Below are 72,089 nucleotides of genomic sequence, written 5' to 3' on the forward strand. Positions count from 1 at the left end.
CTGAAGATATTCGACGCAGTCATTGCCCCGATCCTTCTCTATGGCAGTGAGGTTTGGGGCCCAGCCGCCTACTCAGACCAGCCAAAATGGGACTCTAGCCCAACAGAGACCTTCCACCTGGAGTTCTGCAAATACCTGCTCCATGTTCACCGCAACACCTCCAATATGGCCTTCAGGGCAGAGCTAGGCAGGCTCCCCCTATGGCTCACCATACAGAAGAGGGCACTAGTATTCCAGGCTCACATTCAGGGCAGCAACCCCGACTCCTACCACCACCAAGCCTAGCTAAGTCACATAACTCGAAGCAAACCTGACACCCCCCCAACCAAACAGCCAACCACCAAACCAGAAACCCCAACAGATGATGACCAAGGCCCAAATAAAGGCAACCATAGAGGCAAACAGAGAGCAGCACATCGAAGAATGGAGAAACAAAATAAATAACTCAAAAACTCACCATGTACCAATCTCTGCAAAGGGAATACACCATGGCCACTTACCTGGAGAGAATACCCCACCCCAAACAGACAGACCCTGAGCCGGTACAGACTGAGCGTCCACAACCTAGAGATTGAAACAAGATGGCACAAGCAGACATACAAGCCACGGGAGAACAGATTATGCCAACACTGCGACCAATGGGCTCTAGAAGACGAGGCCCATTTCCTGCTACACTGCACCAAATGCTCAGCTGTGAGGGCCGTCTACTACGAAAGACTCTGCCCACATCCCAGACTTCAAATCCACAGATGAGAAGAAGAAACTCTACATCCTACTGGGAGAAGAGGGGTCCACTGTGGAGATCGCTGCCCAATACGTGGCCAGCTGTCACCAAACAAGAGGAAGATGAGACCCCAAGGACTTTTAAACCCCCCACCTAAAGACCTTTTAAGCCCCTCCATCACCCACCTACTCCACGCCCACCCATACCCGCACGTCCCAAACAAGAAGGACCCATGAACCCCTCCCCAACCCACGTTACTTTTAGTGCTTGGGGGACAGCTCCTCCGCCACCCCCCATATGTTTTTCACATTGCTGCCCTCAATGACACCATGCGCTAATGCCTGCACTGATTGCGGGCATTAACTCCTCTGGTGCCTCGGTCAAAGCTGACCGAGGCGCCATTTTACCAGCGATCGCAGGCACCCTGAGCAAGCTCCGGGTCCTGCGTCCCGTTTCTATGACAGCCGGAAGCCTTTTGAAGACTCTAGCCTGTCATTCTATACTTTGTATTGCAGGCTACTCTATGTAGCCTGCAATAGAAATGCCGGAATTTTGCAATGCATTAGCATTATACTGCGTTGTATTGGTGATAAGACAAAGCCCAAGACTCCTAGGGGGTCTAAAAGATGCCAAAAAATTAAAATCAATTCAAATCACCCCCCCCTCTTAATAATAATAAATTTTATTTATATAGCACAAACATATTCCGCAGCACTGTAAAATTTGTAGGGTTCAAATACAGACAGAAAGTTGCATTACAAAGAAAGTCATTTCACACAATGGGACTGAGGGCCCTGCTCGCAAGAGCTTACAATCTATGAACTTTCTATGAACTTTCCCTAGAACACTTATAAAATTATTTAAATAATGTGAAACACATACATGTTAGGTATCCCTGTGTCCAAAAATGCCCGCTCTACAAATCTATAAAAATAATTTTACTATACAGTAAACGCCATAGTGCGGAAAAAAAGTCAAAACTGCAAAATCCACATCCACCATCTTCTATCAACAAACTTTACTTAGTGTTTCACAAGTTGAACATAAAAAACATATATATATTTTTTTTAAAAAAAGCAAAAACCTGATGCACATCCGTTAACGGATCAGTCTTTTTGATGCCTAAATTGACATAAGCTTGCATCAGTTTTTTTTTTATTAAAATAAAGGATCCGTTTAACTGATCAGTTAAACTGACGTGAAAAACATGATGTGAACGCACCCTTACTTACTACCCTTCCTTGCTTTTCTCCGGCTTGCACTCTCCAACTTGCTTGCCTTGCTCTTCTCCCAGTGCCATGCAGCCATGTAGTGTTACTATATCAGACGGAAACTCGTCCTTTAATATTATACCATGGTCCCGGTGGCAGTCAAGCTCTTCAATGAACCCGTACCAGTAGATGACCAGACCGGGTCCAAACCTGTTCCAGTAGCTCCAGAACTGGTCCTGTAGAGAAGCACAATGACTCATCTCATCTCCAAATGACGCTTTGCTTTCAATCCAATGGATAACATGTCCTTCAACAGCTACTGGCACCTCCAGAATGAAGTCAGGTGTTTTATCATAGCCGTTCAGACGCAGCTGGTCTTCATCTAAGAAGGCCATGTTCTTCTCCAATAGTTTTTCTCTTAGAAGTACTTCATGCTCATAGCCAATAGAGAGTTTGATGCAATCCACCAAGGGTCCATTGCCGCAATCATTGGCAACGCACTGGTTAACCTGGGTGGCAAGAATTGGGTCAGGGATCTGAGACAAGTCCCGCAGCATAGTGTTCAAGACGGGCTTTGTGGGCACAACTCCATTCAGATCCTGAAGAAATCGCTCCAGAATTAGCCGTGCGATCAAGGCTGGAGAAGAATCGACCTCATTGGCCAGGTTTAGTAAGACGGGCACTGTTGGATCCATGGCTACCTCATGCAAGTACTTGCTGTAATACATTTCGATGATGTCGGGAACATGATGCCTTTCATGGCTCTTCTTTATAAACTTCTGGTAGTCCTGGGAGAAGATACTCAGCAGAGTGGACTGTGATTGACTGGGGAATCTCTCCATCAGCTTCTTCATACACTGCCTGCTGGGCTTCAGTGTGGTAATGAACTAGGCGATCTCATCATACTGGGCTTTACTCAACTTCATCTCTGAGCACCACGTGCCCTGTATACACACTGAGAGCTCCAGCACTGCACGCCTAAGGACCTGCTATGATGTCATATGATCAGTCACGTGGGTGGGAGGAGTCAGACTCTCATCTGTGTTGTAGGTATACGAGTGTGTTGCTATAGTAGATACTAAAGGACCTTCGGTGACATCGTGACCATGTGACCAGTCTCTGGTGTGGGCGGAGCTAATCAGGACAGTGCCGAGTTACACAGGAAGAGCAAGCTGCAGTGAATGGAGACTGGAAGGTAAGATGGAGGGAAGAGAAGGCGTGTGTGAGCTAGAGGGGGGAAGGGGGTGCAGGCTGTGTGTGAGCAAGAGGGGGGGGAGGGGGTGCAGGCTGTGTGTGAGCAAGAGGGGGGGGAGGGGGTGCAGGCTGTGTGTGAGCTAGAGGGGGGCAGGGGGTGCAGACTGTGTGTGAGCAAGAGGGGGGAGGGGGTGCAGGCTGTGTGTGAGCAAGAGGGGGAGGGGGTGCAGGCTGTGTGCGAGCAAGATGGGGAATGGGGGTGCAGGCTGTGTGTGAGCAAGAGGGGGGGAGGGGGTGCAGGCTGTGTGTGAGCAAGAGGGGGGAGGGGGTGCAGGCTGTGTGCGAGCAAGATGGGGAATGGGGGTGCAGGCTGTGTGCGAGCAAGAGGGGGGAGGGGGTGCAGGCTGTGTGTGAGCCAGAGGGGAGCAGGGGGTGCAGGTGTAACACTCAGGAGGGCCAGGGCTGGTATCACGGGTAATATATCAGATGTGGCCGGCTTTCAGGGGGTCCCTGGGTCCCAAATGTGCCCAAAATCTCCTTTTTGATGTCCCCAACTACCCACCCCCACATGATATCTGACTATGACAACAGACAACCAGGTCTCGGGGGTAGCTGTTGCTCTTTTACTAGCAGAACAAGGTAATACAAATGTACATATGGAGTAATTCTTCACATACAATACAGCACTCTTTGTAGGTAGTGTACAATTAAGCAGGTGATAGAGCTTGGAGCAGAAATGCTTTGGATAGTTTAATTAATAGTTGCTTGGGTAGTTAAACTTGTATATACTTGTAAAGATGGCCTGTATCCAGGGGGTTAGTCCTCAACAAACTGGGTACACGTATGTAGGAGAGCAACTAGAATTCTGCCAGACTAGCTATGGGCTTCTTAAATATAGAGTTGTCCCAAAGACTTACTTGAATAGAGAGATACATGTAGACGTCCCAGATGTGTGGATAAAACAGGTCAGTAAACTTTAGTGCTTGTAGGCTTGGAGTTTCAGAGGAAAATGCTCTCTGAGGAGAATCTAGAGTACAGAGGAAAAGCCATCTCTGTTTGGAGTGCTCTGAGGGTAGCTGCTAAATCCTAGTGGGCTAAAGGACTTCCGGTGACGTCGTGACCATGTGATCAGCCTCTGGTGTGGGCGGAGCTATTCAAGACAGTGCCGAGTTACACAGGAAGAGAAGGCTGCAGTGAATGGAGGCTGGAAGGTAAGATGGAGGGAAAGACATAGCATGTGTGTGAGCATGATAGAGGGGTTCAGGCTGTGTGTGAGCATGATAGTGGGGTTCAGACTGTGTATGTGAGCATGATAGTGGGGTTCAGGCTGTGTATGGGCATGATAGTGGGATTCAGGCTGTATGTGAGCATGATAGTGGGGTTCAGGCTGTGTATGGGCATGATAGTGGGGTTCAGGCTGTATGTGAGCATGATAGAGGGGTTCAGGCTGTGTGTGAGCATGATAGTGGGGTTCAGGCTGTGTATGGGCATGATAGTGGGGTTCAGGCTGTATGTGAGCATGATAGTGGGGTTCAGGCTGTGTATGGGCATGATAGTGGGGTTCAGGCTGTATGTGAGCATGATAGAGGGGTTCAGGCTGTGTGTGAGCATGATAGAGGGGTTCAGGCTGTATGTGAGCATGATAGTGGGGTTCAGGCTGTGTATGGGCATGATAGTGGGGTTCAGGCTGTATGTGAGCATGATAGAGGGGTTCAGGCTGTGTGTGAGCATGATAGTGGGGTTCAGGCTGTGTATGAGCATGATAGTGGGGTTCAGGCTGTTTGTGAGCATGATAGTGGGGTTCAAGCTGTGTATGTGAGCATGATAGTGGGGTTCAGGCTGTGTATGTGAGCATGATAGAGGGGTTCAGGCTGTGTATGTGAGCATGATAGAGGGGTTCAGGCTGTGTGTGAGCATGATAGTGGGGTTCAGGCTGTGTATGTGAGCATGATAGTGGGGTTCAGGCTGTGTATGTGAGTATGATAGTGGGGTTCAGGCTGTGTATGTGAGCATCATAGAGGGGTTCAAGCTGTGTGTGTGAGCATGATAGTGGGGTTCAGGCTGTGTTTGTGAGCATGATAGTGGGGTTCAGGCTGTGTATGTGAGCATGATAGAGGGGTTCAGGCTGTGTATGTGAGCATGATAGAGGGGTTCAGGCTGTGTATGTGAGCATGATAGAGGGGTTCAGGCTGTGTATGTGAGCATGATAGTGGGGTTCAGGCTGTGTGAGCATGATAGTGGGGTTCAGGCTGTGTGTGAGCATGATAGAGGGGTTCAGGCTGTATGTGAGCATGATAGAGGAGTTCAGGCTGTGTATGGGCATGATAGAGGGGTTCAGGCTGTATGTGAGCATGATAGAGGGGTTCAGGCTGTGTATGGGCATGATAGAGGGGTTCAGGCTGTATGTGAGCATGATAGTGGGGTTCAGGCTGTGTGTGAGCATGATAGTGGGGTTCAGGCTGTATGTGAGCATGATAGTGGGGTTCAGGCCGTGTATGTGAGCATGATAGTGGGGTTCAGGCCGTGTATGTGAGCATGATAGAGGGGTTCAGGCTGTGTATGAGCATGATAGTGGGGTTCAGGCTGTGTATGTGAGCATGATAGTGGGGTTCAGCCTGTGTATGTGAGCATGATAGTGGGGTTCAGCCTGTGTATGTGAGCATGATAGTGGGGTTCAGGCTGTGTATGTGAGCATGATGGAGGGGTTCAGGCTGTGTGTGAACATGATAGAGGGGTTCAGGCTGTGTGTGAGTATGATAGAGGGGTTCAGGCTGTGTATGTGAGCATGATAGTGGGGTTCAGGCTGTGTATGAGCATGATAGTGGGGTTCAGGCTGTGTATGTGAGCACGATAGTGGGGTTCAGGCTGTGTATGTGAGCACGATAGTGGGGTTCAGGCTGTGTATGTGAGTATGATAGTGGGGTTCAGGCTGTGTATGTGAGCATGATAGTGGGGTTCAGGCTGTGTATGTGAGTATGATAGTGGGGTTCAGGCTGTGTATGTGAGCATCATAGAGGGGTTCAAGCTGTGTGTGTGAGCATGATAGTGGGGTTCAGGCTGTGTTTGTGAGCATGATAGTGGGGTTCAGGCTGTGTATGTGAGCATGATAGTGGGGTTCAGGCTGTGTATGTGAGTATGATAGTGGGGTTCAGGCTGTGTGTGTGAGCATCATAGAGGGGTTCAAGCTGTGTGTGTGAGCATGATAGTGGGGTTCAGGCTGTGTATGAGCACGATAGTGGGGTTCAGGCTGTGTATGTGAGCACGATAGTGGGGTTCAGGCTGTGTATGTGAGCACGATAGAGGGGTTCAGGCTGTGTATGTGAACACGATAGAGGGGTTCAGGCTGTGTATGAGCATGATAGAGGGGTTCAGGCTGTGTATGAGCATGATAGAGGGGTTCAGGCTGTGTATGTGAGCATGATAGTGGGGTTCAGGCTGTGTATGTGAGCATGATGGTGGGGTTCAGGCTGTGTGAGCATGATAGAGCGGTTCAGGCTGTGTGTGAGCATGATAGAGCGGTTCAGGCTGTGTGTGAGCATGATAGAGGGGTTCAGTTCAGGCTCTGTGTGAGCATGATAAAGGGGTTCAGGCTGTGTATGAGCAAAAGAGGGGATGGGGAGCACTTTGTGTGAAAAATAGAGAGGAATGTACAGGATGCTTGAGAAATAAAGAGGAGATGGGGGTGCAGGCTGCCCAAGATGGAGAATTGGGGTTGCAGCTTGCGTGATAAAAGGGGTACATTGAGAGTATAGCTCTGTGTGAGAAAGGGAAACGGGGTTCAGGATGTGTGAGAGGGAGAGGTGCAGGATGTGTGACAAATGGGTCAGTCTCATGAAGGGAACACATAACATATGGGGGGGGTATTCATTGTTTTACACAAGGCTTGTGTCTCTGCTGTCACATCAAATTCCAGAATGTCCTCTGGGTTTTTTTATTCATTTGACTAAAATTTAACCTCAAAACAATGTTTATCTAGGTTTTTTTTTGTTTCTAGGTTTATGTGAGATCTCAATGGTGTGAAGACCCCACTACAAGATCATTAGGTGCCAGTGTTCTAGACCAAGCGAAGTGCCCCCTAGTGATCAAATGTCTCAACCGGGCACCTCCAAATAGGCAACACTCGTAAAGGTTTATAAAATACGGCTTTGTTTGGAGCCTTCAGTAACATTTATTTGATGGTCCCCTCAGTGCCCCCCCTCCTTCAGTGCCCACATGTAATATAATGGCCCCACAGCGACCAACAAGTTATATAATGGTCCTTACTCTGCCTCTACATGTACGCAGCCTGCAGTAGAAGTGCCAATATTTTGTAATGCATTACATTAGGGATCAGACTCCCTGGGATTCAAGGCCCCCAGGGGGTACACCTGCTCTATGCACCCCCATACACAGAATTAGAAAAAAGTTATGGGTGTCATAATATGGCGACTTTAAGAAAAAAAAAAAATTTTTGCACAGTTTTGGATTTTTGTTAAGGGATTAAAATGTAAATAAAACCATGTAAATTAGTTTTCCCTGGAATTGTACCGAAACTTAGAATACAGGTGACACATATATAATACGGGGGGGGGGGGGGGGGGACACATAGAATACAGGTTACACACATATAATACGGGGGGACACATAGAATACAGGTGACACACATATAATACGGGGGACACATAGAATACAGGTGACACACATATAATACGGGGGGACACATAGAATACAGGGGGGACACATAGAATACAGGGGGGACACATAGAATACAGGGGGGACACATAGAATACAGGGGGGACACATAGAATACGGGGGGACACAGAATACGGGGGACACACAGAATACAGGAGGACACATAGAATACAGGGGAAACACATAGAATACAGGGGGGACACATAGAATACAGGGGAAACACATAGAATACAGGGAGGACACATAGAATACAGGGAGGACACATAGAATACAGGAGGACACATAGAATACAGGGGACACACATAGAATACAGGGGAGACACATAGAATACAGGGGGGACACATAGAATACAGGGGGGACACAGAATAGAGGGGAGACACATAGAATACGGGGGGGACACATAGAATACAGGGGGGACACATAGAATACAGGGGACATGTGTCATTTTTGGCTACAGAGTAAATGCCATTAAGAGATAAGATAAGATAAGATATTCCTTTAATAGTCCCACAATGGGGAAATTTCAGTGATACAGTTTCATAGATGGTACAGTAGTATATAACAAGAGAGAAACACATAGAAGCTCATGGCAGATAGAGAAATCCTAGGAATCATAGCAACTAAAAAAGAAAGAAACACAGACATACTGCAGGATCATTTAGTTCTCTGTGCAGATTGATGTTAATAATAATAATAATTATAATAATAATAATAATAATACAGCCGACTTGGTTGTAGGACACGAGGAGGGGGGTCACAGCATGTGGATATAACAAGCAGAAATTTTTTGCAGAAGTGGGGGACATAAGCAGCTATCATGATAACATGTGGCAGTTCCTTTGGTAGGTGGTGAGATCTCCTGCTCACAGCTGATAGTTCGGTATCTTGCATCAGCACTATTGTCCTTTTAACCACAAAAAATGCCCCAAATGTCCTTCATCACAAGCCCTCCTCCTCCTCCTTACCACTGTGTTCTACTGCCCCAAGGAAGTCAGAGACCATCCAGGTATACATGGTGCTGCTCTCTTGCCAAGCTTCCATAACTCCTGGGGTAGGTGGGTGATGGTTCCCAGGCTGTAACAGAGTCCCACGTGTCCACAGTAATAGAGAGAAATACCAGTCAGCTGTAGCATATTCACACATCAGCAATTGACGCCAGAAATCATCTCCTTGAACGAAGAAGTCCGCATTTCCATGTAGGTTTCTCCTCCATGCCGCATGTTGAGCCATGCTGTCCTAGCTGGGGGGATGGTAACAGGCACATGTGGAAACCAGCTGAACCAGGTCTTGAGTCCATGCTTTACAATGGAAACAAAAGGAACAAAAAACTCCACAGGGTCTTCCATTCGATTTATAGTTGCTAAATTCATAGTGCTAGATTGCTTGGTTACCGGATTCTTGAAGATATAGAGAAAAAGAGTGAAAAAGGAAAGAAAGGAAAGAAAAAGTTTGCTCCCAGCTTGGAGCACTGCATCAAAGGCAGCCAGCCTCTCAGGGGGCGGCGCCTAAATAAAATTAAAATTAAATTAAAACAAAGCCCGTAAAAAAGTTGCACAAATGCAGTTTTTCTCAAATTCCACCCCATTCTGAATTTTTTTCCCAGCTTCACAGCACATTGTACAGAATAAAAAATGGCACCTTTATGAAGAACAAATTTGTCCCGCAAACATTAAAGGAGTGGTCCAGGATAAAATGTAATTCCTATACTAATATAACACACCCTCACCCCCACCCCCCACTACTTTCTAAATTACATAATTTATCAAAAAATATATATTTACCCATATCCCTGTGGCGATCATGTGACCGCCCCAGGGACAATTTCTGGTTACTGGTGACGTTTCGTTTCCGGAAACAGAACGTTAGTACTACTCCCCCCCCACCCCTTTTCCCTCCACTCCATCATACTTACCTCTCTCCTTTTAGACTTCCTCCTGCGGGATGTCTCCTCCCTCTTTGCTGTCAATCCACCTCTACTATGCAGGTGTGGGAGCAATAGCTTCTGATGCCTGCGTTGTAGAGGTGGATTGCCGACTGCAGAGCAAAGAGCAGCGGCGGGACTATTGCGTGCTCTGGCAGAGTCAGAAAAGAGGGAGGAGCTGTCTTACTGGAGGAAGTCTGGAAGTAAGAGAGAGGCAAGTATGATGGGGCGGGGGCGGTTGGCTAAGTTAGTTGGGAAGGTCTAGTAGTGGGCGGGATAGCTAGAGAGACGGAGGTTGAGGTAGTGTGAGTCAGCCTACACATGATACATTTGCTAAGGCCTGGTTCACATCTGTGTTCGGTATTCCATTCAGGGAGTCCACTTGGGGATGCCCTCTGAATGTAATATTGAACGCATTAAAAAGCGATAAGCAATGAAACCACATGGACCCCATAGGCTATAATGGGGTCTGTGTATTTTCCACACGAATCATGCGGAGAGAAAAGTGCATGCTTGTAGGATTTTTCTCTCCACATTTTTCAAGCGGAGTAGGGGACAGAGACCCCCAAAGGAAATATTACAGATGTGAATCCACCTATTGCTAGTAACAACCAATCCCAGTGCAGTGTAGGCGCGGCCCCTCAGGATCTGACACTAGCTGTTACCCCGGCCCCATGAGATGTCCATTATTATTACAGTGTTGGCCAAAAGTATTAGCACCCCTGCAATTCTATCAGATAATACTTGTGTTCTTCCAGAAAATGATTGCAAGCACAAACTCTTTGGTAATATCTTCATTTATTTTGCTTGCAATGAAAAAACACAAAAGAGAATGAAAAAAAAGTCACATCATTGATCATTTTACACAAAACTCCAAAAATGGGCCGGACAGAAGTATTGGCGCCCTCAGCCTAATACTTGGTAGCACAACGTTTAGACACAATAACTGCGCACAACGGCTTCCGGTAACCAGCAATGAGTTTCTTACAAGGCTTTGCTTCTTTGGCAAACTGCTCCAGGTCCCCCCTGAGATGTGAAGGGGGCCTTCTCCAAACTGCCACCAAGAGATCTCTCCTCCCCCACAGGTGTTCTATGGGATTCAGGGCTGGACTCATTGCTGCCACTTTACAAGTCTCCAGGGCTTTCTCTCACCACCATTTTCTAGTGCTGACCTGAAGTGTGTTTTGGGTCCTTGTCCTGCTGGAAGAGCCCTGACCTCTGAGGGAGACCCAGCTTTCTCACACTGGGCCCTACATTATGCTGCACAATGTGTTGGTCGTCTTCAGACTTCATAATGCCATGCACATGGTCAAGCAGTCCAGTGCCAGAGGCAGCAAAGCAACCCCAAACCATCAGGGACCTCCGCCATGTCTGACTGTAGGGACCGTCTTCTTTTCTTTGAAGGCCTCTTTTTTTTCCCTGTAAACTCTATGTTGATGCCTTTTCCCAAAAAGCTCTACTTTTGTCTCATCTGACCAGAGAACATTCTTCCAAAACGTTTTTGGCTTTCTCAGGTAAGTTTTGGCAAACTCCAGCCTGGCTTTTTTCTGTCTCTGGGTAAGAAGTGGGGTCTTCCTGGGTCTCCTACCATACAGTCCCTTCTCATTCAGACGCTGACGGATAGTACGGGGTGACACTGTTGTACCCTCAGACTGCAGGGCAGCTTGAACTTGTTTGGATGTTAGTCGAGGTTCTTTATCCACCATATGCACAATCTTGCGTTGAAATCTCTCGTCAATTTTTCTTTTCCGTCCACATCTAGGGAGGTTAGCCACAGTGCCATGGGCTTTACACTTCTTGATGACACAGGAACATTCCGGTCTTTGGAGATGGACTTGAGATTGCTCATGCTTCCTCACAATTTTGCTTCTCAAGTCCTCAGACAGTTCTTTGGTCTTCTTTCTTTTCTCCATGCGCAATGTGGTCACACAAGGACACAGGACAGAGGTTGAGTCAACTTTAATCCATTTCAACTGGCTGCAAGTGTGATTTAGTTATTGCCACCACCTGTTAGGTGCCTCAGGTAAGTAACAGGTGCTGTTAATTACACAAATTAGAGAAGCATCACATGATTTTTCAAACAGTGCCAATACTTTTGTCCACCCTCTTTTTTATGTTTGTTGTGGAATTATATCCAATTTGGCTTTTTGACAATTCTTTTTGTGGTTTTCCATTGAAGACAAATTAAATGAAGATAATAATACCAAAAAATTTGTGATTGCAATCATTTTCTAAAAGAACATGAGTATTATCTGACAGAATTGAAGGGGTGCCAATACTTTTGGCCAACACTTTAAGTATATACTATATAATCTTTCAACGTGATGTGGTCTAGAATTCCCTTCCCCCGCCTCTCCCCTTCCTATTCCCATTCCTTGTTTATTTGGGTCTTCCCCTCCTCCTCGGTCTTTCTTTTGTAGGTTTTACATTTTTTACTTTAATTTATGCTATACATTATGGGTTTTTATATGTGATCTTTATTTGTATGCCCCCTGCACAGGGTTTTCTATATTTTGTACATATATAATGTTTTCTTTGTATTTTAATGAATACCTTTTTGATACTAAATATGAAATTAAAATCGATTTTTAACTAAATATATTCATTGTCCTGTTTTCATTTTGATGTTTCCCCCCCCTCCTTAGGATAAGGTCACCAATATTTGATCAGTGGGGCCCAGCACTCAGCACTTCCAGCCAGTCTCCAGTGCTAGAACCTCGAAGGCTCTGTAGACTGTATATAGGCAGGGTAGAATACTACAGCTCTGATCGCTGTATATAGGCGGTGGTTAATACTACAGTTCTGTTCACTGTATGGCTGGTCTTACACGACCGTAATGTAAGTCCGCAAATGGTCTGCAATTGAGGGTTTTCAATTACGGACACATTATACTCAATGTGGCCTCTTACACCACCGGATATTTTATCCGTGGTGTGGCCGGGCTGAAACCGTGGTCTGCAATTTATAGAGCATGTCCGTAATGCCCGTGAATTGCGGCACTGCACGGACTCGCCCATAGAACTGTATGGGCGAGTGCAGCAGGACATCTGTGGAGTGTATGTTGCTGATCAGCAACATGCGGACCGTAGAATCATTTCAGTCGTGTAAGACCAGCCTAAATAGGCAGTGGTTAATACTACAGCTTTGTACACTATATATAGGCGGTGGTTAATACTGCAGCTGTGTACACTGTATATAGGCGGTGGTTAATACTGCAGCTGTGTACACTGAATATAGGCAGTGGTTAATATTACAGCTCTGTACACTGTATATAGGCAGTGGTGAATACTGCAGCTGTGTTCCTAGTTATTGGGGGCAGGGCTGTAGTCCTCCAGCACCACAGCTATACCAGGGACACAGATGTTGGCTTCCAGCACCAGAGGCAACAAGCTATTCCCTCTAGGAATAAGAAGTAGATCACTGGGAATCTGTCTATTGGGACCCCCACTGATCACATGTCCTGTTTCCCCCCCTATATGATCCACAATGTGCGCTGATGATTTGTTCATCTCTTTGAGATGCCAGAGATAATAATTCTGATCTCTACTAGAGATGAGCGAACAGTGTTCTATCGAACACATGTTCGATCGGATATCAGGGTGTTCGCCATGTTCGAATCGAATCGAACACCGCGTGGTAAAGTGCGCCAAAATTCGATTCCCCTCCCACCTTCCCTGGCGCCTTTTTTGCACCAATAACAGCGCAGGGGAGGTGGGACAGGAACTACGACACCGGGGGCATTGAAAAAAATTGGAAAAAGTCATTGGCTGCCGAAATCAGGTGACCTCCATTTTAGACGAATAGTGGATTTCAAATCCGGGTCATATGAGAATGTGAACTTTGTGACTATGAGACAGGGATAGCTGTACAGGCAGGGATAGCTAGGGATAACCTTTATTTAGGGGGGAATGTTATTAAAAATAACTTTTTGGGGCTCTATCGGGTGTGTAATTGTGATTTTTGTGAGATAAACTTTTTCCCATAGGGATGCATTGGCCAGCGCTGATTGGCCGAATTCCGTACTCTGGCCAATCAGTGCTGGCCAATGCATTCTATTAGCTTGATGAAGCAGAGTGTGCACAAGGGTTCAAGCGCACCCTCGGCTCTGATGTAGCAGAGCCGAGGCTGCACAAGGGTTCAAGCGCACCCTCGGCTCTGATGTAGGAGAGCCGAGGGTGCACTTGAACCCTTGTGCAGCCTTGGCTCTGCTACATCAGAGCCGAGGGTGCGCTTGAACCCTTGTGCACACTCTGCTTCATCAAGCTAATAGAATGCATTGGCCAGCGCTGATTGGCCAGAGTACAGAATTCGGCCAATCAGCGCTGGCTCTGCTGGAGGAGGCGGAGTCTAAGATCGCTCCACACCAGTCTCCATTCAGGTCCGACCTTAGACTCCGCCTCCTCCAGCAGAGCCAGCGCTGATTGGCCGAATTCCGTACTCTGGCCAATCAGCACTGGCTAATGCATTGTATTGGCGTGATGAAGCAGTGCTGAATGTGTGTGCTTAGCACACACATTCAGCTCTACTTCATCGGGCTAATAGAATGCATTGGCCAATCAGCGCTGGCCAATGCATTCTATTAGCGTGAACTGAGTTTGCACAGGGGTTCTAGTGCACCCTCGGCTCTGCTACATCAGATTGCTACATCTGATGTAGCAGTGCCGAGTGTGCATCAGATGTGTAGTTGAGCAAAACTGACTCAGCACTGCTAAGTCTCTGCATTCGCATAGGAATGCATTGGCCAGCCTTCGGCCAATCAGCGCTGGCTCTGCCGGAGGAGGCGGAGTCTAAGGTCGGACCTGAATGGAGACTGGTGTGGAGCGATCTTAGACTCCGCCTCCTCCAGCAGAGCCAGCGCTGATTGGTCGAGTTCCGTACTCTGGCCAATCAGCACTGGCCAATGCATTTCTATGGGGAAAAGTTAGCTTGCGAAAATCGCAAACTGACAGGGATTTCCATGAAATAAAGTGACTTTTATGCCCCCAGACATGCTTCCCCTGCTGTCCCAGTGTCATTCCAGGGTGTTGGTATCATTTCCTGGGGTGTCATAGTGGACTTGGTGACCCTCCAGACACGAATTTGGGTTTCCCCCTTAACGAGTTTATGTTCCCCATAGACTATAATGGGGTTCGAAACCCATTCGAACACTCGAACAGTGAGCGGCTGTTCGAATCGAATTTCGAACCTCGAACATTTTAGTGTTCGCTCATCTCTAATCTCTACTTCTTTTCATCAGTCCCATAGAGATGAATGGCACAGTAGTACAAATGTAGGACCCCTGTTTTGATGATGGTGGGGATCCTAGTGGTCAGGATAGATTAGTGTCAGAGCTGTGGGGATTGGCCGCTGTAATAGGTACTAAGCTTAAGATAAAACCCTGTAAATAGGATTATGCCATGAAAAGTATTTATCTGTCCACAGGATAGGTGACAAATATCTGATAGGTGTGGGTCTGACGGCTGCGTCCCCCACCGGTCCCGAGAGTTGAGGGGGTTCTTTTCACCTGCTTTGCATTGAGCCTGATCAAAGTCAGGCTGAATGTAGGTGTATCTGGTGGTGGACGGCATCAGATATCACTGAATGCTGGACTTTGGCTATCTCCGGTGCACCCACTGAAGAGAATGGGGGCGCCGGCCACTACCAGTCATGCCTCAATGTGCAGGAGGGGAAAATAATCTCCTGTTCTTGGGATAAGTGGGGGTCTCAGTGTTCAGACCCCACTGATCAGGTATTTATTCTCTATACCAGGGGTAGGGAACCTTCGGCTCTCCAGCTGCTGTGAAACTACAACTCCCAGCATGCTCCATTCACTTCCATGGGAGTTCCAAGAACAGCAGAGCAAGTATGCATGCTGGGAGTTGTAGTTTTGCAACAGCTGGAGAGCCGTACATGCCCTACCCCTGCTCTATACTATAGATGGGGCCTCTATTGGGAAACAAGGTGGGAGAGACATTCCCTTTAAGATCCTTATAAGGAGGGTTTTGATGACCAGGCATCTTTTACTGTTCCATCATACACTTCTGATGGAAATGTTTGACGATGAACAGAAGACATTATGGTCAGTATGATCAGGCGCTCCTCATAGATAAGGCACAATTCAGGGGAAATGTGCGCCATCTCGTAGCCGCCATACGTTTCCCCCATCATTTACGCCACATTTCAGGTGTAAATGATAGTAAATCTGATGGGGCCTCCTTGGAAAAGTGGCACGGGCAGTGCAGAACCAAATTAAAAAAAATATTTTTTGTGCAAATTGCCTTTTAACACAGTTGCTATTTTTATGCCTTGTATGCCAGAAAACTGCCACAGGCAACATGGTGTGAATGCAGCCCAGCCGACAGACACGTTACAGCAGCTTGTGCTCCAAGGGGGTTTATCTGCGGTCAGACCAGGCGGGCGAGCCTTCACTCCTCACATCCATTGATGAGCTTTAGGTTTGAATGACCCCGTTGCTGGTTCATTGGTTGTCCTTCCTTGTAGTACTTTTGGTAGGTACTAACTAAAATATACCATGAACACCCCACAAGACCAGCCATATAGGAGATGCCCCCCACCCCCCATAAATGTGTTCACCACAGTTTGACCCACGTCAGTGTGTGTTTTTACTAAAAAATGTTCTTGCTTTGAACACACTGGGAAATTCATCAACTCCTTGTGCTTATGGCAAAAAAAAAGTCACAAACTGTTTTTTATTTGCAAATAGCCTCTTTTACACCACTATTAGCACTTTCTGGAAAGAAGGCAGGGTGTGGATAGGTCATCAATATTATAGCAGTGGTATGACACTGGGTTCCCTCACGTATTGGCGGTATGACACCGGGCCCCTCTCACATGTCGACAGTATGACACCAGTGTCATCTCTAGGGGGCTGAGGGACCTGGTCCTTTAGCCCACTAGGATTTAGCATCCTTATATGGAGCAGGCTAAATTCTAGTGGGCTAAGGGACCTGGTCCTTCTACTGAAAACTGTGTATCTCTAGGGGGCTGAGGGACCTGGTCCTTCTACTGAAAACTAGCTATATCTAGGGGGTTGAGGGACCTGGTCCTTTAGCCCACTAGGATTTAGCATCCTTATATAGAGCAGGCTAAATCCTAGTGGGCTAAGGGACCTGGTCCTTCTACTGAAAACTGTATCTCTAGGGGGAAATTACAGATTGTCAGGAGTCCACAGCGGATCAGCGTTCACGTGAACTGTGCTTGATTTTACAGCTCAGCTTATTTATTTGAATGGGACCGAGTTGCGATCAAGTCATGTGACTTACGTCATAAGGCCAATAAATTATAAACGGTTTTCGCGAACGTCACTGCAGGTCCAAACTGCTGATGAAAGTCCCATGGAATATAAATTGATCAGATAATCCATCAATAAAATGGACCAAGAACATGAAACAAATGTGTTGGAATACATTGGCGCTATCAAAAAATATAAATAAATCAAAATAAAACATTTTTATATTTAAATAAAAAAAAAAAAAAAAATTAGATTTCTGTATATATTACATGTCCTTTTGCCACATAGGATTTAGCTTTCTTATATAAAACAGGTTAAATCCTAGTGGGCTAAAGGACCTGGTCCCTCTGCTCACTAGGATTTAGCTTTCTTATATAGAGCCGGCTAAAAGCTAGTGGATAGAAGGACCTGGTCCCTTAGCCCACTAGGATATAGCCGGCTCTATATAGAACAAGCTAAATCCAAGTGGGCAGAGGGACCAGGTCCTTTAGCCCAGTAGGATTTAGACTCTACCGTGCTCTGAGGCCTGGCTGCCATTTTCAGCTTCCCATGTGTTCAATGGCTCCACACAAAAGAAAGGACAAAAGGTCCCCAACCCCCCTAGAGGGGGCTGTAACTCCTCCTCCTCCAGGCCAGTCAAGGGAGCTTGATTGGTCCTGAAAGTCACCTGATCATAATGGACACACCTTCACATTGGCAACTCAAATTACAATGGCAAGTATAGGCAGGTGTAGTTCACAAAAACATCCACAAGATGGCGCATTAATAGACCCCTGTGTGCTGGCTCTGGTAAAATAGAGAAGGAATGAAGGGGGAGGAAACTCTTTACCTTATATGCAAATGTCCATACCATCTCGGTCTGCAAGGACTATTAAAGGGAATGGGACGAGCAGTACCGGGACATTACATAGGCTGTGTGTGAGCAAGAGGGGGGTGCAGGCTGTGTGTGAGCAAGAGGGAGGGAGGGGCTGCAGGCTGTGTGTGAGCTAGAGGAGGCAGGGGGTGCAGGCTGTGTGTGAGCAAGAGGGGGGAGGGGGTGCAGGCTGTGTGTGAGCTAGAGGGGGCAGGGGGTGCAGGCTGTGTGTGAGCAGGAGGGGGTGCAGGCTGTGTGTGAGCAAGAGGGGGGTGCAGGCTGTGTGTGAGCTAGAGGGGGTGCAGGCTGTGTGTGAGCAAGAGGGGGGAGGGGGTGCAGGCTGTGTGCGAGCAAGATGGGGAATGGGGGTGCAGGCTGTGTGCGAGCAAGAGGGGGGAAAGGGGGTGCAGGCTGTATGTGAGCAAGAGGGGGCGAGGGGGTGCAGGCTGTGTGCGAGCAAGATGGGGAATGGGGGTGTAGGCTGTGTGTGAGCAAGAGGGGGAAAGCAGGTGCAGGCTGTGTGTGAGCAAGAGGGGGGAAAGGGGGTGCAGGCTGTGTGTGAGCAAAATGGGGGAATGAGCATGCTGGCTTTGTGTGAGCAAAAAAGGGGAGCAAGCTGTTTTTGAGCAAGAGAGTGACATGGGGGCGTAGGCTGTGTGAAAAGGATGGGGGGGATGAGGGGTTCAGGCTGTGTATAAGCAAGAAAGTGATGTGCGGTTGCATGCTCTTGCTTATGCTGGGTTCACACTAACACCCGGACTCTGTTTTCAGGTTTCTGTCTTCTGCATGCAGAAGACGGAAACCTGTCAGATCGGGTCCGGCCGTGAGCACCAGTGAGCGTTTTATGCTCTCCGCCGCAAAACCATTTTTTCTAACCAGACACAGAGTACTGCATGTCTGACTCTGTGTCTGGTTTAAAAAAAACTGTTTCGCGGCGGAGAGCATAAAATGCTCACTGGTGCTCACGGCCGGACATCTTTCAAACCCATTCAAAAGTATGAAAGAGTCCTGCAGGTTTCCGTCTCCTGTTCTGTTTTGTGCAGGAAACAGAAACCTGCAGAACGGAGACCGGGCGCAGATGTGAACGAGCCCTTACACACAGCCTGCACCCCACTCCCCCCTCTTGCTCTCACACATCTCGCACCCCCATTCGCCCCTCTTGCTCGCACACAGCATGCTCCTCCATGTACCGCTCTTGGCCGTGCTCAGCCTATGTCCCTCTATGTCACCCTTTTCCTCACGCACAGTCTATATTCCCATGGACACAGCCTGCACCCCACATTCCATCATTTTGCTCACAGCCTACACCCTCCACATCACCCTCTTGCTCACACACAACTTGCACCCCCATTCACCCCTCTCTCTTACACACAGCCAGGGGCATGTGGGGTTGCAGGCTGTGTGTAAGCAAGAGAGGGCGTGGGGGAGCACTTTGTGTGAGAAATAGAGGGGGATGTACAGGATGCTTGAGAAATAAAGAGATGGGGGTGCAGACTGCGCAAGATGGAGAATTGGTGTTGCAGCCTGCGTGATAAAAGGGGTACATTAAGGGTATAGTTGCATGTATGAGAAAGGGACACGGGGTTCAAGCTGTGTGAGAGAGGAAGAGGTGCAGGATGTGTGACACATTGGTCAGTCTCATGAAGTGAACACTTAACATATGGGGGGGATTTATTCATTGTTTTACATGGGGCTTGTGTCTCTGCTGTCACATTAAATTCATGAATGCCCTTTTTTTAAAATACATTTGACTAAAAATAAACCTCAAAACAATGTTTAACTAGATTTTTTGTTTGTTTCTAGGTTTATGTGAAATCTCAATGGTGAGATCTCAATCTCAAACATCTAGAGCTGCAGTCACTATTCTGCTGTACATCAGGTCTTATACTCCAGTCACATCTAGAGCTGCGGTCACTATTTTGCTGTACATCATGTCTTATACTCCAGTCACAGCCAGTTCTGCTACATCTCATATGTAGCAGGGTTCAGCACACACTCAGCTCTGCTGCATCTGAGGGTGTAGCAGAGCACAGCGTGCGCTCAATGCTGCTACATCTGAGATCGGACCAGAATGGAGACTGCTGTGGACCGATCTTAGACTCCGCCTCCTCCGGCAGAACCAGTGTTGATTGGCCGAATGCTGTACTCTGTATGGCATTCAGCCAATCAACGCTGGTCAATGCATTCCTATGGGAAAAAGTCAGCTCCCGCATAACGCAAGCTGACAGGGCTCCCGACCAGATAGAGCCCCAAAGAGCTGTGTGAGTGACATTCCCACCTAAATAAAGGTAATCCCTAGCTAACCCTGCCTGTACATCTATCCCTGTCTCACAGTCACATAGTTCACAGTCTCATATGAACCGAATATTAAATCCACTATTCGTATAAATTGGAAGTCACCTGATTTAGCCAGCCAATTACTTTTTCCGATTTTTTTTTTTTTTTTTATGCCTCCGTTGTTGTAGTTCCTGTCCCACCTCCCCTGCACAGTTATTGGTGCAAAAAAAAAGCGCCAGGGAAGGTGGTGGTGGGGGAATCGAATTTTTAGTGAGTTTGCCACGTGGTGTTTGCCTGGAATCGAACATCTCAAACGGCCAGATATCCGATCAAACATGTACTCGGTCGAACACTGTTCGCTCATCTCTCGTTATCCGCCTTTTGGCGCAAGTTCTCCATGCATTCTCTGCTTTCCCCTGCCCTGACAACTTTAGAGAGCTTGTTGGGAAAGACTGAGGCCCCGTCACTACGTCAGACCCTGGGAGACAGACTTGGGAACTCACCTCTCTGCTGCTGATTGGGACCGCTGCTTCCTCCTTTTCGCACAAGCTGCCCTTACCATTTAGTGCTCAAGAGAAAAATTGTAAAATACTCTCCTCATGGTACCGGTGTCTGACCCTCCTTCACAAGTTTTATCCCTCGGTCTCTGACCTGTGTTGGTGCTGTGGCTCTGCGGAAGGTAATCTTCTTCACATCTGGTGGGATTGCGGGGAGATTCAACCCTTCTTGCTAGCTGTGTTCTCTCTCTATGGCAAGGTTACTGGCTGCTTGGTAACTCCATCCTCGTAAGTGGCTCTCCTTTCCCTTATCCCTGGTAAACTCTCGGAAGTGAAGGGCGATCTTCTGCGACGCTTCCTCACGGCCTCCAGGACTTTTATTCCCCACTGCTGGCGTAGTTCCACTCCTCCCTACCTTCTGGAATTTCTACAAATTTCTCCTCATTCGTAGAATGGAGTTCCTGGTGGCAGGAGACTCACCTAACCCTTCCAAATTTGAAACCCTCTGGCGGCCGTGGGTGGTGTTCCAGGAGTCGTCAGAGTTTTCTTCCCTGTTCGGCCAATTTCTCTCCTCTGTTGGTTCAAGCCCTTAGGGCCTGACCCCTTCTTTTATTTTTACTTGGCCTTGCTCACGACTCCTCCCCCCCCCCGTCTTGTCTGTCCCCCTCTGCTTTGTTACTTGTCGGGGGCTTTGCCCTTGTGTTCCTTAGTGAGTTTTTGTCACAGTTCTTGCCGCACACCCGATTTGACCAGGGGTTTCCCTTGGACACTTGCCTTGTACTGTGGCCCTGTGAGGCCTTTATTATTGTTTATGGGGCGTGCCTTTCTCTTCTCTGTTGTTTTGTATGATTATTCCTTTTTTAAAAATTTTCTAATAAAAAAGTATTACACCTATTCTTCAGCATTATTAGGATGAAATTTGGGCAATTTTTTTTTTTATTATAAAGTTCTGTATAAAAATAAAGCAATATTCCCAACATTTTTATCTTTTTTTTTTTTTTAATTTTATTAAATTATTTTTTTATTCATTTTTGCAGTTTGTACATTTGTCTGTTATTTGAGTTTTTTTTTTTCATGCATAAATATAGCTGTTCTGTAAGTGGCCTTTGCTTTTTTTATACTATATGGATATTTTATTAGTGATAGTATAAGTGGAAGGCCGTATCCGCCTCAAAATCCTGATCAAAAAGACGACTCCCATTGAAATCAGTGGGAGTCAGTCAGTGGTTTTTTCCGGGAACCGTTTGTTCCGGCTCCTGGAAAAAAGAACAGACATGCTCATTCTTCATTCGCGGATCCTCCCGACTAGGCCCATTCGAAAAACCCAGAGTGAACTAGCCTTACTATAAGTGGAAGAAAGCTAGTGGAACCCATTGAAATCAATGGGAGGCTTTTTTATCCAAGTGGAAAATTCAGCACTAAATGAAGCGCTATTTTCCTCCGTGTGAACTCACCCTTAGTCTGCCTTTTTCAGAAACAAAAATTGGATACCTGATGAATCCTATTATAGACAATGGGGGTTCTTAGGCCTTTGTTGTGTCTGCAATTTTGGGGTTCATTTGTGTCCATTTTTTCATTCTTCTCCTCCTCCAACAGATCAGAAGAATGGCCTTCCTGCTGCAGAAGTGAACGTGACCTAAACCATACACTAATAACATTGTAGAATTATCATCTGTACATATTCATTATTTTGTGTGTGAGGGAGAGAAGTGGGGTTCAGGGTGTAATGTGTGAAAGGACTGGCATGGGGTGCAGGATGTACAGTGTGGGATAGAGATGTGGGGTGCAGGAAGGGGTTCAAATACCAAGTGTGGCAGCGCTGTTCAGTGGCGGGGGCTGCAGTCTATGTACACACTTATTTTGGTTTAGGATTAGACCTAATACTATCCCTCTATTCAGCGACCCCGACTCTCCTGACTTGGAAACATTTCTTACATTTCACCAGGTCTAGTCTGGTTCCTTCTAGAGATGGGACCACTACTTATTGGCTGCCCTATATAGGCTGAGATTGACAGACCTTGATCTGCAGAGATCCTACAATGTAATAGTATACAGGTGGAGACCTGGCAGCTCTATGTATCTGACAATTGTAGACTTGCATCACTTTATAACATTCATAGAAATGGCCAAATCTTGGATTTTTCTCCCCACAAGAATAATTTGTAATCCACCTCTCAGGCCTGGTCCACATCTCACATCTCACGTTCTGTGAAGACATTACTGCAGCTCAGCTCATACAATGTCCACAGAACCGCAGAAATCTCTTCACATTAAACATTTTACAAATTGAAACACGACAGAAACTTATTTAAAAAATTTTATTTAAAATCATTCAGATAATGAGGTATTGGTTATATTTTTGCCAAAATTTACAAAAGATCTGTTAAATTGTTCTTTAAAAAAAAAAAAAAAAGTGTAAAAAAATATTTTGGCAAAAACATGTAAGCTCGCAACCCACGTCAAGGGTCCTCATTTTCTTGTGAGTCCCTACACTAACTAAGGCCAGGGCCCCACTGACCGTAAAAGGCCGCGATTTGACCGGTAAAAATAGCAGCGTTTTACAGTACTTGTAAAGTGGATGGGATTCATGCGAATCTCATGCCCACTTTGCGAAAAAAAATTAGAGCGGACAAGCTGCGATTTCCAAAACCGTAGTGATTTTGAAAATCGCAGCATGTTAATTCTATCTACGGAAATGCTGGCGGCCTTCCTATAGATATAATTGTAACAAAGTCCGCGGAGAAAAACTCTGTCCAGGGGGCCTTAGCCTAACAAAGCAAACTCGTCTAACTGCATGGCAGTAAAGGTAAACATCTGATGTCTTCTATTTTTTCAGTGAATGATTGAGGAGACTACTTCGTGTCAGATCAGTGAAATGTTAATAGACCGTCTGCTCCATCTGACACAGAAACAACTAACTTTATACCTTTTATTAGCAATAAGCAGAGGAGCCATTATTAATAAGGGCTTATATTATATTCTACTAAATGATGGGGGTTGTGGTTCTTATCTCAGGTCCATGGAGTCTGAGCTCCTGTGATGGTCCATCTGACCATCCATAAATAAGGTCCTGAGGTAAGAAGCCCAACCCTATGATCCAGAAGAAGGGGAAGTAAAACCCCAGAGATCTAAGTCTCAGGAGAACAAAATAATTCCTTCCTGACACCAAATATGGCGATCAGTGATATAACCCTGGATCATGTCTATCCATCTGCCTACTGCTGACTGGAAACTTGAAACCTGCTCTGAAGAGCTTACAGTCTAGAAATACTGCCCGAAGGCTCACAACGTATATAGATATGTATATAGCAACATACTGTACGTATATATCAGTGGTAGCCATGATGCTGAGCGGTGAGGAACGTCCCCCCAGTACTAGTTCCTCACCACTCAGTGCCATGGCTGGGCGGTAAGGAATGACCCCTCACAGTACAGCACTATGGACAGTCAGGAGGGGCGTTCCTGGCTAGTCTGTCAGGTACACCCTTCTGACAGTGAAGAACTCTCGGTAAATGCACCAATAGCTCTTCACCGGGGGCACAGAAAGGGAAAACAGTGCACTGAATTCAGTTAACCCCATCATGGCCCTCACGTTAACCTCTATATGCTTTACATAAAGGTTACTGATATGTGAGACATGTGGAGGTAATAATTAAGTATCTTCATCATTAAGGTCCTTTATTATTACCTCCAACCCTTATATGAGGGGCACAATGGGGTTAATTGCCATTAACGTGAGGCACAATGAGTTACTATATTACTAACCAAATTCCTGACATTGCCCACCCCCATACCCACCAGTCCCGTCCCCCCCCCCCAGCTCCGCATGAGGCACATGGAGTTAATACATCTATATTAATAACCAAATGCCTGACATTGCCCACCCCCATACCCACCAAACCCCCACCCCAACCCCGCTCTTACCCACCACTATCTGCTTTGGCAATGCCAAATGTCTATTTGGACATGCTAATAAAGCTTCCTTGATTTCATTTGTAACCCCAGCTTGTATTTGGTGTTTTTTACTTTCTTTGCAGACAAAGCTCCTCTTCTTTACAGGAGCCTGAAGGCTCACAATGTATATAGAGATGTATATAGTAACATGTATATAATATAAAACAATCCCCTCTAATGATGGTGGTTATCCTGCTCCGGAAAGCTTACAGACTAGTAAGAAATCCTCTCTATGATGATACATAATAAATGATGACAATGATGGCTGCTTATCCGCAGGGTGGGGGCTACACAGCAACTTCAACCACAACACACATCACTCAGTCATACACAACTGTGTAGTGGTCAAATTCTGGCATCACCGCCAGTAACGTGAATGTGGTTGTGTCTCGATGACTCACAAGGGCTCAATGATTGTCTGACCACCAGTTGAAACCACTGCCAGAATATAGCAGATTACTTGCTTGTCATAACGCAACCACATTCACTTCCATTGAATGGAAAAAGCTCTAACACTACGATATCCAACCACATGACACATGCCGCAGCCAAATCTGCCATGTAGCCCCAACCTCAGAGATAGGAGCCATCCTGTCATGACCATGATGGCTGCTTATCCCCAGGGCAAGGGCTACACAGCAACTTCAACCATAAAACACACATCACAAAGCCAAATACCTATGTGTAGTGCAGCCAACAACCCCGCCAGTAATGCAAATATGGATGTGTCTCGATGACTCACAAAGGCTCAATGATGGATTGCCCACCAGTTGGAACAATCGCCAGAACATAGCAGATTACTTGCTTGTCATAACATAACCACATTCACTTCCATTAAATGGAAAATCCCTAACACACTAATCTCCAACCACATGACATATGCTGCAGCCAAAGCTGCCATGTAGCCCCGACCTCAGAGATGGGACCAATCTTGGTCATCATTAGCCCTAGAATAATGAGAGGATTCCTGCCAATAAAGTCAGTTTTCAGATGTTTATTGACTACAGTTGAGCGATCAGAATCAGAAAAGATCGGATCCCAATCGGCGATTGAGTAAATTTCACGATTGGGTTCCTATCCCTTATCCCTTCACAATCCCAATTTCTTCCCATTAAACATTTTACAAATTGAAACACAAGACAAACTTATTTTTAACAACTTTTATTTAAATAAATTGGATAATGAGGTATTGGTTATATTTTTGCCAAAACTTTAAAAAGTTATATTAAATTGTTCTATAAAAAAAGGAAAAAAATGGGTGTAAAAACTTAAAAAAAAAACAGTAATAAAAACACTGAAGACAAAGTGAGTAAAAAATTATTTTGGCAAAAACATGTAAGCTCGCAACCCACGTCAAGGGTTCTCATTTTCTTGCGAGTCCCTACACTAACTAACAAAGCAAGCCAGTCTAACTAAATGGCAGTAAAGGAAACTAACAAGTGTTACAAACTATTCACATCCCTAAAAATAATCACATTCTAGACTGTCTATAACTAGTTACATAGTAGATGAGGTTGTATGAAGACAATAGTCCATCAAGTCCAACCTATAACCCTACAGTGCTGATCCAGAGGAAGGAAAAAAACCCCACGGGGCTTATGGCAATTGCCCCATTACAGGGAAAAAAAATTCCTTCCCGACTCCAAATCTGGCAGTCAGTATAAGACCCTGGATCAACGTGTCCTTAAAATCTAGAGTCCATAAACTGGAATATTATTCTGTTCTAGAAAGACATCCAGGACCTCTCTGAACTTGTCCAATGAATCCGCCATCACCACTTCATGGGGCAGAGACTCCATAGCCTCACTGCTCTTACTGTAAAGAATCCCCTTCTATGATGCTGGTGAAACCCTATAGGGGTATAAGGTATATGGGTATATCTATATATGGTTATATCTATATATGTACACTATGTGATCAAAAGTATCGAGGCACCCCCAAAAACATATGTTTTTCATATTAGGTGCATTGTGCTGCCACCTACTGCCAGGTGCTCCATATCAGCAACCTCAGTAGACATTAGACATCGTGAGAGAACAGAATGGGATGCTCCGCGGAACTCATGGACTTCGAATGTGGTCAGGTGATTGGGTGCCACACATCACACAGGTCAATGCCAAACGACGCCTCGCTTGGTGTAAGGAGCATAAACATTGTGAACATACAAACTCCTTGCAGATTTTTTTTTGCCCTTTGCGGGATTTGAACACCAGGACTCAAGCGCTGCAAGGCTGCAGTGCTAATCACTGAGCCACCGTGTGGCCCCCTACATTGATGTTTTAAACACCTTCTTGCTTCCCACTGTTGAAAGATTCAATCGCCATCCCAGAATTGCTCTTCAACACAATCGAGCACCTGTTCAGACTGCACGGCCTATGGCGGAGTGGTTACACGACAATAACATCTCTGTAATGGACTGGCCTGCACAGAGTCCTGACTTGATTCCTATAGAACACCTTTGGGATGTTTTGGAATGCTGACTTCATGCCAGGCCTCACCGACCTACTTCGATACCTCTCCTCAGTGCAGCACTCCGTGAAGAATGGGCTGTCATTCCCCAAGAAACCTTCCAGCACCTGATTGAACATATGCCTGCGAGAATGGAAGCCGTCATCAAGGCTAAGGGTGGGCCAACACCATATTGAATTCCAGCATTACCGATGGAGGGCGCCACCAACTTGTAAGTCATTTTCAGCCAGGTGTCTCGATACTTTTGATCACAGAGTATATATGGGTTTACTATCAGAGGGATCTCCCTATATACAGGTATTATGTTACTAGAGAGAACGTTAGAAATTGCTTCCTGTTGAAATAGAATACAATAGATTAATAAATTATACACAAATGTTCAGCAAACCCCTCCCTATAGAAAAAAAATGAACCCGACAGCCACCATTCCCCCTGGGGGGGGGCAGTGCAGGGACATTAAACACTTACTGCCAGGTCTCACCACAGATTCCAGCAGATCACAAGTAGGAATTTTCTAACGTGGAAGAAATCGGATAAGAATAATGTCCCCATGTCATAGACCTATATGAGACCGAAATAACCGAAATAAAAAAATAAAATCAAAAACAAACCCAACTGAATTGAAACAAACAACATTTCTGAACAATAAAGCAGTGAATTATATAAGCATTGAGTTCTATCTAGATTGTCCCATAAAATGTATCTGACACTGACTGGGGGTTACCTGTTTCCTTCTCACAAGACATGATGATGTGACCAGAGATCCTCCTTGCCAAGATTCTTCAGCATCTGAACATCATCTCCAGTTTTTTGACTCTCTGGAGTTTCTTCCATGGTAACTGGGGAAATGTCCTGAAGAGATTTGATCACATGATAGAAAGAAAAAACTTGTAGTGTCACCACAGCTATCTCTGCAGTTCGCAATGATATATTATGTCTTCCACTATAGCTGATAATTATATTGTAGTACTCACCACCAAGATCTTACAAGAATGACGGCCCCAGCAAGAAGTCTTAGGCGATCTCCACTTCAGCTCCGATATCTAGATGGTTTTGCCGGGGCTTGGTAAGTTGTCTTCATCATGCTCTATGATGAATATTTGATTTTCATCCTTGTGTTCTATAAAGACTGTCACTGAGCTTTCTTCCTCCTCTATCACCTCCATTAAATAGGTTGTCTCAGTCTTCCACGGGTTATTAATTTGGTCCAAGACCACAGAATGTTGATCAAAGGGGTCTTCAGCAAATATCAAGTTAAACATGTGTAACACTTCTGTTGTCACAGTCTCCCAACTTGTAGGTAGGGGCGCAAGACCTGAACTATGCTGCCATTGTCTGAACAGTTGGTACATCCCGTCTTCTTCAGTTGCCCCCACCCAGGGGTAATAACCTGTTAACCCAACAAAGAGAAGAACTCCAAAAGCCCAAGTGTCCACACTAGCACTTAAATATAGATACTCACCGCTCTTCAAGTTGCATATTTCCGGGGCCATAAACGGAATGATGTGGGACATCATTGGGACGAGGCTGCCCGCATAACGTGTGAGTCCGAAGTCTCCCAACTTTATCTGATGGCACTCTGGGTCCATAAGGAAGACATTGTCGGGCTTTAGATCCCGGTGCACCAGACCTCTCATGTGCATAAATGACAGAGCACTTGAAATTTGGACAGCGCACCGCTTCAGACGATCTTCAGGCATCCCAACCTGCAGAAATCAGATGAGTATTATGAGATGTAGGTATATACTACCATATATAATCACATATATAGGACTGTGGCAGAGATGATGATGTGGTTGGTGCAGCAGCAGGTCAATCTGTTACTGTGACAGCCATTTTGTATGAAACGTTGTAATGTTAGGAGAGTCTCCTCCACCTATTGTAGGGCTCAGTGTATTCCTAAGTGTCATGATGTCAGCCTATGTCACATCACATGTCTACCTCTAGCCTTTGGTATGTAACAGTATAGAAGAGGGATATTGTATGTAGGAGAACATATAAAGTAGGCTTTTCTTACCTGGTCTTTAATAAGCTCATGCATGGTTCCTGAAGGTGCCAGCTCCTGGGTCAGTATATAATGTTCAGGAGTTTCTATGAAGATGGGGTGGGTCCTGATAATGCTGGGGTGCTCAGAAAGACGGACTGACAACGACAGCTCAGAAAGGAACAGATTCCGATCCGTCCTCTCTTTTCTTTGAAGCTTCGCTGCCAGCAGAGTTCCTAAAAACAAAAAGACATTTTATTATGACTGGACTTTGATATGGTGGATCTCACTGATTTATTTGGGATCTGCCATCAATCTTATGTCTATAAGGCAGTGCTGGGACACCTTAGGAAGAACGAAGGCGCCTGACACCAGGGCCACTGGTTGATCAACTATTTGAAGCAGTTGCAGCCATTTCAGTACTTGGAAAGGCAAAAGTCACACCACATATTGGTGGCATATAGGCTGAAGTGGAAATGCAGATATTTTTGTTGCAGATTTTGTAGAGGTTTTTTGGCAGATGTTCTGTTTGGCAGTGATTTAGTAGTAGTAACTAGTAAGCTGCGTCTACAGGTTTATGACTCAAAAGGTCGACCAGACAAGTAGAAAGTGTTAGGGAAAAGATTTCCCAAACTCAAATCTGGTTGCGCTTTCTCGGAAGTACAGAAGTTTGTTAGGCAGAAGTGGTAGCGAGAATAGACGTATTGGTATAAGATCACATTTCAGGGTATCGATACCTAACACAAAGGCACCTTCTTCAGATCTAATTAAAAACAATAAGAAAAAAAAACAAAAAAAAAACAGTCTTCACAAGGTAGAACAGCACCCAGCTCCTCCTCTCTCCTCAGTAACTCCCCAGTAACTCTGTGGAGAAAGGAGGAGCTGGGTTCTGTCCTAACTTGTGAAGACTTTTTTTTAAAATTGTTTTTAATTAGATCTGAAGAAGGAGTGGTGCCTCTGTGTTAGGTACCGATACCCCGAAACGCGATCTTATACCAATAAATCTACTCTCGCTACCACTTCTGCCTAACAAACTCCTGTTCTTCCGAGAGGGCGCACAACCGGATTTGAGTTTGGGAAATCCTTTCCCTAACACTTACTATAAAAATGGAATAGGAAATCTATAGGAAGCTCTTATAACTTCTGCTCAATCCACCCCTGGCTTTGGCTCAAAAAAACACATCAAAATCTGCAGCAAAAACAGAAAACAAAAACCATAATTTGGAAGCATTCTTACGCTAGTTTCACACCTGTGTTCGGCACTCCGTTCTGTGGTTTCCGTCTTCTGCATGCAAGACTGAAACCACAGACCGGGTCCGACCGTGAGCGGCGGTGATCGTTTTATGGTCTCCGCTGCGAAACTGTTTTTTTTTAATCCGGACACAGAGTACTGCATGTCCAACTCTGTGTCCGGATTAAAAAACCCGGTTTCACGGCGGAGCGCATAAAACGCTCACCGCCGCCAGACAGCTTTCTAACCCATTCAAATGAGTCCTGCAGGTTTCTGTCTCCTGCCTCTGTTTTGTGCAGAAAACGGAAACCTGCAGAACGGAGACCAGGCGCAGATGTGAACGAGCCCTTACTTTGAAGAAATTTTCTCCACCTGCCTAAAATTTTTAAATAATACAGTATATTGCCTACATTAGTCTACAGTACATGCAGAGTCTGATTGTGACCTTTCTCACATATCTGTTCTGCAATCTTGTGCAAGTATGTCTTGCTCATATGTCCCTTCTCCGAGCGCCTTTACTATCCAGAACACTTCACAGATGTCTTGGACATGGAAAACGCTAATGACGTCCATTGTGATTCCTACAAAACAGAGACTCAACATTACTCTACAGGAATATACAGTATATGGAGGATTAGTATATGGTCATGTCCAGGTCTATGGGCATTTGCTTTCATAATGAAACTCCATCATAAATCTGAAATCTATAATATAAATATATATATATATATATATATATATATATATATATATATATATATATATATATGTAGAGAAATTAAGAAAGATTATAATGTGTGGTATATTTTGTGAACTCACCTCCTCCCAAAAAATCGTAATAAAATAGATGCAAAAATAAGTACCAATAAAAACTACATCTTACTCTGCAAATACAAAGCCCTTCCATATCTCCATCTATACAACAGTAAGAAAGTGAAAGGCATCAGAATACGGAGACCCCGGGCAAATTGTTCAGTTTTGAAAAATGAAGTTTTATTAGTAAAAGTGGTAAAACATAATAAACCAATATAAATAGGGAATCACCGTAATGGTAATGACCCGCCGGACAAAGCTGCCATGTCAGAACTTATCTGTACCCAAAATGGTGCCAAGTAACAGTATAACTTGTCATGCAAAGAACAAGCTCGCACATAGTTATGTTGACAGAAAAATAAAAACTTATGAATTTTTGAAGGCAAAGATGAGAATATGAAAAAAGTCACCGACATTAACATACAAACTACTCTTAGGAGTTAACCATTTCTGTGCTATATCTCCTATAACCCCCATCTATAGGATTCTCTCTACTATCAAGAACAGATGTTTTACCCCCCCCTCCCTCCCCCATCCTCAGTTGAATAGAGTAAGGGGCACATTGTACATCCACCATTACATATAGGATGGGAGTATAACATGGTAGGGATCGGTGGGGGTTTCAGCAGTCAGACCCCACAAAGCTATATCTACCCTAGTATATGGATAGGGAATAAATCTCCCCTGGAGTCAAGGAGGGACTCACCTGCCTATTGGTTGTTTAGTGAATTGCTTATGTCATTAGTTCTGAAATTACATTAATTCAAGTCTAATGTCTAACTTTGTTTCATATTATAATATTCAGGGCCCAACTAACATTATTTGGATGTTTTTAGACACAGGGACACCTAATGTGTATATTTATTTTACTTTTATATGTTTTCTAGAGAAAGAGGGTGATTTGTATTTGTAATTTTTTTTTTTATTTAATTTGTGTGTGTATATATATATATATATATATATATATATATATATATATATATATATATATATACACACACACACACACACACACACATTTATGTAGTGATATTTAGTACAGTATTTATTAGACCCCCTGCGGGTTTTAGGAGTCTTCAATGAGCTCCCGGCTGTCTTTGTAATTGATCGCCGACCCACAATTTTGTTCCGGGGCTTGGCAATCTTCCCAAAAATGTCAGTGCCCATCTTCTGGCAGGAAAATGGCGCCTTGGTCAGCTTTGACCGTATGTCCCTGTAACTTACCATATAACTGTACGATGGACCTGTTTTGTTAGAAATTGAATATTGGTGACGAGAGGCCTCGCTTCTTCCCTACTAAAAGTGGAATAATTCTTTCTTACAAAGTGACTCAATTGTAGGAAATACAGAAAATCCTCAGAAAATAAACCCAGCTTTGTTCTAAAGTGTTCTAAAGAAAAAAAAAAAAAATCTTACTTTCTAGACCAGACGACCTCTGGGGGCGCTATACACAGACTCCACATAGAAAGGCCAATGTATAGAGAGTGTAAGCCAATTACTAGTCATTAGCATTACATTAGGATCTCACTAATTATCCTGGATGGCTCTAGACTGGTGTTTGTTCTTCCTTGTATCTGGAAGTCCTACAACAAAGGATTAGTCCTCTCCTTGGAGTCAGCCCCCATTCCAGACACCTGGATAAAAGAAGTTTAATGGAAAATGTCATGTCTGTATGAAAGCAGTACTTTCCTCTCAGAGTGAAAACCTGACGTTCCCCATTATAGTCTATATAGTCTGTCATATCTATATATAGATAGATCTGAGGGCCTATAGATAGATAGTAAGCAGCCGTACTGAGCAGCCATATTGGTCAGGCCAAAACTGCCTGATAGTAAGATTGTCATTATTGCTTCCTATACAGGAGCCATCATCACTGGAGCTGCTGAGGTAAAGTGAAAGCTGAGCTCTGATTGGCTGCTGTGGGCCTGTGAGGCGGTTTCCATTACTGAGCTGTGATAGTAATACTGTGTGAGGCGGCTCTGGATTACTATTCATCCTATTACATCTCCTATCAGTGGCAGGTGAATACTAAAGGCTCACAATACTAAGGACTGGTTTAATGCCGCCCAAAAAACAAACGTCTATCAGGTAAGTTCATCCAAAAGCTACGAACTGAAAATTGTGTCAAAGAGCTGAGACAAGTGAACAACGGGACTCGGGGCTTGTAAGGAAACGGATGTTGTGGATATTCTACTAATATATATATATATATATATATACACACACACACACACACACACACACACACACACACACTGTATATAGCATTGTGGGTATATATAGCTCATGGGTAACTGCTTTTAAGCGGATTTCAGTTTTTGGGGTCACTAATCAAACCCAAAGAACGAAATCCCAAGAGCAGGTGTGAACCAGTTTGATTCTCTCTGGGTCTGTTAGTGACCATTATTGTCCGTTTACACCAAATCCATGTCCATTATTTTTCACGGACAAAACATCCTGCAAGCCGGACTTGTGTATGAAAAATATCGGTTTCGTAACAGACGTCAGGGGTCCATTATTTTTTAACATTAAAGTCTATGGGTGACAGACGGGCGTCCACTATTTTGTCAGTTATTACTGTCTATTCTTTTTCTGCACATGCTCAGAAAGCAGACAGACATTGAACATTAGTGTGAACCCGGCCTTACCTGTATTCTGCAGCTTATCACGATTACAGCCCTACAAAGATTATATTGTTTTTGTAATATTTTAACAGCTTAAAACACTGAAAGATATTTTTTGAGTTGCCATATTCTGACTCCTGTGGGGTTTTTTTGTTTTTGTTTTTTGCAATTTTGTATATAGAGCTACATAGAGAAAGTTGTGTGTTGTTATTTTTACCATTTTGGGGATTCTGAGGAATTGATTACTTTTTACTCAAATATTTCTGGCAGATGAAACAGAATAAAGTTCGGCCCTCTACAGTTTTCACAGCGAGGAAAAAATATTTTGATAGGTTTAGTGTTTGGGCATTTCCGGACATGGGAATACCAAATTAGTTTTTATTCTTTTTGTTATTTGTGATTTAAGGAAAGAGGGGGGATTAGAAAAGTTATGGCTTTTGGATGTGGAGAGTATAAAAAAAACTAAAAATGTGAGATGCTTAGACTAGGCTAGATGGGGAATAGAGGGATCTGGCAGGAGACAGTTGGCGTGGCTGAAGTCCTTGCAGGAATTTTCTCGGTGGATTCTGCGGTGGAGTCTCCAGCACTAGTGACAGGCGGCCTTATTACTCGTAGAACTATCCGGATAGATTACATTTATTCCATATTAAAGGTTGTATATTATCTTTTTGAGACCTATCACTGAATTACTCTGCTTTTATTTTTTCCAACCAGAAGTGTAACATGAAGATCCTGGGCCATAATACAAGATCTGTGTCGGCCTCCTACACCCTCAATTGTAATGTATTATTTATAGTATTGGTCTCAATGAAATGATTTACGTACATGAGAAGTTCCATTGGTTATCTGCTGTCCTGGTCCGGTGGTTGTCAGGTGTCGATTCCGCTGCCTTGGTGTTTTGGATCTTTGCTGGCGTCGTCTCTGCTGAATTTTATTTTTTGAATACAAACAGATTTGGAACATATTTGATATAAGAGCATATTGATATGCATCGGACATTTTACTATCTACCTGATGTCCTGGTTCGGTGGCTGTCGGCGCTGATCTTGTGGTTGCAGTGGTTTGGACATTGCTGGCGCCGCTCTTGCTGGATTTTAAATGGTGTACAGTTGATTATTATAAATGTATATTAAATGTGGGCATTTATGTATAATTGTATTTGTGGTATTTATTTATTTGGTTAGTTTTTCATGTGTTATTTATTATTTATTATTTATTATTTATTTTTATTATTATTATTATTTATTATTATTATTATTATTTCTTTTTTTATTTATTATTATTTATTTACTTTATATATATTTTTTTGATTTTTTATTATATATATTTTTTTCAATTTTTATTTATTTTTTATTTATTATTTTTTATTAATATTTTTCATTAATATTTTTTTATTTTTTATTTTTTTTATTTATTTTTTATTAGCACTTTTTTCGCACCTTTATTCACTCATTCACTTTATTATTATCACTGTATATATATATTAATTATTGTATTTATAACGTGCACTTTATATTTATATTGTTTTTGGTACACTTTAGTATATTATTAGTACATAAATTTATCATCTCACACTACTTATATTCAGTTTAACTATTTTAATATTTAATATGTATTTATACACTAATTAGGTATTTATTTATGAATTTTTGGTGTTTGGTATTTATATTTGTACACATTTTTTATTTTAGGTTTTGTAATTATTTTGTTATTTTTGTGCATTATTTATGTATTTATGCCCCTATACATTGTGCATTCTATTAGATACCTTGAGTCATTGAGTGTGATTATATTCGTTCGTTGTCTTCTGTGCCCCAGCTATTTTCTGCTTATACGGCGGTTCGTCTCTGTGGCCGTTTATATACAATATATGTGGCAGGCGCGTGTACGCGTGCGCGTCCGGCCAAACTTTATTTAAACATCTTTGGAGCACAATGACGTCGTCACGTTACGCGTATGTGATGACGTCATTGGTGACTCGCGGTCATGCGCAGTTGACGACCGGCCGGATCAGGGGGAGAGAGACGAATGGAACTTAGCTGAGCAGGTGATTCTTATTATCTGTGCTTATTTTTGGTTATATATACCGCGCTCTGGTCTAGTGTTATTTAGCCTCCTGACGAAGCCGAGTGAAGGCGAAACGCGCGTCAGGCGTTTCCCACAGTCCTACCAGCCTCTGACTGAGTCCCCCCTGCTGTTTTCTCCATTAATACATTGGTATCCACGGAGAATATGTCTACACCTACGGGTATGTATTAAGGTGACCCTATTTGGGATGCCTCTTTACTGGGGAAGATATGTGTATTTTAGTCCCCTGGCCTATGATTGGTATGTAATACTAAGTATCTAATTGGGGATTATATTCCTCTTTTTTGTGACGTATTGTTCTTGTATTTCTATACTATATATTGGGGTTAGACTCAGTCTTTGACTGGTGGGAGGGTTTTTGGTATTCCGCCGCTACTTTATGGGGAAATTTATCTTTTTTCCTATGTGTGTCTCCCTTGTCTGTTTATGTATTGTTTGATGTGATATTTATTAATAAAGTTATACAATTTTTATAGTTTGTGTCTCAAGTTGCTTTAAAAAAAAAATATATATTTACATTTGTTTTGAGACTAGGTTGTTTTGTACTTTTGGGGTCTTGTTTTTGGTTTCTATTTATATTTTGTTGTATCTGTATTTACAGAGTTACCCTCAACATTTATGGATTATAGAAAACGGGATAAGGATTGGATTACCCGTATTGGTACTGTTTTTGGGGAGACTGCAGCGGTTGTTACCGAACCCAGTAACATTAAGGAGCTTAAACTTAAAATTAGAGATCTGCTGAGAAAACGAATTAAGATATGGTGGAATAAGGTGGCCCTAGAGAATTATCTATCTAAAAACATCATTCCTAGGGGACTGCGTGTACAAATTTTTCCCACCTTTGATACAGAGGATTTGTCGTTCTCCAGTAAGTGGGAGGATACACTCACCAAGTGTTCTCGTACATTAATTGAGTTGCTCATTGGAGCAGACCGTAAACAACTTGAAACTCTTGAAAAAGAGATTGATACTTTAAAGGATAAAATACATTTGGCATTGTCATCAGAGGAGGTGGTGGCATTTGATAAAGCATTGGATGAGGATCTATCTAAGTGGGAGAAAAACATTCAAGATCTTAAGTCACGGAAATTCCAGAGGGATTTTAAAGATTTTCAATCAGGAAAAGTTTATCGGTGGCATCACAAACAGGAGAGGGGCAATTCCCGCTCTAGGTCATCTTCTTTTGCATCCTCAACTTCTTTGGATGAATCATGTTCCGGTTTTTTAGACAGACCTGGGGCTTCAGGAAGAACAGACCCCCCATTTACTCCTATGTCAACAAAAAGAAAAACCAGGGGAGCAGCTTTGAGAGAAAAACGCCCCAGGAGGATTTGAAGGTAATTAATCTGTCCTCACATAAATTGACTTGTGATCAGATTGAGGTTCTTAGTAGAGGGTTGTCTTTCTCTCCCACTGCAAAATTTGATTATTTTGAGGCAGTTAAGGATCTTGCTCTTTTTTTGCGTAGGGTGATGTTTAAAAAACATTTCTCTAAGGGGGATTTGAATCCTATTATTAGTGATCCATGTGAGAGACAAGCTTTACAGGATCTAATGGATTTAATAGAGGAGCAAGAGGGACTAGAACATTCCACTCTACCTCATCATTTGTGCCGCCGATCACAACATTTCCCCCCTTTTTCACTTTGTCCGCCTGTTGATATTTTTTTCAGATTAGTAAGTAGAGATTTTGCATCCCTTTCTACTAAAATTGAGAACTCTAATCTGACTTTTAAACAAAGATTAGCTTTGCAGCAATTAAAAGCTTTGAGGGATGTTGTTATAAAACCAGCGGATAAGGGGGGGAATGTTGTGGTCTGGCCAGCAGAAATGTATGAGCAGGAAGCCTTCCGACAGCTAAATAATTCTAATTGTTATCGTAGGTTGGCAGATAATCCTATGCCCCTGTTTAAAAGACAGTTGAATGCCATTGTTACTCGGGCCGTGGAAAATAATATCATCACTCCTAAAATTAAGGAAGGACTTATGGTTGACTCTCCTGTGATACCTACTTTTTATCTTTTGCCCAAGGTCCACAAGAGTGCCTCCAATCCTCCGGGACGTCCTATCGTCTCGGGGATTGGGGGCCTCTGTGAGAACCTTGGAAGATTTGTTGATTACTATCTGCAGCAATGTGTGGAACTATTGCCATCCTTTACGAGAGATTCGACTGATATTTTGAGTCGACTGAACGGATTGCAGTTGGATAGCGATATGTGTCTGGTGACATGTGACGTGGAGTCCCTGTACACATCTATTGACCACAGTCAGGGCCTTCGAGCATCGGATTATTTTTTACGTTCTCTTAATTTTGATCCTGATTTAACAGTATTTATTTTGGAACTTTTGGATTTTGTTTTGAAACATAATTTTTTCATTTTTAAGGACCGCCTCTTCCTACAGCTCCAGGGAACAGCCATGGGGGCCGTTTGTGCCCCGTCATATGCCAACTTGTTCCTGGGGCTGTGGGAGAGGGAAGTGGTTCAACATATTGAGGGGTACGAGAGGGTCCTGCTGTGGTCAAGGTACATCGATGATGTGCTATTTATTTGGCAGGGCTCCACGTCACAACTAGATTTTTTTTTGTCTGCACTCAACTGCAATGACCGTAATATTCATTTGACTTCTACCATTAGTTATGATCAGGTTGATTTTCTGGACATATCTATTAAACGTAAAAGAGATGGATCCATTGCTACAGATGTCTTTAGAAAGGGTACATCCACCAATGCCTTGCTTCATGCCACCTCTTCTCATTATCCCAAAGTTAAAAAAGCCATACCCATCGGCCAATTCCTGAGAATGAAACGAGTCTGCTCCGATGATGCAACATTTGAACATCAAGCTGAAGATCTGTCTAAGAGATTTTTTAATCGGGGATATCACTATAAATCTGTAATTGATGGATATCAGAGAGCAAGAAATACTCCCAGAGACTCATTACTGGTAAGCAAACCGAGGAAGAAAAACATCACTGGGGCTACTTCCCAGGATGTACGTCTGGTTACGAGGTTCAATTGCCAGTGGAAGATGATACGTGATATTGTTGGCAAATATTGGAATGTTTTACACACAGACCAACAATTATCACAGATCCTGCCATCCTATCCCTGTATAACATGGAAACGCTCCAGGAATTTAAGGGACATTCTGACAAACAGTCATTATGTTCCTAATACATCAAAATATATTTTTGGGAGCCGTGGTCCTCCATGGGGTTCTTTTTGTTGTGGAGACTGTGCAGCGTGCAAGTACATGCTGCGCACCTCCACCTTTTCGAACTCAGGGGGGGACAGAGAATTCAAAATTGTACAACATATCTCATGCAACACTGAGGGAGTTATCTACTATGCAACTTGCCCATGTGGACTCATTTATATTGGAATGACCACTAGGGCACTTAAAATTAGGGTACTTGAACATGTTGGCAAAATTGTGGCTTCGGCACGTGCAAGGGAGTTCGAGAAATTGCAGCCTGTACCCAGGCATTTTCGGGACTTCCACCAGAGTGATCCTCGAGGATTTAAAGTCCGAGGGATTGACAGAGTCCATTTGGGGAGTAGAGGTGGGGATTTACGAAAAGCGCTTTTGCGCAAGGAAACACGCTGGATAGTTGAATTAAATACATCCACTCCAGCAGGTCTCAATGAAATGGTTAGTTTTAAGCCCTTTTTGTGATTTCTATCGCGGTTTTTTATTGTGTATGTTTTAATTTTATGTATGTTTTGTGTGTATTAGTTCATTGATTGTTGTTGTCTTTGTAGATTTACGTACATGAGAAGTTCCATTGGTTATCTGCTGTCCTGGTCCGGTGGTTGTCAGGTGTCGATTCCGCTGCCTTGGTGTTTTGGATCTTTGCTGGCGTCGTCTCTGCTGAATTTTATTTTTTGAATACAAACAGATTTGGAACATATTTGATATAAGAGCATATTGATATGCATCGGACATTTTACTATCTACCTGATGTCCTGGTTCGGTGGCTGTCGGCGCTGATCTTGTGGTTGCAGTGGTTTGGACATTGCTGGCGCCGCTCTTGCTGGATTTTAAATGGTGTACAGTTGATTATTATAAATGTATATTAAATGTGGGCATTTATGTATAATTGTATTTGTGGTATTTATTTATTTGGTTAGTTTTTCATGTGTTATTTATTATTTATTATTATTATTATTATTATTATTATTATTATTATTTCTTTTTTTATTTATTATTATTTATTTACTTTATATATATTTTTTTGATTTTTTATTATATATATTTTTTTCAATTTTTATTTATTTTTTATTTATTATTTTTTATTAATATTTTTCATTAATATTTTTTTATTTTTTATTTTGTTTATTTATTTTTTATTAGCACTTTTTTCGCACCTTTATTCACTCATTCACTTTATTATTATCACTGTATATATATATTAATTATTGTATTTATAACGTGCACTTTATATTTATATTGTTTTTGTACACTTTAGTATATTATTAGTACATAAATTTATCATCTCACACTACTTATATTCAGTTTAACTATTTTAATATTTAATATGTATTTATACACTAATTAGGTATTTATTTATGAATTTTTGGTGTTTGGTATTTATATTTGTACACATTTTTTATTTTAGGTTTTGTAATTATTTTGTTATTTTTGTGCATTATTTATGTATTTATGCCCCTATACATTGTGCATTCTATTAGATACCTTGAGTCATTGAGTGTGATTATATTCGTTCGTTGTCTTCTGTGCCCCAGCTATTTTCTGCTTATACGGCGGTTCGTCTCTGTGGCCGTTTATATACAATATATGTGGCAGGCGCGTGTACGCGTGCGCGTCCGGCCAAACTTTATTTAAACATCTTTGGAGCACAATGACGTCGTCACGTTACGCGTACGTGATGACGTCATTGGTGACTCGCGGTCATGCGCAGTTGACGACCGGCCGGATCAGGGGGAGAGAGACGAATGGAACTTAGCTGAGCAGGTGATTCTTATTATCTGTGCTTATTTTTGGTTATATATACCGCGCTCTGGTCTAGTGTTATTTAGCCTCCTGACGAAGCCGAGTGAAGGCGAAACGCGCGTCAGGCGTTTCCCACAGTCCTACCAGCCTCTGACTGAGTCCCCCCTGCTGTTTTCTCCATTAATACATTGGTATCCACGGAGAATATGTCTACACCTACGGGTATGTATTAAGGTGACCCTATTTGGGATGCCTCTTTACTGGGGAAGATATGTGTATTTTAGTCCCCTGGCCTATGATTGGTATGTAATACTAAGTATCTAATTGGGGATTATATTCCTCTTTTTTGTGACGTATTGTTCTTGTATTTCTATACTATATATTGGGGTTAGACTCAGTCTTTGACTGGTGGGAGGGTTTTTGGTATTCCGCCGCTACTTTATGGGGAAATTTATCTTTTTTCCTATGTGTGTCTCCCTTGTCTGTTTATGTATTGTTTGATGTGATATTTATTAATAAAGTTATACAATTTTTATAGTTTGTGTCTCAAGTTGCTTTAAAAAATATATTTACATTTGTTTTGAGACTAGGTTGTTTTGTACTTTTGGGGTCTTGTTTTTGGTTTCTCCTTGAAACTTAGGCCTGGTTCACATCTGCGCATGGGTTTCTGCTTGGGGACCTTCGAATGGGAACCTAATTCAGATAAAAAAGCAGTTACCTAAGGAAACCAGCGGACCCCATAGGCCATAATGGGCTCCATGTGCTTTCCATACGAAAAACGTGGAGAGAGAAGAAGAATGCTGCTTGCAGGACTTTTCCCTGCACATTCTTCAAGCAGAAAGTGGAACAGAATGGCCCGAACGCAGATGGGAACTGGGCCTAAGGCCCCCTGTAGCGGGCGGCAGCAAAAGAGTGATGCGGGAAAAACCACCAAGGCAGCGCTTTTCATGGAACGTCTGCAAAGATTTCTTTCTGCTTCCCTTATATCTATAGGAAAACTGTTGATGTTTTTGTAGATATAATTGACACGCTGCGCCATGAGTTTTGGATATTGCCATGTGTCCGCTGCGTGTACTTTTCCGCTACAATCCCATCCACTTTGCAAAGACAGTAAAACCTTTACGCCATGTGGGGCCCCGGCCTATCATAGGAAAAGATTAAGGGGTCCCCAACAGCTTGTGGTGTATATAACTATAGTTTTTTTTTTTAATGTAGATTTTGAGCCCCATATAGGGATCACAATGTACATTTTATGTTCTCCTATCAATTTTTTTTTTTTTTTTTTGAAGAATGGGAGGAAATCCATGCAAACACAGGGAGAACATACAAACTCCTTGCAGATGTTCTTCCTGGCGGGATTTGAACCCAGGACTCCAGTGTTGCAAGGCTGCAGTGCTAACCACTGAGCCACCGTGTTTCCCCTTCTATAACTATTGATTAACATGGCAACAACACATCCATTACTACTCTACAGTCAGGAGCACATGAGATAAGCGGCCATGAGTAGCCCATTACCTCTCACTTTCTTATTCCTGCCCATTCCCCAGCCTCAGGTATAACAAGGTGCAGGTGACAGAAAGTATTTTCCTTCTTGTCTTTGTAAGTCAATATGGAATTAGCATATAAGTCACATTTCTTATGAAGGTGCAGACAGTCAGTGCATAGCTATAGGATGGGACAGGGGCACAACAAAATGGCCCATAATAGATGAAAGGGTTTTACTTTTCTTCCTAAACAGATTGGAGGACTTCTCATACAAGTCATATTGTTAACTTACTGTGTGTCCCGCCCCCCAAATACTCTACATACACCCCTGACTGCGCATAGTAACAATAACTTATTCAGGCCTATTCAGATTCTGCTGTCCAGCACCAAATACCCAGTGTTCTGGTTCCCGGCTAATTGTCCACTTGTGCTGATGTGAGAGGCGACAACTACACCGCACTTGTCCATGTCTGACAACCTGAATGACTACTGTTGTATATAGTTACACAATGTCTGCTGATTACATTATATTGTGTGGACTAATGGCCGGGATATAATCCTTTTATCGGTAGTTTCTTCAGGAATATATTCCCACAATCATTTTATATGGGTGTATTCTATGGACATGGAAGGTTAAATACATGCCAGATATGTTAGTATTACGATGACTGATAGTAGAAGGATCCAGCGTCACCAGGTAAGTAAAATATAACTTTTATTTTTCCATTTTAAAAGTTTACAGCATTCCAATTAGATGGCAAGCATATACGAATGGAGAAACACTGCTACGCGTTTCGGGACCTTCCTCGTCCCTTCGTCATGGCATGACGAAGGGACGAGGAAGGTCCCGAAACGCGTAGCAGTGTTTCTCCATTCGTATATGCTTGCCATCTAATTGGAATGCTGTAAACTTTTAAAATGGAAAAATAAAAGTTATATTTTACTTACCTGGTGACGCTGGATCCTTCTACTATCAGTCATCGTATCAGTGTGGATTGGAGTCTATCCGCATCCGTGCAGCCCAGGAATTTTGTTTCATATGGAATTGGGGTGAGCTGGACATTTGCATATGTGCTGAATGTTAGTATTACCCCTGCCTTATAGTCAGCCTAATTGTGGACTTTAGAAAATTTACCTTTATTAAAAATATTATTTGAACAGATTTTTCTTCTCCTCCCTCCTAAAGACACCTGGGCCACACCTCTCAGTATTACACATTGATCTTATACTTCTCAGCAAAACCTACAACAATGAGCGCAAGGTTCTTAGTATACATTGTGATCAAGGTGTATAAGCCCACCAGCACTACACGGAAACCTCTGTATAGCGGATCCCCCAGATCACAAGATTTCACTCCTTGGGGCAACGTATCATGGAGGAAAAATGTTATTTTTATTTTAAAGATTAAGGGTCTTACACTTACTGCGGAGGGACCGATCATTTGTAAGGGGGGCTATTTATAAGGCAGAAGTATTATATTTAAGGAAGGTTATTACAAGGCATTTACCAAGGGAGCTAATATAATAGGAGCAAAGTATAAGTATAAATGTTGTCAGAAAGACAAATTTATAAATGAATAAAGTTTATTCGGAATAATTAATAAAAATAAGAAAGTAACAAAATGAATACAAATAAATTACATATAAGACAGGGGAACCAAAACTACCAGAGAACAATGTGGAAGGTGCAGGGATCATACTGGTGCGGGGTATAAACATATAATGCTGCTGTAAATTGTACAAGAGACAATGTCTCAATATAGCAGGATGGTAAAAATATAAACCATAAATCCCTCAACCAAAACCATGTAATAGGGGTGCAGGGTGTACAATGTAACAGGTACATATATAGCGGATATATAGAGCATCAACCGTTCTGAAAGAGATAGCAGTAAAGAAAAGTGACCAAGTGTGCGCATAATAATGAACAAGGCAGAGGCTAATAGTAAAGCACAAGAAAACCTGGTCAAGTTCCAAACATCACCAAAGTAGACCCACAGGAAAAAAGCACCTTTAGTAAATCCTAATGGGACCTTACCACAAATGGACGCGCGTTTCGCCGATATGGCTTCATCAGGAGACATTGTCTCTTGTACAATTTACAGCAGCATTATATGTTTATACCCCGCACCAGTATGATCCCTGCACCTGCCACATTGTTCTCTGGTAGTTTTGGTTCCCCTGTCTTATATGTAATTTATTTGTATTCATTTTGTTACTTTGTTTTCTCATTTTTATTGATTATTTCTAATAAACTTTATGCATTTATGAATTTGTCTTTTTGACAACATTTTTTTTGCACTTTATAGTTGAAATTCAGTATTTGTGCCTTTGGTTACTTTGTTTTTTCTACCATTATTAGTATGTAGACCCCCATTTATAAATGAGCTCTAGTGGCCTCTGTATAATGTTTTAGATCCAGTAATTGTCTACATAGCGGTAATAGTTCTCCATGGTATAGCGGTGTTATGTCACAGCCAATATGCATATTTATTTAAAAAAAATTTGCTTTCAATGCCACTGCCTTTTGAATCAACTAAATATGACAATTCTGTTGATATAATAAAATTTGGGGCTCATATTCACAAAAAACAGCCCTGCTAGCTACCAGGCAAAGCCCCGAGGCTCTGAACAATACCACTCTATGGACACAATCACCAGACAGCACTGCACCATTTGAACAGACCCCAAAAAGTTCCCCTTACCATATGTCCTCAGTGATAGGACTGAGCGCTAGTAGATGGATCCCTTATATAATCTCCTGCTAATAAAGGCCACCTGGGCCGAACGGGAGGAGCGCTGGGACCAAGCAAAGCAAATGCAGATCCTAGTATTATACACTGATGTATGCGTCTCAGCAAAATCTACAAAAAAATAATACGAGGTTCTTAGTATACATATTGATCATGGTGTATAAGCCCACTAGCCAGGTTACGGCGACCTCTATATAGTGGGTGCCTACTCTATTGGGGGGGTACCACATGGCAACCACCATCACAACACATAGTAACATATACTAAGAACCTTGTGTTAATTTTTGAGAAGCAAAGATCAATGTAATATACTGGGATGTGCAGTCCATGTTTTTTTTTTCTCTAAAATAATCTTTTATTCTTCAGCGTTATTAGGACAAAATTTGGGCAATTTTTGTAAAAAACTTTTATTATAAAGTACTGTATATATAAAAAAACAACACACACACATATATATATATTAGAGATGAGCGAGTAGTATTCGACACGGCAGTTTCGAATAGCACGCACCCATAGGAATGAATGGAGCCGGCCTGCACGCAGACGGGGACGGCGTCCTGCCGCTTAACCCCCTGCATGCCAGCTGCGTCCATTCATTCCTATGGGTGCGTGCTATTCGAATCCGTTTCAAATACTACTCGCTCATCTCTAATATATATATATACTAGAGGGAGGACCCGGCTTCACACAGGTATATTACATTTTATGTTTGTGTAGTGGCCCCATAAGAATTGTCCAGTTTTGCACTGGTGTATTTTGTATGTGGTTTGTGTGTATGTCCATAAGCGTGATGTGATTATGTGTATCTCATTTTGAATGTCAGTGAAAAACCTGTGATCAGTTGTTATGGATACCTGGAGTAAAGCTGTATCTAATCCTTCCCCGTGTAATACTGTGTTTGGATGCGAGTATCCAATCCTTGTTGGTGTGGTACTGTGTGAAGACACGTGTATCTAATCCTCCCCTGTGTGGTATTGTGTGAAGAGGTGCATATCTAATCCTACGGCGTGTGGAACTGTGTGTAGACACGCGTATCCAATCCCCCGGCATGTGGTACTGTGTGCAGACGCGCGTATCTAATCCTCCCCCCGTTTGATACTGTGTGATGAGACGCATATCTAATTATCTGGCTTGTGGTACTGTGTGAAGAGGCATCTTTCTAATCCTCCAAAGTGTGATACTGTGTGCACACACACGTATCTAATCCTCCCCTGTGTGGTATTGTGTGAAGAGGCGCGTATCTAATCCTTCGGTGTGTGGAACTATGTGTAGACGCGCGTATCTAATCCTACTGCATGTGGTACTGTGTGCAGACACGTGTATCTAATCCTATGGCATGTACAACTGTGTGCAGACGTGCGTATCTAATCCTCTGGAGTGTGGAACTGTGTGCAGACACGCGTATCTAATCCTACGGCATGTGGTACTGTGTGTAGACGCGCATATCTAATCCTACGGCATGTGGTAATCTGTGCAGACATGTGTATCTAATCCTATGGTGTGTACAAATGTGTGCAGACGCGCGTATCTAATCCTCTGGAGTGTGGAACTGTGTGTAGACGCGCGTATCTAATCCTATGGCATGTGGTACTGTGTGAAGAGGCACGTATCTAATCCAATGGCATGTGGTACTGTGTGTAGACGCGCGTATCTAATCCTACGGCATGTGGGACTGTGTGCAGACGCATGTATCTAATCCTCTGGAGTGTGGAACTGTGTGTAGACGCTTGTATATAATCCTACGGCATGTGGTAATCTGTGCAGACGTGTGTATCTAATCCTATGGCGTGTACAAATGTGTGCAGACGTGCGTATCTAATCCTCTGGAGTGTGGAACTGTGTGTAGACGCACGTATCTAATCCTACGGCATGTGGTACTGTGTGCAGACACGCGTATCTAATCCTATGGCATGTGGTACTGTGTGTAGATGCGCGTATCTAATCCTATGGCATGTGGGACTGTGTGCAGACGCGTGCATCTAATCCTCTGGAGTGTGGAACTGTGTGTAGACGTGTGTATCTAATCCTACGGCATGTGGTAATCTGTGCAGACGTGTGTATCTAATCCTATGGCGTGTACAAATGTGTGCAGACGCGCGTATCTAATCCTCTGGAGTGTGGAACTGTGTGTAGACGCTCGTATCTAATCCTACGGCATGTGGTACTGTGTGCAGACACGCGTATCTAATCCTACGGCATGTGGTACTGCGTGTAGATGCGCGTATCTAATCCTACGGCATGTGATACTGTGTGCAGACGCGTGTATCTAATCCTATGGCATGTACAACTGTGTGAAGACACGTGTATCTAATCCTCCCCTGTGTGGTATTGTGTGAAGAGGCGCGTATCTAATCCTACGGCGTGTGGAACTGTGTGTAGACGCGCGTATCTAATCCAACGGCATGTGGGACTGTGTGCAGACGCGTGTATCTAATCCTCTGGAGTGTGGAACTGTGTGTAGACGCGTGTATCTAATCCTACGGCATGTGGTACTGTGTGCAGACGCATGTATCTAATCCTATGGCATGTACAACTGTGTGAAAACACGTGTATCTAATCCTCCCCTGTGTGGTATTGTGTGAAGAGGCGCGTATCTAATCCTACGGCGTGTGGAACTGTGTGTAGACGCGCGTATCTAATCCTACGGCATGTGGACTGTGTGCAGACGCGTGTATCTAATCCTCTGGAGTGTGGAACTGTGTGTAGACGTGTGTATCCAATCCCTCGGCATGTGGTACTGTGTGCAGACGCGCGTATCTAATCTTATGGCATGTGGTACTGTGTGTAGACGTGCATATCAAATCCTCCTCCGTGTGGTACTGTGTGCAGACGTGCGTATCTAATCCTCCCCCCCGTGTGATACTGTGTGCTGAGACGCGTATCTAATTCTCTGGCTTGTGGTACTGTGTGCAGAGGCATGTATCTAATCCTCCAAAGTGTGGTACTGTGTGCACACACGTATCTAATCCTTCGGCGTGTGGAACTATGTGTAGACGTGCGTATCTAATCCTACTGCATGTGGTACTGTGTACAGACGTGTGTATCTAATCCTATGGCGTGTACAAATTTGTGCAGACACGCGTATCTAATCCTCTGGAGTGTGGAACTGTGTGCAGACGCGTGTATCTAATCCTTCGGCATGTGGAACCGTGTGCAGACGCACGTATCAAATCCTTCATTGTGTGGAACTGTGTGCAGAAGTGCGTATTTAATCCTCTGGTGTGTGGGACTGTGTGCAGACCCGTGTATCTAATCCTGTGGCGTGTGATACTGTGTGCTGATCTGTGTATCTAATCCTCTGATGCGTATATCTCAGTTTGGATATCAGTGTTGTATTGTGCATGTGGAGTGACCGTGTGCATTGCAGTTGGAATATGAGTGAAAGTCTTGCAGGTTTGTATTGGCTAAGGGGGGGGGCACTGTGTTTGAAATGGTGTATCTCAGCAACGGTACGTCCGAGCGAGTTGGAGTCTCGTCTTAAACCTTCCCGGATATCTGAAGTATCTCTGTACCAAATTTGGTGAAGATCGGTCCAGTCGTTTGGTTCGCATTAGAGAAGAGACAGACAGAGACAGACAGAGACAGACAGAGACAGACAGAAATTCATTTTTATGATATATTTATATATATTTATTTATTTATTTATTTATTTATATTTTCTTTTCCTTCATCCCCTGGATACAATCCTCTAATAATGACCTGCAAATTTCCCTTCACTAATAGGGGGTCAGTATTGTCCTCTGTTAATTAGCTAACATGAGTCATGTGACTGGTGGCCTCTGATTATGGTTGATAGCAGAGAACAACAGTGAGAGGACCTTTCAATGATTTGGGCACAGGTAAAGAGCTACGGTACTGGCACCGATAGCTCTTTACCCTGGGCACAGATCGGAAAAGCCGACAGTGCGCTGAATTCAGCAGTATATACAACTGCCTGTGCCCCAAACCATGAAAGGGAGATATGAGGAGGTGTAAAAAAAAACAAAAAAAAACGCATTCCTACTGACCTTGTGATACCTAGGGTGGAGGTCTCTGACCTGTGTCTAACCAGCTGCGGTAAAACTACTTCTCATAAAATGCCCGGGCAGTATAAGGCAAGAGCTAGAATGTCACAGGTAGGAGACCATTTATATAAAAGAGAATAAACCCTCTGATACTGAGTAACCATATCATTCCCTCACACAGACCTTCAGAATTCCTCCAGGAAAATTTACCAATAAAAATCTAAATATTAAAGAATATATTTCAGCTTGTCAATTAATGACCCATCATCAAAACTGCTTTAAAACTTCTAAAAAAAACCCCACTTTAAAAAATTTGCTATCACTGTGATTCCTCCAACCCACAGAATACAGGTAACATGTCTTTTGTTCTGCGCAGTGAACACCATAAAGCCTATAAAAAATGGGGCAAATGCTGTTTTTTTCTCATTTCACCCCATTCAGAATTTTTTTCCAGGCTTCCCAGTATATCACACACAGTGTTAAATGGCGCCATACAGAAATAAGCCTCATATGGCTCTATGAATGGAAAAATAAAAATGTTATGACTTGTGGAAAGCGGGAAGTGGAAACCTGAAAATGCAAAATCAAAAAATGGCTGCAGCAAGTAGTTAAACTATCGCGTGTGGCAGCGCTGTTCAGTGGCGGGGGCTGCAGTCTATGTGCACACTTATTTTGTCTTATGATTAGACCTATTACTATTCCTCTATTCAGCGACCCCGAGTCTCCTGACTTGGAAACATTTCTTACATTTCACCAGGTCTAGTCTGGTTCCTTCTAGGGATGGGACCACTACTTATTGGCTGCCCTATATAGGCTGAGATTGACAGACCTTGATCTACAGAGATCCTACAATGTAATAGTATACAGGTAGAGACCTGGCAGCTCTATGTATCTGACAATTGTAGACTCGCATCACTTTATAACATTCATAGAAATGGCCAAATCTTGGATTTTTCTCCCCACAAGAATAATTTGTAATCCACCTCTCAGGCCTGGTCCACATCTCACATCTCACGTTCTGTGAAGACATTACTGCAGCTCAGCTCATACAATGTCCACAGAACGGCAGAAATTTCATCACATTAAACATTTTACAAATTGAAACCCGACACAGAAACTTATTTAAAAACTTTTATTTAAAATCAGTCAGATAATGAGGTATTGGTGATATTTTTGCCAAAATTGGAAATTGTTCTTTAAAAACAAAGGGTGTAAAAAAATATTTTGGCAAAAACATGTAAGCTCGCAACCCACGTCAAGGGTCCTCATTTTTTTGCGAGTCCCTACACTAACTAACAAAGCAAACCAGTCTAACTAAATGGCAGTAAAGGAAACTAACAAGTGTTACAAACTATTCACATCCCTAAAAATAATCCCATTCTAGACTGTCTATAACTAGTTACATAGTAGATGAGGTTGTATGAAGACAATAGTCCATCAAGTCCAACCTATAACCCTACAGTCCCTACAGTGCTGATCCAGAGGAAGGCAAAAAACCCCATGAGGCTTATGGCAATTATTCAGGGAAAAAATTCCTTCCCGACTCCAATCTGGCAGTCAGTATAAGACCCTGGATCAGCGTGTCCTTAAAATCTAGAATCCATAACCCGGAATATTATTCTGTTCTAGAAAGGCATCCAGGCCTTCTGAACTTGTCCAATGTATCCGCCATCACCACTTCATGGGGCAGAGACTCCATAGCCTCACTGCTCTTACTGTAAAGAATCCCCTTCTATGATGCTGGTGAAACCCTATATGGGTATATGTATATATGGGTATATGTGTATAAGGTATATGGGTATGTCTATATATGGGTATATGTGTATATGGTTATATCTATATATGGGTAATTGTATATATGGGTTTAGTATCAGAGGGATCTCCCTATATACAGTTATGTTGCTACAGAGAAATTGCTTCCTGCTGAAAGAAAATACAATAGATTAATAAATTATACACAAATGTTCAGCAAACCCCTCCCTATAGAAAAAAAAGTGATCCCGACAGCCGCCATTCCCCCTGGGGGGGCAGTGCAGGGACATTAAACACTTACTGCCAGGTCTCACCACAGATTCCAGCAGATCACAAGTAGGAATTTCCTAAAGTGGAAGAAATCTAATAAGAATAATGTCCCCATGTCATAGACCTATATGAGACTGAAATAACCGAAATTAAAGAAAATCATAAAAATTAAAAAAAAACAAAAAAAAACAATATTTCTGAACAATAAAGCAGTGAATTATATAAGCATTGAGTTCTATCTAGATTGTCCTATAAAATGTATCTGACACTGACTGGGGGTTACCTGTTTCCTTCTCACAAGACATGATGATGTGACCAGAGATCCTCCTTGCCAAGATTCTTCAGCATCTGAACATCATCTCCAGTTTTTTGACTCTCTGGAGTTTCTTCCATGGTCACTTGGGAAATGTCCTGAAGAGACTTGATCACATGACAGAAAGAAAAAACTATTAGGAAAACATTCTAGACATAACTGGAGATCTGCGTCTTTGTGGCATTGAAGTAAGACAGGAAATTTTAAGTCCCAGTAAAAATATCCTAAGAAATCATCAAGGATCTTACAGTGTACAATATAAGTTGGCGGCCATAACCTTGTAGTGTCCCCAGAGCGATCTCTGCAGTTGGCAATAATATATTATGTCTTCCACTATAGCTGATAATTATATTGTAGTACTCACCACCAAGATCTTACAAGAATGACGGCCCCAACAAGAAGTCTTAGGCGATCTCCACTTCAGCTCCGATATCTAGATGGTTTCCTGAATAGATGTTCATGAGCGGATTGCCGGGGCTTGCTGTGTTGTCTTCATCATCCGATATAACGATTACTTCACTTTCGTCGTCTTCTATAATGATAGCCTTCCATGGTGTGTGAATGAGGTCCAAGACCACAGAATGTCTATCAGATGGATCTTCATCAAACAGTAAATTAAACATCGGTAACACTTGTATTGTCACAGTCTCCCAATTTCTAGGCAGCGGTGTAAGTCCTGAACTTTGCTGCCACTTTCTGAATCGCTGGTACATCCCGTCCTCTTCAGTGGCCCCCTCCCAGGGGTAATAACCTGTTAAGGCAACAAAGAGAAGAACTCCATAGGCCCAAGTGTCCACACTAGCACTTAAATCTAGATACTCACCGCTCTTCAAGTTGCATATTTCCGGGGCCATAAATGGAATGATGTGGGACATCATTGGGACGAGGCTGCCCGCATAACGTGTGAGTCCGAAGTCTCCCAACTTTATCTGGTAGCACTCTGGGTCCATAAGGAAGACATTGTCGGGCTTTAGATCCCGGTGCACCAGACCTCTCATGTGCATAAATGACAGAGCACTTGAAATTTGGACAGCGCACCGCTTCAGACGATCTTCAGGCATCCCAACCTGCAGAAATCAGATGAGTATTATGAGATGTAGGTATATACTACCATATATAATCACTAGAGATGAGCGAACACTAAAATGTTCGAGGTTCGAAATTCGATTCGAACAGCCGCTCACTGTTCGAGTGTTCGAATGGGTTTCGAACCCCATTATAGTCTATGGGGAACATAAACTCGTTAAGGGGGAAACCCAAATTCGTGTCTGGAGGGTCACCAAGTCCACTATGACACCCCAGGAAATGATACCAACACCCTGGAATGACACTGGGACAGCAGCGGAAGCATGTCTGGGGGCATAAAAGTCACTTTATTTCATGGAAATCCCTGTCAGTTTGCGATTTTCGCAAGCTAACTTTTCCCCATAGAAATGCATTGGCCAGTGCTGATTGGCCAGAGTACGGAACTCGACCAATCAGCGCTGGCTCTGCTGGAGGAGGCGGAGTCTAAGATAGCTCCACACCAGTCTCCATTCAGGTCCGACCTTAGACTCCGCCTCCTCCGGCAGAGCCAGCGCTGATTGGCCGAAGGCTGGCCAATGCATTCCTATGCGAATGCAGACTTAGCAGTGCTGAGTCAGTTTTGCTCAACTACACATCTGATGCACACTCGGCACTGCTACATCAGATGTAGCAATCTGATGTAGCAGAGCCGAGGGTGCACTAGAACCCCTGTGCAAACTCAGTTCACGCTAATAGAATGCATTGGCCAGCGCTGATTGGCCAATGCATTCTATTAGCCCGATGAAGTAGAGCTGAATGTGTGTGCTAAGCACACACATTCAGCACTGCTTCATCAAGCCAATACAATGCATTAGCCAGTGCTGATTGGCCAGAGTACGGAATTCGGCCAATCAGCGCTGGCTCTGCCGGAGGAGGCGGAGTCTAAGGTCGGACCTGAATGGAGACTGGTGTGGAGCGATCTTAGACTCCGCCTCCTCCAGCAGAGCCAGCGCTGATTGGTCGAGTTCCGTACTCTGGCCAATCAGCGCTGGCCAATGCATTCTATTAGCCCGATGAAGTAGAGCTGAATGTGTGTGCTTAGCACACACATTCAGCTCTACTTCATCAGGCTAATAGAATACATTGGCCAATCAGCGCTGGCCAATGCATTCTATTAGCTTGATGAAGCAGAGTGTGCACAAGGGTTCAAGCGCACCCTCGGCTCTGATGTAGCAGAGCTGAGGGTGCACAAGGGTTCAAGTGCACCCTCGGCTCTCCTACATCAGAGCCGAGGGTGCGCTTGAACCCTTGTGCAGCCTCGGCTCTGCTACATCAGAGCCGAGGGTGCGCTTGAACCCTTGTGCACACTCTGCTTCATCAAGCTAATAGAATGCATTGGCCAGCACTGATTGGCCAGAGTACGGAATTCGGCCAATCAGCGCTGGCCAATGCATCCCTATGGGAAAAAGTTTATCTCACAAAAATCACAATTACACACCCGATAGAGCCCCAAAAAGTTATTTTTAATAACATTCCCCCCTAAATAAAGGTTATCCCTAGCTATCCCTGCCTGTACAGCTATCTCTGTCTCATAGTCACAAAGTTCACATTCTCATATGACCCGGATTTGAAATCCACTATTCGTCTAAAATGGAGGTCACCTGATTTCGGCAGCCAATGACTTTTTCCAATTTTTTTCAATGCCCCCGGTGTCGTAGTTCCTGTCCCACCTCCCCTGCGCTGTTATTGGTGCAAAAAAGGCGCCAGGGAAGGTGGGAGGGGAATCGAATTTTGGCGCACTTTACCACGTGGTGTTCGATTCGATTCGAACATGGCGAACACCCTGATATCCGATCGAACATGTGTTCGATAGAACACTGTTCGCTCATCTCTAATAATCACATATATAGGACTGTGGCAGAGATGATGATGTGGTTGGTGCAGCAGCAGGTCAATCTGTTACTGTCACAGCCATTTTGTATGAAATGTTGTAATGTTAGGAGAGTCTCCTCCACCTATTGTAGGGCTCAGTGTATTCCTAAGTGTCATGATGTCAGCCTATGTCACATCACATGCCTACCTCTAGCCTTTGCTATGTAACAGTATAGAAGAGGGATATTGTATGTAGGAGAACATATAAAGTAGGCTTTTCTTACCTGGTCTTTAATAAGCTCATGCATGGTTCCTGAAGGTGCCAGCTCCTGGGTCAGTATATAATGTTCAGGAGTTTCTATGAAGATGGGGTGGGTCCTGATAATGCTGGGGTGCTCAGAAAGACGGACTGACAACGACAGCTCAGAAAGGAACAGATTCCGATCGGTCCTCTCTTTTCTTTGAAGCTTTGCTGCCAGCAGAGTTCCTAAAATCCAAAAAGAGACATTTTATTATGACCGGTCTTTGATATGGTGGATCTCACTGATTTATTTGGGATCTGCCATCAATCAGATTTTTTTGTTGCAGATCTTGTAGAGGTTTTTTGAGTCAAAGCCAAGAAAGTAATAGGAAATCTATAGGAAGCTCTTATAACTTCTGCTCAATCCACTCCTGGCTTTGGCTCAAAAACACATCAAAATCTGCAGCAAAGACAGAAAACAAAAATCATCATTTGGAAGCATTCTTACTTTCAAGAAATTTTTTACACCTGCAAAGAATTTTAAATAATAGAGTATATTGTCATCATTAGTCTACAGTACATGCAGAGTCTGATTGTGACTTTTCTCACTTACCTGTTCTGTAATCTTGAGCAAGTACCACTTGCCCATATGTCCCTTCTCCGAGCGTCTTTACTATGCAGAAGACTTCACAGATGTCCTGGACATGGAAAACGCTGATGACGTCCATTGTGATTCCTACAAAACAGAGACTCAACATTACTCTACAGGAATATACAGTATATGGAGGATTAGTATATGGTCATATATATATATATATATATATATATATATATATATATATATATATATATAGAGAGAGAGAGAGAGAGAGAAATTATACCGTGTGATGGATTTCTGTCAACTCCCCTCCCCCCACAATAGTAATAAAGTAAATACAGAAATAAGTACCAATAAAAACTACATCTTACTCTGCAAATACAAAGCCCTTCCATATCTCCATCTATACAACAGTAAGAAAGTGAAAGGCATCAGAATACGGAGACCCCGGGCAAATTGTTCAGTTTTTGAAAAATGACGTTTTATTTAGTAAAAGTGGTAAAACATAATAAACCAATATAAATAGGGAATCACCGTAATGGTAATGACCCGCCGGACAAAGCTGCCATGTCAGAACTTATCTGTACCCAAAATGGTGCCAAGTAACAGTATAACTTGTCATGCAAAGAACAAGCTGGCACATAGTTATGCTGACAAAGCAACAAGCAAAGATGGAAAATGGAACAAAGTCACCGACATGAACGTACAAACTACTCTTAGGGGTTACAGAAGATATAGCAGAGAAATATTTATCCCCCATCTATAGGACCCCCCTCTACTCTCTAGAACTGGGATATTTTACCCCCTCCCCATGTAAATAGAGTAAGGGGCACATTGTACATCCACCATTACATATAGGATGGGAGTATAACATGGTAGGGATCGGTGGGGGTTTCAGCAGTCAGACCCCACAAAGCTATTTCTGCCCTAGTATATGGATAGGGAATAAATATCCCCTGGAATAAACATTTCACAACCACATTTGTGTCATTGGACATTAGAATCTATGGCTGATAACTAAAAGGGTAATGATCATGTTCTAGTCAGAAGGCAACAAAGGCAAGAAGACCCCAAACCTACTAGTAATGACCCCAAATCTATAAAGCATGGAGGAGCAGACTTACCTGGGTAGTGATGTGGGATGGATGAAGAGGTTCTCACGGCCAGTTGGTTGCAATAAGTAGGGTTGTTGGATTTTAGGAAAAATATCAGATCCAGTCAGTCAGATATAACAAGATGTGTCCACTGATGTCTTCTCCAGAGAGCAATTCTAGGAATAGCAATGAGACCAATTCTCCATCCCATCTTATAGCCAGGAGATTCTTAATGAAGTTGTGGTCACTCCCCCTTTATTAGCAATTGTATGGGGACATGTCTATTCAATTGCTCATTTATGTCCTCACTAAAACTTACCCAATAATGGAGATTCTATTGTTAGAAACTAATTAAATATCTATTCAGTCCAGAGGTGCCATGTAGCTGCCATTTAGGGGCGGTGCCCACCTGACTAGTGTTTGCATTACAACAACCTAAGTCTTGTGTCCTCTCCTATGGCAGTGCCCAAGACAGAAACTTGACTCTTGTTTCATATTGTAATGTACATAATCCATTCTTATATTTATTCTAGGGAAGGGGGAGATTTGTAATTCTTGTTAATTTAACTTGTGTGTATACACTAACATATATATATATATATATATATATATATATATATATATATATATATCTGGGGATCATCCCACAAATTGCACGGCAGAAACCCCTCTGCAGGCTGAAGGGTTTGCAATAGAAAAAACAATACCAGATTGTATATATATATATATATATATATATATATATATATATATATATATATATACATACACATTATTTATATATAATATACACACACACACACATTTTATATATATATATATATATATATATATATATATATTATACACACACTTACACATTATTTATATACACACACACATTAATTATATATAATATACACACACATTTTTTTTTTATATATATATATATATATATATATATATATATATATATTATACACACACATACACATTATTTATATATACACACACATTAATTATATATAATATACACACATACACATTAATTATATATAATATATATACACACACTTATTTACTAATATTTAATTCAGTATTTAGTGTGAATCCAGCCTTAGTCAGTGCAGACAGAAGTTTGGCCTTTTCAGGGCGCCCCCTTCATGGGTGAATCTAAGCTTCTGTACCAACTTGGTGATATCTGTTATAGCTCTTATAGATTCAATAGGGCTTTGACACAACAATTTTCCATGAATTTTACCTACATAACAATAACCGTGGTGAAAATCTCCTGTGTACTGAGACGCAATATCTGTTGTGCGGCCATAGATCAGGGATCAGCTGTTTGCACATGACTAGGGAATTCCAGACATCACTGCAGCCCTTGCTCTGAGATCGGCGGCCATATTACTCTTAAAACTATCCGGATAGATGACATTTTATTCAATATTAAAAGTTAGGTTTTATTTTATCTTTTTGAGGCTATCACCGAATTACTCTCTGCTTTTGTTTTTTCCAACCAGAAGTGTAACCTGAAGATCCTGGGCCATAATGTAAGATCTGTATCGGCCTCCTGCACCCCCAACTGTAATGTATAATTTTAGGACTGACTATAGACTAAGGTGCCATGTAGCGGCTGCAGCAAAAACGTGGTGCAGAAAAAACCACCAAGGCAAAGGTTTCCTCTGCAGACTTTCTGCTTCCATTATACCTATAGGGAAACTGCTGGCGTCTCCGTAGATATAATTGACACACTGCGCCGTGAGTTTTGGGAATAGCAGCATGTCCGTACGTATTTTTCGCTAGAATCCCATCCACTTTGCAGAGACTGTAAATCCTTTATGCCAAGTGGGGCCCCGGCCTATCATAGGAATATATTAAGGGGTCCCCTACAGCTTGTGGTGTTCTATAACTATAGAGTAACATGGCAGTAACACATCCATTACTACTCTACAGTCAGGAGCACATGAGATAAGCGGCCATGAGTAGCCCGTTACCTCCTACATGTAGAATTTTGCTGTCCGCTTGAAAAATCGGACACCTTTGTAAACGGACACTTAAGGACACCCACGGACACTAAAGGACGCTACATGGTGTCCCATTTAAAATCATGCAAATTGCAAATGGACACAGCTAATGTCTGATGCTAAAATTTTCCACGGACATTAGCAGAAGCTAGTGTGAACACCCCCGTATTCCTGTCCATTCCACGACCCCAGGCAAACAAGGTGCAGGTAGCAGAAAGTGTTCACCTTCTTGTCTTTGTAGGTCAATATAATAATAACCTGCTGTGTGCGCTCCTCCCTAAATTCTCTACATACACCCCTGACTGCGCATAGTAACAATAACTTATTCAGGCCTATTCAGATTCTGCTGTCCAGCATTTGGTATTTGGTATACCCAGTGTTCTGGTTCCCGGCCAATTGTCCACTTGTTGTGCTAATGTGAGAGGCGACAACTACACCGCACTTGTCCATGTCTGACAACCTGAATGACTACTGTTGTATATAGTTACACAATGTCGGCTGATTACATTATATTGTGTGGACTAATGGCCGGGATATAATCCTAATTGGGGACTTTAGAAATTTACCTTTTTCTTTTAATTTGTACGAAGATTTTTTTTTCTCCTCTCCCCAAAAGAGAAAAAAACAAAAAACAAAACACAGAATATGGCAACTTCAAGTATTTTTTTTTTATTTTGCAAAGATTGGGATTTTTTAGGCAGTTAAATTGTAAAAAGAACTATATAAATGTGATATCCCCAGAATCCTACAGACCCATAGAATACAGGTGACATGTCCGCACAAATGCAGCTATTCCTCCCATCCCCCCATTCTGAAATGTTTTCCATCTTCCCAGTACATTGTGCAGAATATTAAATGGAGCCATTATGAAGTAGAGTTTATCCCACAAAGATGAAGCCCTCATATGTCTCTGTGAATGGAGAAATAACAGGCATGAGGTTTGGAAGGCGGAGAGTCAAAAACAACAATGAAAAAATGGTTAAATGTCTATTTGTATTTCTCTGATCATAGGACACTATAAGGCCCCACGTAGCGAGGGCAGGCGCAAAAGTATCACGGATTTCCCAGCAGCGCTGTTCACAGAAAAACCGCAGACTATTTGCTCCAATTATACCGATACGGAAACCATCAGCATTGCCATAGATATAAGTGACACGCTGCGATTTATAAAACCACAAAGGGCCTTATTTCTTGTGTATTATTAGTACTAGTGGCCTCGGTATAATGTGTGTTATTCAGTAATACTTCTCCATGGTATAGCCGTGTTCTTTCAGTGATGAGGAATATAGATTTCTAAAAAAAAAAAATTAATTCACCTGATTTTTTTTTCCATTAAGACCCTCGCAGTGCCCCGGCCTTCTGAACTGACTGAATATGGCAATTCTGTTTTATGTTAGAATTTGGAGCCCCACTTAATTTTGCCCAGGGTCACACTTTCTCTATAAAGAGCCCTGCCTACTGCCAGCCTAAGCCCCGAGGCCCTGGACCACTGTATAGACCCCACCACTACATGTGAGCAGACCCCAAAATGTTCCCCTTACCATATGTCCTCAGTGAAAGGACTGAGCGCTAGTAGATGGATCCCTTATATAATCTCCAATATTTTACAAAACGACGCGGCCGCAGATCCTAGTATTATACATTGATGTTTGCGTCTCAGCAAAGTGGCGCCGCAGTATAATGATAGCCGAGTTTGTTGGGGTTCAAGGGCCCATAAGCTCACTTACTGATTCCTGCTCCTACTTATGGCCGTCTCCGCTTCCCAGGCGCGAGGAAATAAAACAAAAAACATAACGGGCCCACCGGACCCCTTAATGTCCTGTGGCAGCGGCTACCCTGGTATTTATGCCACTGGTCAGAGGGATGGCGGCCATTACTGCTTCGTCTATGCCATGTAAAACATCGGAGACCCAGTGCTTATGGTGCCGGCTCTGCTACCGAGCAAGCGCCATGTTTAGAGACTCAACATCTGCTGTAATGGTATGGTGGATGTCAGGAAGGGAGAACTATTTATCTGTAGATATATATATTATCTACAGATAAATATATATATATATATATATATATATATATATATATATATGTATATAAATAATTTTATTTTTTAAATCAGTAACATTTTTATATCTGAAACCAAATCAAAATTTCTATAAAGATATTTCAGGGATTATTTGGGGTTGAAACAAAATACTCTATGGGGACTAAGAAACCAGAGCGGATATTTCAACAAATCTGAGATAAATTTCACATTTTGATTCATTTTTTTTTTCTTTTCTGAAAAGCTATTTGAAAATTTTTGTGCAGCAAAACCACGACTCTGGTGGGACTCGAACCCACAACCTTTGAATGTCTTCTTCTCACTAGAAGTCCAATGCGCTATCCATTGTGCCACAGAGCCATCAGTTGTGTGAGTGTTGTGAGCTGATGTCTCTGCTACACTACATGTCATTGACACGATGTAGCCGAGGCTGAACGTGTAGCTGCGGTGTATACAGTACAGGAAAGACAATCCCGCAGTCACCAAACATCACACTGACTCACCCTAGTGGAGGATAAGAGGAACTACACTGAGAAAATCTCAAAAAGGCAGAGGGACGACAAAGTTTGGCCCAGATTACTTTTCTTATAAACCGTTTTGGAAACCTATTTTCAGGGAGACTATTAGGACTTAATATCGGGGCTCCCCATATTTTGGAGCTTGAAGAGCAACTACAAATAGTAAGTTCTCCCATTTTTGGGTTGCTGACACTTCCAGCGCTATTATTTTGCAGGGCTTAGACCCAGGTGTGACCCAACAAGGACAACAGGTCCATGGAGTTTGGATATTCTCCCATATTTGTATTGGGTTCCACCAAAAACGTACCATGAGGTTTAGGCCTTATTCACACAACATTTTTCCAAAAAGCTGATATGCGCTACCCATCGTATTCTCCAACACAGAAACCACTGGATCCGCTTTTAATGGGTCGACATCTGGGAAATAACGGATCAGTGAGTCGGGTCACGTACAGAAGACTGATAAAATTCATCGTTTTTATCGGCCCGTTAATGGATGACACTTGTCCCCTCTCCAAAAAATGGAACAGGAGCAAAACAACCTATTTAATGGACGTTAGACGAGTTCAAAGTGGCACAGTCGTGTGAATAAGGTGAATGCATTGTGTTAGTGAAGCAGCACATTACCATGTGTGAACACGGCCTGAGGAAACCAATATGGCAAAATCTGCATCAGGCGGTGTTCACACCTGGTAATGTGCTGCTTCACTAACACAATGCATTTGTATGTGCAGAGTCCTATAGTCTATTCTTACCCATTACTTTATGAAGTATTCCTTGTCCCTGGGTATTACTATGGGATTGTTTACCCCCTACTGGGGCATTATCGGGGAGGTTTTGGGATCACTGGGGCTTGGAGATTCCCAAGTCTTGTCACAGTAATGTCTCCATTTGGAATATTGGTCATTTTATCTCTATGATTTATCCCTTGTTTCCTATTTACACTCCCAACATGTCCAAACCTTCTGGAGATTTTGTTCCCATTTCTATATTTGTGGATGAAATGTTTTCTTAAATGTTTTTCAATAATCTTATATTTTCTGTGTAATATTTTGGTGGTTTCCGCCTTTTTGGCGCAGGTTCCTTTATACTTTAGGGTTTCTACCATATCACTGTAATTAGTTGTCGGCCCAGATTGTGTATTTTGTGTCTGAGGCCGGGGCCCCACAAGACGGAAATGCAGCGATTTGTCCACGGAGGAAACGCCGCCAGAATAATCATGGCGTATAACAGTAAAGGCAAAGTGAATGGGATTTTAGCTAATTCCATACACACTTTGCAGTATAAATCGCGGTCCGGACACGCTGCGATTTCCAAAACTGGTGCGGTTTTGGAAATCACAGCATGTCAATTATATCTACGGAAATGCCGGCGGTTTCCCCATAGATATTATTGTAACAGAAAGTCTGTGGAGGAAAACTCAGCAAACTTTCCGTTTAAAGCGCTGCGGGAAGAACCGTGAAGTATTGCCGCCGCAGTTTTTCCCGTAGCGCTTTTTTGCTGCAGGACATCCCACGGGGCCTTAGCCTGAGTGTTATCAGTGGGAAAAATCCCTCTAATCCCACTAAAAAAAGTCGCAAGTTTTTTGAACAAATCCAGTTTTGCGCACCAATGTGCGACTTTTTTCAGTTTAGTAGCGCCCCCTTCCATTTAAGTAGGATTTGTGCAAAATATTTGCGACTAGATTCATTATCATTCACCAGTTTAATGTTACAAGGTCACTTTATACTCTCATAGATTCACTTCCAACCTCCATACAATGTTACATTGCTACGTGGAAGCATAGCAATGTACAGACATCACACGGTCCAGTCATGTGAATATAGGGGTAAATTTCATAGGACTCTGTAAATGAAAAATAAAAAAGTTTTGGCTTTTGGAAATTGGGAAGTAAAAAATGAAATTCCAGAAAAAAAATTGCTGCGGTGGAAAAGGGTTCACATACTATAGTCCTATAAACATAACACATAATGACTATGTACAGGTGATAATTCTACAATGTTATTAGTGGATGGTTTAGGCCACGTTCACATCTGCAGCAGGAAGGCCATTCTTCTGATCTGTTGGAGGAGGAGAAGAATGAAAAAATGGACACAAATGATCCCCAAAATTGCAGACACAACAAAGGCCTAGTGACCCCATTGTCTATAATAGGATTTATCAGATGTCCAATTATGCAAGTGAAATAGTCAGACTAAGAGGTCGGGCTCTGCACTGCCCGGACACCCAGCACAGATGTGAGCGCAGCTTTATAGTAACCCTTATACTATCACTAATAACAATATCCATATAGTATACAAAAGGAATGGCCACTTACAGAACAGCTACATTTATGCATACCGTATACAGTATACTCGAGTATAAGCCGACCCGAGTATAAGCCGAGGCCCCTAATTTTACCACAAAAAACTGGGAAAACTTATTGACTCGAGTATAAGCCGAGGGGGGAAATGCAGCAGCTGCTGGAAAACTTCAAAAATTAAAATGTTCAGAATTTTTGGGTGCAGTAGTTGCTGGGGGAGGGGGAGGGGGTGTTTTGGTTGTCTGTCGGCCCCTTCCCTGAGCTTGAGGACTGAGTTTTTCTTCCCCCACTTGGATTTCAGCCTGGCTGACTATAGGGGATCTGCAGTGCTCCTATTAACCCCTTCCCGACGGAACAGGAGCTCTGCAGATCCCCTATATTCAGTAGACCGGGCACTGTCAGACACAGGGAGACCTAATGTGTTTGTGTTTCACAGTGATTTTCAACTTTTATATGTATTCTAGGGAAAGGAGGGATTCAGAACTTTTATTTGCTTTATTTTTTTTCCCACTATTTTATGGGAGATTCGATACATTACTATTGCAGGTGGCCATAGACCCCCCCCCCCAAAAAAAAAAAAATAAAAAAAAAATAATAATAAAAAATATATATATATATATATTTTTTTTTTTTGCTTGACTCGAGTATAAGCCGAGGGGGGCATTTTCAGCACAAACACTGTGCTGAAAAATTCGGCTTATACTCGAGTAAATCTACAGCATGAAAATTTTTTTAAAAAAATTTAACTCAAGCAACAGAAAAACATACAAACTGCACAAATAAAGTAAAAAAATAACTTAATAAAATAAAAAAAGATAAGAGGATGATGGAAAATATTGGGAATATTGCTTTATTTTTGTACAGTACTTTATAATAAAAAAAAAAAAATTGCCCAAATTTCGTCCTAATAACGCTGAAGAATAAAATATTATTTTAGAGAAAAAAAAAACATGGACTGCACATCCCAGTATATTACATTGATCTTTGCTTCTCAAAAATGAACACAAGGTTCTTAGTATATGTTACTATGTGTTGTGATGGTGGTTGCCATGTGGTAGCCCCCAAATAGAGTAGGCACCCACTATATAGAGGTCGCCGTAACCTGGCTAGTGGGCTTATACACCATGATCAATATGTATACTAAGAACCTCATATTATTTTTTGTAGATTTTGCTGAGACGCATACATCAGTGTATAATACTAGGATCTGCATTTGCTTTGCTTGGTCCCAGCGCTCCTCCCGTTCGGCCCAGGTGGCCTTTATTAGCAGGAGATTATATAAGGGATGCAGTTCTTGCATTCTATTCATAAACCATGAAGCTTAGTTTATATTGTTCTATAGGAGCTACCCAAATAGCAAAGTGTACAGAACAGTGTTTGCACTCTCTTACCCTAGAAGACCTTGGTTGTCTGGTGCAGACTATATAATTAAAGGGATCCTATCATTCAAACTCATTTTTTTCTCATTAAGGGTGCATTCACACTACGTTTCCTGAAGCTTATTCTGAACATAAAACACGTTCAGAATAAGCGGCGTATAAAGCAGCTCCATTCATTTCTATGGGAGCCGGCATACGAGCGCTCCCCATAGAAATTAATGGGCTGCTTCTTTCACTGCGAGCACTCCCATTGAAGTGAATGGGAAGTGCCGGCGTATACGGCAAGCTCTGCTCATGCCGAGCCGTACACGCCGGCACTTCCCATTCACTTCAATGGGAGTGCTCGCAGTGAAAGAAGCAGCCCATTCATTTCTATGGGGAGCGCTCGTATGCCGGCTCCCATAGAAATGAATGGAGCTGCTTTATACGCCACTTATTCTGAACGTGTTTTACGTTCAGAATAAGCTTCAGGAAACGTAGTGTGAATGCACCCTAAGGGTGAATTCACACTGAGTAAACGCTAGCTTATTCTGAACGTAAAACACGTTCAGAATAAGCGGCGTCTAAAGCAGCTCCATTCATTTCTATGGGAGCGGGGATACGAGCGCTCCCCATAGAAATGAATGGGCTGCTTCTTTCACTCCGTGCAGTCCCATTGAAGTGAATGGGGAGTGCCGGCGTGTACGCTCCGGCATGAGCAGAGCTTGCCGTATACGCCGGCACTCCCCATTCACTTCAATGGGACTGCACGGAGTGAAAGAAGCAGCCCATTCATTTCTATGGGGAGCGCTCGTATCCCCGCTCCCATAGAAATGAATGGAGCTGCTTTAGACGCCGCTTATTCTGAACGTGTTTTACGTTCAGAATAAGCTAGCGTTTACTCAGTGTGAATGCACCCTAACATGTCGGAATAGCCTTAAGAAAGGTTATTCTTCTCCTACCTTTCGATGTCTTCTCCGTGCCGCCATTTGCTTGAAATCCCAGTTTTGTCAGTATGCAATTGAGTTCTCTCGCAGCACTCAGGGCGGTCCCTAGCACTCAAACATCACTGGGGGCGTCCCCAATGCTACCCCCATCTTCTTCAGCAACGGCCTCTTCACGCGTCTTCTCCCAGTGCGCGGGGGTTCAAAATTCAACGCATACACAAGTCAGCTCTGCCAGCGGGCCGTGGGCAGCGCCGACTTGATATTCGGGCAGCCACTTTTTTGTGGCACTTACGCGAGCATGCGCAGTACTCTCCTGTAGTTCTATGGAGTACAGAGCATACTGCGCCTGGCATTAGTATGTTCTCAGTTTTTTTGAGTAAGGAGAATAGTTGGAGTCAGAATAGCTGGTGCTTCAGGATCCATAGATACTGGCACGAGTGGTCTTGAATTGATTGTGGCCGAAACTTCAGCGAGAAGGGTCACTAGAGTCTCGTGTTGAAGAGTTTACATCCATTAACATAGAATTCAAGATGCTGCGTGAGATCCCAATCATCCTTTCCCAGGAGCCCCCCATGTGTGAACTGTGAGGAGGATTGAAAATCCAAGTACAACCGCTTTCCTCCAACTGATCTTGAATGGACTTGGTATCGATGTTCAGTTCTCTACATGCTCCGATGAAGTTGCTTCCACAGTCAGACCTCAACTGTTTCACTGGTCCTCTAGTTACAAAGAACCATCTTAAAGCATTAATGAGGCTGGATGTGTCCATGTGTCTATCACCTCTATGTGAACGGCACGCACACTCATGCAAGTGAATAGTACAGCCCAACGCATACTGTCCCTGCCGAGCAGGAGTAGGATCTCAGCGTTGTTGTCCATAGGTGGGATAAAGCTGGCCAGGTGCCTTAGGTGTGGTTGGTGAAATGCAGCCTCTGGGGTAGGGATCTCATCCCTATGGTTGGGTATTTGGTGGCATTCAATTGGTAAGGGTATTTTGGTATCCCCATTGATAGGAGAAGCGATGAATCCTTGTGCCCTTCTACCGCTAGTCTCTATGCGGCCAGAGCAGGTGTTTAAGGTGTAGGGTTCTGATGGCCCTTCAATTCCAAATGCTTCAAAGAATTTAGGTCCTGCTAGTGACCATTTACTTTGGTCATCAATGATGGCATACATTTTGTTATGGTCTGGGGATCTCTGACCATGACTGATAACCTCTCAGTTAAGTTTAAGGCTGCATTCACACGGAGTAAACGCTGGCGTTTTTTGTGTGTTTTTTGCACATAGCGCCGCGTTTACGCCGCGTAGCGCCGCGTTAACGCCGCGTATACGCCGCGTTAACGCCGGGCAACGCCACCGCTAAATAGCGCGGCGTTAACGCGGCGTATACGCGGCGTTAACGCGACGCTACGCAGCGTAAACGCGGCGCTATGTGCAAAAAACACACAAAAAACGCCAGCGTTTACTCCGTGTGAATGCAGCCTAAGAGAAGACACAAAAGAAAAAACATAATAAAGAGTATGAGCCATTTGGAATAGCTAATGTGTGATACTCCTACACCCTGCCTTGTACACTAGAAGTAGCCGTGGGCCCGACTAACTAGCCTGAGTGGGCGCGGACACAGCCGGAGAGATAACTCACCTATTAGTGAAACAGAAAACCCTGACTAGTTTCACATTTATGAAGGAGAGAAAAGATAAAGAAAAAGCCCCCACAGGTCTCCGACTGGACTAACGGTGAATGTGAAGAACACAAAGTATTGTGCAGAAAATAAACGTCAAACACCGAAAAACTGACACTGCATAGAGATAGGAAAAAAAATTTAATGTCACAAACCAAAAAACCCTACAAAAAGTCCAAACAGAAAATAAGGCTAGGGTTCACTGCACCCGGTACAGCTAGGCATGGATAAGTCAGCTCAATACTTAGCCAAATATCAGAATAGTATCCATAGGCAGCAAGGAGGCTGAATGGGCCAAGACTCAGATGCAGGTGAGATAGCAGCTTCAGGCAGACAGACCATATCTGACACACAGGAAACTGAAGTTTAAGGCTGTATTCACACTGAGTAACGCCAGGCGTTTTTTGTGTGTTTTTTGCACATAGCGCCGCGTTAACGCCACCGCAAAATAGCGCGGCGTTAACGCGGCGCTATGTGCAAAAAGCACACAAAAACCGCCTGGCGTTACTCAGTGTGAATACAGCCTAAGACCGGCATCAGACAGCCTGCACAGCGGAAATAAATAGGAAAGAGCAGGACTAAGAACAGCCCACAGCCTGTAATCCCGCAGCAATGCAGAGGACTTAACCCCTTCAGAGGCAAAGACACACTAAGCACTGATCCACAAAGCAACTTACCATGTGATACATGTTTGAGTGCTACCACAGAAACAGCATGCCCAGTGTGAACATTCCCCTGCAGTACATCAGATGATTCATGCGCCAAATGCCGTTCAGACACTCTACGCCCGAACCTAACAGGCTAAGACCGCAATGACCGGGTCATAACACCGGGTCAGTAACAGGAGAGCAGAGCGGTACAAAATCAGGTTCAAGGAGCAGTAGTCTGAAGGCAAGCCGGGGTCATCAGCAGGAGAGAGCAGAGTACAAAATCAGGAGTAAAAAGCAGAGTCAAAAAACGAACCAGGGGATCAAAGCAGAGACATACAGGACACAGGCAGAGAGCTAACTTCCAGAGTGAACTGTATAGCCAGCAGTGAGCCGGAGCAGAAGCCAAACATATATAGGCTCGGTCGTGTGACCCCCCCCCCCCATATAGTGGCCCCTGCACTATTCCCTAACATACAGTGGCCACTTAACTATCCTCCTCTTCATACAGTGACCCCTTCACTGGTCCCCTACACTGCGTGGGGACCATTGATGGAGCCATTATATTGAAGGGGGGGGCAGTGATAGTTCTAGGATAACTTTGTTTTTAAAGTACACTGGGGCAGTTGAACCTCCCTCCTCCCCCCCCAAAAAAAAAAAAAGAAAAACTTGCTCTTCAGTGCCCATAGTCTCCCAGCGTGGGTCGGTCCTGCAGGTCTGTTGTTTTCTTCCCACTGAACATGACTACCTGTGCCATTGAGAATTTCTGGCAAAAGAAAACAGCAGAGCTGCAGGTCCGGACCCTGCTGGGAAGACACCGGAGCACAGGGACAGGTACGTTTTTTAATTTTGAGGGGTGTTTTTTCATCTCCCCCGGACTAATAAAAAAAAAAAAAAGTGCTGGACAACCACTTTAAAGTGTCAGAATTTCTTATGGTTTATCCTCAGGATAGGCCATAAATACCTGATCTGTAGGGGGCCACCACCCGGCCCCTGTACTGATCAGCAGTAGAAGCAGATAGATCTATAAAAGCAGAAAGCTCTGTCCACTGTATATTAGCGCTGGGCTGCTATACAGCAGAAGTTTTCTGCTTCTGGCCCTGTATTGTGTACAGAATGGGCACCTGATGTGGCTCTGTACAGCTGATGAGGCCGTGTGTCAGCCCCCTAGCGATCAGGTATTTATGGCCTGAGGATAGGCCATAAAAAAGTGAACCCTGGACAACCCCATTAATATTCCCCACACAGTTTTAGTCTCCATCATTGTCCCCACACAATATAATGGCCTCATCACTGTTCCAGCAAAGAGGTGACCAGCAAAGAAGTCTCTATATAAGTGGCCATTAAAAAAAATTGACCCAGACAACCAATTGGTGTCACCTAATTGTTTTTTGGTTACAGAAGGTGCAGGACTGCCAGCAAGAGACTGACTGGACACTGGCGTGAACAATGGAACACCGGAGACCGCTGAGTATGCTTTTTTAAAATTTATTTATATATTTTTATTTTTTTTATTTGACCCCTCCTGCTCACCACATGGGTTGCTCCAATTTCTGTCCAATATTGATCGTCCATAGGATAGTCCCTCTATATTACATCTGCGGGGGTCTGACAGCCAGGACCTCTGCAGATCAGTAATACCAGGACAGTGCAGGTTACAGGTAATGGTAACCATTCTAGGAGCCACGCTGTTTACTTGTCATACAGAGTGTAGCTTAGTTTAGCTGTTGTATGGCGGGTGAGCAGCATGGCTGCTGACATGTTGTTTCCGTTAGCCGCCCTGTCTCGGTACAGTTGATCTGCAGAGGTCCGGACGGTGGGCCCCTAGAAACAATTCCACTGGTGGGCCCTAGACATCCCAGTCCAACACTCATGGTGATGAAAAAAACAATATATTTTTTTACCAAAATGAGTAAGGGGGCGTTCACACTACCGTTGGTGTCCGACTGCAGTGTCCGTTGCTACTGTCCGTTCAAGATTTTAGCAACGGACACTAGCTGTGTCCATTACAATTTCCATTCATTTTAATGGGATTTCATCTGTTGTCCGTTTCTGTCCTTAAGGGTGCGTTAACAACCATGTCCGTTTTTTTCAAGCGGACAGAGAAATCACACATGCAGGATTTTTTTGTCCGTATGAAAAAACGGATGGAAAGTGTCCATTTTTTTTAACATTTAGGTCTAAGGGCAACGGATACTGTTGTCCCTAAGCCGGCAGTCTCAGCTCACTGTTGTCTCTATGCCGGCAGTCTCAGATCACTATTGTCCCTATGCCGGCAGTCTCAGCTCACTGTTGTCCCTATGTCGGCAGTCTCAGCTCACTGTTGTCTCTATGCCGGCAGTCTCAGATCACTATTGTCCCTATGCCGGCAGTCTCAGCTCACTGTTGTCTCTATGCCGGCAGTCTCAGATCACTATTGTCCCTATGCCGGCAGTCTCAGCTCACTGTTGTCCCTATGCCGGCAGTCTCAGCTCACTGTTGTCTCTATGCCGGCAGTCTCAGATCACTGTTGTCTCTATGCCGGCAGTCTCAGATCACTATTGTCCCTATGCCGGCAGTCTCAGATCACTGTTGTCCCTATGCCGGCAGTCTCAGATCACTGTTGTCTCTATGCCGGCAGTCTCAGCTCACTGTTGTCTCTATGCCGGCAGTCTCAGATCACTGTTGTCTCTATGCCGGCAGTCTCAGATCACTATTGTCCCTATGCCGGCAGTCTCAGCTCACTATTGTCCCTATGCCGGCAGTCTCAGCTCACTGTTGTCTCTATGCCGGCAGTCTCAGATCACTATTGTCCCTATGCCGGCAGTCTCAGCTCACTGTTGTCTCTATGCCGGCAGTCTCAGATCACTGTTGTCCCTATACCAGCAGTCTCAGCTCACTGTTGTCCCTAAGCCGGCAGTCTCAGCTCACTGTTGTCTCTATGCCGGCAGTCTCAGATCACTATTGTCCCTATGCCGGCAGTCTCAGCTCACTGTTGTCCCTATGTCGGCAGTCTCAGATCACTATTGTCCCTATGCCGGCAGTCTCAGCTCACTGTTGTCTCTATGCCGGCAGTCTCAGATCACTGTTGTCTCTATGCCGGCAGTCTCAGATCACTATTGTCCCTATGCCGGCAGTCTCAGATCACTGTTGTCTCTATGCCGGCAGTCTTAGCTCACTGTTGTCTCTATGCCGGCAGTCTCAGATCACTGTTGTCTCTATGCCGGCAGTCTCAGATCACTATTGTCCCTATGCCGGCAGTCTCAGCTCACTATTGTCCCTATGCCGGCAGTCTCAGCTCACTGTTGTCTCTATGCCGGCAGTCTCAGATCACTGTTGTCCCTATGCCGGCAGTCTCAGCTCACTGTTGTCTCTATGCCGGCAGTCTCAGATCACTGTTGTCCCTATACCGGCAGTCTCAGCTCACTGTTTTCCCTATGCCGGCAGTCTCAGCTCACTGTTGTCTCTATGCCGGCAGTCTCAGATCACTATTGTCCCTATGCCGGCAGTCTCAGCTCACTGTTACCTCTATACCGGCAGTCTCAGCTCACTGTTGTCCCTATGCCGGCAGTCTGAGCTCACTGTTGTCCCTATGCCGGCAGTCTCAGATCACTGTTGTCCCTATGTCGGCAGTGTCAGCTCACTATTGTCCCTATGCCGGCAGTCTCAGCTCACTGTTGTCTCTATGCCGGCAGTCTCAGATCACTGTTGTCCCTATACCAGCAGTCTCAGCTCACTGTTGTCCCTATGCCGGCAGTCTCAGATCACTGTTGTCCCTATGTCGGCAGTGTCAGCTTACTATTGTCCCTATGCCGGCAGTCTCAGCTCACTGTTGTCCTCTGTTCCCCGCACATGTGCAGTCTGGTTTTCCCTCTGATGTTAGCGGTATATGGCAGTGATAGGTTACTGAGTATTGCAGGTCATTCACTAGTTCTGGAGTTTGTTACTGTTACACCTCTATCCAGGACTCATTGGATCCATCTAAATGCCATAAAACCCCTTGGTGACTATACTTAGATGTATACGCTATCAATAAAGACCAGCAGAAAACCTTCCGTGTGGTATAAGTGGGGTAGGCCACAGCTTTATTGAGAAATGATAGCAAAGGTTAAATAAAACAAACATAAGAACCGTCCATGCCCCGCTTCCGGCTCTTCTTTTCCTATCTTCTTATCTCACCCTGAATGCTCCGCTGCGATCCAGCGAGCATTCAGAACTTCAAAAATTGGGCATGGACACCCCCGCCACACAACAGGCAGTGTACCGCTCCCTCCCTACACCTGCCTGTTGGCCCCCCCACCCAAAAGAATCAAGGCCCTCTCAAGGCCATCTTGCAACCCCGAAAGAAATATGTCCGATCCTATAGGATTGAGGTGCACCCCGTCCCTCATCAACAACCTCTCATTATTACCCTCCAAGTCCACATGCCGCACCGCAATCCCCCCCAATGACCTAACAAACTTGGAAACCCTGATGTTCAAGACCCGACGAGCCCTATCAATTGCGGCAACATCTCACGCGCCCCTCCAA

General features: G+C 43.5%; 1 protein-coding gene, 1 non-coding gene and 1 pseudogene across 2 annotated transcripts; all 3 read right to left on the bottom strand.

Annotated features, from left to right (window-relative positions):
* Positions 1-1,955: 1,955 nt before the first annotated feature.
* Positions 1,956-2,861, bottom strand: LOC142196938 (CDAN1-interacting nuclease 1 pseudogene; annotated as a pseudogene).
* A 25,184-nt stretch (positions 2,862-28,045) lies between these two features.
* On the bottom strand, positions 28,046-30,790 carry LOC142196939 (serine/threonine-protein kinase SBK1-like). The gene is made up of 4 exons (XM_075266914.1): positions 30,672-30,790; positions 29,724-29,749; positions 29,020-29,222; positions 28,046-28,708 (listed from the first exon to the last, which is right to left on the bottom strand). The coding sequence occupies exons 1-4, from the start codon at positions 30,788-30,790 to the stop codon at positions 28,046-28,048; spliced, it is 1,011 nt and encodes a 336-aa protein (XP_075123015.1).
* A 29,614-nt stretch (positions 30,791-60,404) lies between these two features.
* On the bottom strand, positions 60,405-60,490 carry TRNAR-UCU (transfer RNA arginine (anticodon UCU)). Its single transcript is given in 2 exon segments — positions 60,405-60,440; positions 60,454-60,490. It is a non-coding gene; the product is annotated as a tRNA-Arg (tRNA).
* Between the last annotated feature and the right edge of the window lie 11,599 nt (positions 60,491-72,089).

This window comes from Leptodactylus fuscus, chromosome 3, assembly GCF_031893055.1.
Source record: "Leptodactylus fuscus isolate aLepFus1 chromosome 3, aLepFus1.hap2, whole genome shotgun sequence".
NCBI lineage: Eukaryota > Metazoa > Chordata > Amphibia > Anura > Leptodactylidae > Leptodactylus > Leptodactylus fuscus.

Bases quoted from the DNA above. Each gene is read 5' to 3' on its own strand.
- LOC142196939 (XM_075266914.1), bottom strand. From the start codon at position 30,790: ATGGACGTCATTAGCGTTTTCCATGTCCAAGACATCTGTGAAGTGTTC. The intron at 29,750-30,671 runs GTGAGAAAGGTC...GTTTTTAATTAG, and splicing joins CAAGATTGCAGAACAGATAT to ATCTGAAGAAGGTGCCTTTG. The intron at 29,223-29,723 runs GTATCGATACCC...TTTTGTTTTTAG, and splicing joins AGAAGGTGCCTTTGTGTTAG to GAACTCTGCTGGCAGCGAAG.